The following is a 61,874-nucleotide window of genomic DNA, read 5'->3' as shown; positions in this document are numbered from 1 at the left end:
AAGATTCTTATGTCACGAATTTTCCCATTCTATGTGCAAATAATGAAGTGTCATTTGTTTTTGAAGACCAAGAAGATGTTGTTTCCATCCAGTCTGAGTATACGAATGTGTCCAATGACGATGTGTTTGAGTGGGAGAGAGAGATTGAGCGGTGGAAGGAGGTAGAGAGAGACACGATAGCAGGCCGAGAAGGTGGGACTGAGTGAGTGAATTAATGTGAGCAGCTATGAAGATTTGAATCATTGAAGAAAAGTATAAATCATTATGTGGTCATCAGTGTTGATATTGTGGATTCATAGAGAGCCAGAGAGACACATAGGAAGAGAGAATTGATCCTCGAAGACGCATTCTCCAGACCATTATATAGCACAGTAATATACGGATCAAAAACTGATGATGGACTCAGTTGCAGAGAGACCATATATCTGTCCAATCACCCCCCTACTGGTCATAGCGCCATTTATAAAAGTCAATGACAGAGAAATGTTCTCATAAAAATTGAGAGGAACATATTTATTTGATCAGTACTCTAGCCTCAATATAATCATAACACGATTGTTCATAAAAGTTAAAGTTGAATTTCCAAAAATATATATGATTTTCTCGATGTCCACCAAATTTATTTTATAATGTCTGGTGCTGGACTGAAGTGTCCATATCCACATGAGGCTCTAACATCACTAAGAGCTTAATTAACTCAGGGTTCATACACATTTTGACCAAATAGATTCCATGACTTTTCAATAACTTAAAAAAAAAAATTCCATGACAGAACATTTTGTGAAATCTTGGTGTATATGCAAAAAAGTGTGAAAAATGTAGTATTTAAACTAACAATGAGGATTCCAAGGCATACAATATACCTTAAATGACACAAACCCAAGTATTTCTTTAAAAGCATATGAATCATTTAAAACTCAGCGTAAATGAACGACATGAAAATATGAATACAACAAATTTCCATGACCTTTCCAAAACTTTGGGGATTTTATTTTTTTCCGTGACTTTTCCAGACCCGTAAAAAAACACATTAAAATTCAATGACTTTTCCAGGTTTTTCCATGACCGTAGGAACCCTGTTAACTAATGAATACATTTGCTTCTCATTTGCTGTCAGTACATTAACTAAGAACACAACTCTGTACCAAGTTCATTTTAATACTAAATAAGATATATGTGTTACGAGGGGAGATTCTACCGCCATTTACATCCATTGCGTTAACCAGACACGACGGAGCCTGAGGTTAACAGCGCAGCCTCCATCTTTATGAAGTGATCGATAAATGTCACTAAAACCCAGGTGACGCTCATCGTCCATCAACTAACTAGTTAACTAAGTGAGCTAACTCTATGAATTAGCGTCAATGCGCTACATTTGCTATTGGACAAAACCGTTTCCTACAAGGCATTAGCATGAGCTAGCTAGGGGGGGACACGTGTTGCTGAAAATGACCGAGCCGACGCGGACAAACACAAATTAGGATAAAATTGAGCAGAACGACTCTCGGACAGTTTTCAGCGTTTAGCTTTTTTTAAAAGAGTAACGACAGAGGAGCTTACATATAGTCGACAGAGGTGTGTGTCTCCAGGAAATAGACGGGGACCCACTCCAATGGCACCTGCTCCCTGGCACCGACCCCACAGGTTGACCGGGGGAATCTGCCCCCCCAATGACCTGATTGGATAATCAATCAAACTCGTGCACTAAGGCATTGGTTTACTGCACCTGTCAATCTTTTCACGTCAATTCAACGGGGTACAGCTTCATCGCCCTCTGCTGGTGACTTCTGCAGGCTGCACCCGTGGAGTCACTAAACTAGGTCAAATTATTAATAACATCTACAGAAAACACAATCACAACAAGGCAGCAGATTAATATACTCATAAAAAAGTATATCATGTGTATACAGATATCAATATTCATTAGATTGCCTGTAACTTCTTTCATTAAAATCTTTCCACAGGAGTTTTATTTTCCGAGGCTGTTATTCAGCAGTGGCCAATTACTGCTAAAGTCACAGGGGCATGGCGTGTATTTTTAGGCAGCTTGCTGGTGGTGAATGTTATGTTTGACGAGTTCAACCATATGAGGCCATTATCTCAAATCTACTGATATTAGAGTTGTTCACTAATTGTCACACATTCAGCCAATTATATCGCTGATCAAACACATCTACATGAGCCAACTCATATGTGCGCTTTGAGCAGTTCTAAGATTCAACAGGGGTTAACACTCTGCCGTACACATAAGTTATCCGTCATATTTAAAAAATACTTGAGGCAATGCTGACAGTTGTGAGTGTGTGATTACTGCAAAAATCGACACAAACATGTGGTCTATGCTAATATAGTTTTAGTCTTTTGGAACTGTCACAGCCATTTATGACAATCATGAGGAATTAAGTCTTACAAATGTTGACTTTCCTAAATGGCAAAACAAAAAAAGATAAATGATGAAGAGAAGCAGTCGATTGAAGTGACCATAGCTTTCTGTCTCTTTGTTATACATAAACACATTGTGAATGTCAGTGGAGATGGTCAAACATTCTTAAAATAATCAAATCCCACACAGCTTTAGTTTCGGGTCACTGGTCAGGCATATTGGCAATTAGCCTGAGACGCTTTTGGAATAATCACAAACGGTCCCAGAAGTGTCGAGGTGATGACGGGCCCTGGCGCCTGCTCTTTGCGGAGACAAATTCAACTCTGTTTTAGTCGGAAGCCATTCCCCCGCTTCTTTTATATTAACTAGGCTTTTTGGGGGGAAATGCCAGATGGGGTGGTGTGTTTCACTGCTGTCAGATTAACACTCCTGGAGTTTACTTTTAAAATCTAAATGGAAAACACTTATTATGACATGTTTCATTGTTTTACTCATTAAAATGTTCTTTCTATTTAATGTTTAAAGTCATTCTTCAACAGACCTCAGTACATCTTTGGTGTCAGGGACAACATGAAATTAAAAGCAAAAACTAAAAGGGAACCAGATGAGGCTTGAAAATGAATTTGCTTTTAAAGGAGGAAGTGCCATTTATTGACACGATGAGCATACTGTAACAGACGGGGAAATCGAATTAACCTTCTGTAATGAATGTAAACACTATCAGCGTGAGGAACAAGCGAGAGCAGAACTCTCCAAATTCTGTGTTGTTATGGCAATTTCAACTTGTCAACTCACTGCACACACTCTGTGTGAATCTTAATAAGTATCTCAGAAAAACATAAATGTAAGCCTGGGATTAGAGCAACTTGAGCAAGTCTTGTTTCAGATTCATGTGTGGTAATCACAATCAGTGATCACTGGGAATAAACTTCTCAGAGTTGGAGGTGTTAGGCCCCTTTGACTGGATCCTGGTCACCCATCATATGTCATGTGTTTTGGAATAAGGCATGTTAACACGTATTGTTTCAGTGGCCGACAGCAGAGATGTGGTGGTTTGTTGTGTGAGAGTTTTGCCTTCATGTTAGCTTCTTTCTAATGTGCATTTTGTAACTTTGCGCTTTTTTTAATCAATCCACATTTTGAGCTACTGAGCATTAAGACTTAAACTCATCTGGCTGCCAAAACATGTGGCTCTTATTGGGCACTTATTGAGCAAATATTAAATTCAATGAATAAAGTGATGCTTTTTTTACATCAGTAATATGAATATGAAGAACAGTGAAGAACAGTGAAGAAACAGTCGAAAACATTGTGGAGCACAATTTTTTCCCCATAAATGAATAATACTGGACGATAATTTATCTGCAGTCATTTGATCAGCGTTGAGTTTAACCATTCCCGATCATCTGTCTCTGTTTCATCTCTTCAGTCGTTTTACCTTTACTCCTTCAATCCATGTTCAACAAATCAATCCTCCGACTGCTTTCTACTAACCTGATAAGTGTTATTGAAAATGACAGGATTATTTTAGCCGGAGGTAGACTGAATAAGTTAAGTCACAGCGGTTACGCCGCTAACAGCAGCTGGCAGGGATAAAAAGTCAAGAAACATGTGTAAACACAAAGGCTAAAGGATTTTTTTTTAAATTTGCATTTCATTTATTTTGTATTTTCTTTTTTCTTTGCCAATAGAGATATGTATACATATTTTTTGCCTTCTTGCTACTATGGTGTTTTAAAAAAAATGCCGTGACTGTTTTCTTTCTTGTTCTGAAACATTTATTTAAAAAAAAACACACATTCTTGCTTTCTGTGAAATATCGGTAAGTGGACACAAGCTTTATTTTGAAGTGTGATGTCATCACAAAAACCACACCAGATATTAGTTTACCTTATTAATCAGTTTTATCGTGGTTTTAGACTCAAATCAAACTGTGACTGGGTAAACAATGGCCAATAAATATGTATGACGATAATGTGTTGTAAAGATGAAGGTATTTAAGACAACGTCAGTGACTGAGTGACCTCTGTCGCTCACTGTTAAAAACCAAAACGACTTGTTTTATTTTGAGTAGAATCAAAATAATGTCGATGAATGAAGCTTAGATTGATACTCAGTTAGAAAACCGCTGTGTTGTATAATACTGTTTGAGTGTCATAGGGCTCCAATCCTCACTCGATCAGCCACATACGAAATCCTCTCTGGTTTTTTTTGTTTTTTGGGGGGGGGGGGGGGGGTAATTTGTGTGGCGCTGTACCTCTGATAAAACAACAGTTCTTCTGCTCCTCGCTAAGATTCTGTTGCTGTGATGAAATGACTCGTCTGCTCCACGGCTCCTGCCCTCTGCCTGATTATGTCTGTCTATTAATGTCACGTTTGCAAATCTTCAATTTGCTGCCAAAGAAAGGAAGATAAACAATTTCTCTAAACTGTGAAGTAAGGAAAATCTCCAGCTGTCTACATTCAGCTGTAATCTACGTCTAAAGAACAAACATTTGACTTCCAGTGACTGAGTGATTCCATTATGCCAGTCCATGTCAGAGCCACAGATAGGCTCCAAACCGACATAGTCAGTGGCGTCACCTGTCATGTCTAATGCAACACGCCTGGATGAGACCTGAAGGACTGCTTTTGGCGGTTTGTTCTGACATTTACAAACGCCAGGAAAAGATTGACGTGTTGGTGTAATTACAGGTCAAAATGTGAAGCTTGATGGCGGCACGCATCATTCTTGTGTCAGGACATGTTTACTCAGTGTTTTGGTTTCATTAAAGGCTCTTACTACCTAATTAGAGGCCCTGCGCTCGTGGGCACAAATCACATGAACTCACTCACAAGGGGCTTGTTTATTGGACAGAGTCTCAGTAACAGGACATGCAAACAGGCCGCAGAGGAGCATGGCAGTGATGGGGGATTAGAACAAGCTTTAAATTCTGAGGTAATTTCTTGCAATTGATTTAAATTCACTTTCGCCTCAGATCTAAACGACACCACACCACAGACTTGTTAAAGGAACAAAGGGATCTGCATATTCAGCTGCTTCAAGCCTTGTGTCATCCAAGGTCGCCTGTCAACTAATGAACGAGAATAATGCCCTAGATTGCTTTCCCTTTGACATGTGTGTTCTGAGGGGCCCATTGTCTCTTTGCCTGGTTGCTTCCACAAAGATGAGACAACTCCATTAACAAAAATTTGCTTATCCGAAATTCTCTTGTCGCGCTTTTTCCTAAACATCTGTGACGTGCAATCCATATCTGTTTAACCCCTCTCATTACCAGACCCACAGTGGGCTGAAAGTGCCATCGAGAAGCTGACAGGTTGTTTTGCATAAGCCCCCAGAGCTCCCCTCAGAGGCTTTCCACCCTGGAAACCTGACCCATCTCAACTGACATGCATCGGTAATATCCTTAGAATAAATGGACAAAATTCTCCTTGACAGCAGGAGGTCTAGCAGACACTGCCAGTGGTCAGTTAATCGGATGCGACATTCATTACTGACCTGTCTGTCAGGCTGAATAGTATCTAGGTATAGTGAGTAAAAGACCAAGGTTATGTGGCCTGCATCTGAGGGGGGGAGGAGTAGCTATATGACCAAGCAGGAGGAAATAGTGTGTGTGGGAAACAGCACTGGCCCCATCAGAGCCTGGGGGGACAAACACACCACAGCTGTTGCTGCCTGGACGATGATGCAAGTGGCCAGAGTCCTGGGAAGCTTTCCCATATGTCCTCGCTGTCTCCCTGCATCATCAGATCTGCTGGATCTACTGCTCTGATTTCCAGTGTTAGAATGTGAGGGGCCAAGGGAACCAAGAGAAGCAACGTCACATACCAGAAGAAAAGAATAGTGTCCACTACAGGAGAAAACACAATGATAATCATGATGATGATGATGATGATGATGATGATGATCAGGTGATCAGGTGATCAGGTGATTTCGCTCTCTGAAACAAAAGAGTCTGGGCTGCTGTGTCTCTTATGCCCTGTATGTGTTCAGCTGGCTGTCTGTGCGTCTCCAGTGATGCGTCACATGGTTAGGTGCGGTTTGCGCAGCGCAGCTCCCCATACAGACCATTCTTCCTCGGAGTAGTGTCGTGAGAAACAAGTGCTTCTTGAGCAGCCACATTTAGACTCTGTAACTTTTTTTCCTTATATAGTTTTGGAGCAGAAGTTTCGTTTCCGCCCTCTAGGGATGGAGCACTCATCCACATAGCTCTTCCTCTGACGGGTGATTCTTAAACAGAAACCAGTCAAGAACTCCTCTGAATTGTTGGCAGCTCTGATGAAGGGCAGCTGCAACAGCCTCAGTCTGAGACCACTGGACAGGAGCCGAGAGCAGGTTACACGTATCCAAATATGCGCGTAATTGGAGCGCACTGGCGAGGTGTCCCTTGCATCCCCACCGGGATAACGCTGTCGTGATGTTCAATACTTCGGGAATTGAGTTCACTTTTAACAAGAAGGAGGATATTTCCGAAGTTATCAATGGAACCCTGGAGCTTCTCTACAACGTCCTCGTCACCATCGGTCCTACCGCCATGTGGAACGAGTCGTGCGGGGAGCAGCTGCTGGACTTCGGGCGCCCGGAGAAGATCATCATCGGGGTGATGCTGGCGATCATCACGGCGGTCACCGTGATGGGGAACACCCTCGTGGTGATCGCGGTGTGTGTGGTGAAGAAGCTGAGGCAGCCGTCGAACTACCTGCTGGTGTCCCTGGCAGTGGCGGACCTGTCCGTGGCCATAGTGGTGATGCCGTTCGTAATAGTGACGGACCTCACCGGGGGCAAGTGGCTTTTTGGGGAGGTGTTCTGCAACATCTTCATCGGCATGGATGTAATGTGCTGCACTGCCTCCATCATGACCCTGTGTGTGATCAGCGTGGATAGGTGAGTTTACAAAGTTGGCGGCAGCTGGACCGCAGCTGCTTTGGAACGCATCAGTTTTGCATCGGCACCGAAATTACGCATTCGGTGCGTCTTGCGGTTTAAACGACAAATATGTGTTTTTATTGGCTGCCCCAAACGACTTTAGTGCACCGAGGGTGGGGAACAGTTCAAGTGTCAAAGGAAGTAATGAATTGTAAACGAAACTCATGAAACAAATGGGCGTTTATACACCAGATGATGGCTCTTAAATGCCTCATTCCACATCAGCTGCTCTGTGCGCTTAAAGCCTCTGATGCAGAAAATGACTGTACGCAGACTGTGATTCACTTATAGCACGATTCATTAATCTGCTTGACCATGGGCATATTTTCCTGTAGGCTCATTACGCATTAGATCAGGACTCATGCACCTAGTTGCCAAGACACTGATACATGATTTGAAATGGTCCCGCATTTCTGTCTAAGGCGCACAGCACGACCCCCTTTCTTTATTATTACGCGACCATTAAAATAAAGGAAAAGCTAAAGTAGCTGGAATTCACTTTACATGTGGTACAGCAGCAGCAGAATTCCAAATGCTGTGTTTCTGACTCACTCTACCTGCATAAATATGAGCATTACCATCCATGGTGTTTGGCATCAACATGATGTTCCAAAATTATATATGAAAGTGAATTAAATACAGCCCACATAGATGCCTCAAATTTCAACCCTGAACACCCATCCCCACCAATCAGGGTCCCCACTCTGCTCACAGCTCTGGGGAGACTGTGCTCACAAAGGCAGAGGCAACCCTGATAGCTTGAGACAAATGAGACATGTCCAATGCTCCCACTACATCCCACAATGAAATAAAAGTCAAGTTCTCGATGTCACTGCTCTGCAACTGTAGCCTTAATGAAGACAAAGGCACATTGTGGTATCGATGATCTGATTATTTCCTCCTCCCCATTGCTAATCAGGCATTATTACCTCTATGCATTGCACCCAGAATGATGTGTTTCATGCCCGTACACACGCTGGGATAATGATATTATGGGAGGAAATGGGTCGTAGATATCATGCTGTGATACAGTGTGATGGCTCCAGTCAGCATGCACTGACACTGACAGAGCTATGGCTGTGCTTAGGTGGGAGGTAACGAGATCAGTTGTGTACAGGCAGACCGGCCCCTCAGAGGTTAGGTTAGAGGTCACCGTGATCACAGTGATAACTGAAGATGGATGGACGGGGACTGGGATTTGGGCCTGATCTGTGGCCACTCATTCCTCAGTCAGGTCATGAGGTGGCCACCGTGAAACCAGTTACTCGTCATTCTTTGACATCCTCCTGTAGAATAAAATGTTTTCCCATCTTAACCTCAGCCAATATACAAAAGCTGAGTGGAAATAAACAATGTCCGTGTTTGTAGAGCAGGACTCCCTTTGATTTTTCGTGGAGGCTGAGTGAAAGTGCTGCAAACCGGCTCTGTCAGGTGCCATCATCTGGGATTAGAGAGGAGAATTGTTCATAGGATGTAATCAGAAAGAAGAGATGGACCCATCTGTGAGTGAGCAGGCCTGAAACGATAGAGTGGATGATTGAACGTGTTACTGTGAGATCAAAGTGCACACAAACACACACACACAAACACACACACATACCCACACACACATACACACGGCACTCGAGCAGAGCATCTCCGAGTCCCTTTGCCTTTTTGCCAGACACAAGAATTTAAAATAATGTGATGTCAGTTTGGGATTATTTTTATCCCCATGCAAGCTGCACAGACAGTTCTGTGAACTGTTTTCAGTGATCGCTTTGAAATCAGATTTTTTTTTAATTCAGCAGCGCAGAGTGTCTTGAGCTGGCAGAAGATTCACAACGGGAATCATAGAGATAATTCATCAGGATGGGAATTGCCAATTAGGCACACGATTAGCTTTGATTAGGGCTCTGTTAGCGTCAACTCGGGTTCCCAAGGACGTGCATTGCAAAGCGAAGCTGAAATGTGAGGAGTGCCGCAAATGAGGCTCAGGATTGAGCAGGCGGGTTTGTGGAGGTGAAACAGTCCCTGGCGAGAAGGTGCATTTCTGCAGAGAGAAGCTGATTGTCTCGGGGAGCTCCTTTAGGGTTCCAGGGGAGGTGCTCTACGTTGCAGTTTATGCCAATATGGGCAATCTGGTACTAGAGGAGTGGTCCCCAGTGTGTGTGGGCAAATAATTTATGACCCATGCAGCGGAGACTTGCATGGCTTGACATAGATGCTCCTAGAGTGACTGCTGTAATCCTGCAGGAATAGACAATCTCTGATATTCACCATCCATGTTGACACAAGTTTAATCAAAGACAACAGCTACTTTTTTAATTAATATACACACTCTATTGAGTAGAATTACACATTATGTTGTAAAAAGATGCATCATATTCTAAGTGTGGTTGAGAGGTCTGAAGCAGTTTAATCTTCTCACATTAACATGTACAACCATCCAGATTAAGGCAGTCAATACCATCTGTAATTTAGACATTAGATGTTGGCAATGTGAAAATAATTCTCAACCGTGATATATGCAAGTTTACATCATTAACAAGATATTGCGCTGGAGGTGGGTTGTCCACCAAAGAGGATCAGTGATTAGATCCGTGGCTCAACTAATCTGCCTTACAAAGTGTCATTGGGCAAGACACAGCACCCCACGGTTACCCACGGGGGCTGTGTTGACAGTATATGAATGTTGTGTAATAGAAAAAAGTGTGTTTATAGAAGCGCTGTATGAATGCTTGTGTGAATGGGTGAATGTGACTTGTACTGTAAAGTAGTCAATAAGACTGACCCAAAATAAGCACTAAATGAATACAGTCCAAAGTGCCTTGCATAAGTATTCACCCCCCTTGGACTTTTTCCCATTATGTACTGTTACTAACTGGAATTCAAATAGACTTAAATAAACTTTTTCCCGTTTGATCAACAAAACATGCATAGTACTTTGGAGGTGCAAAATAAATTTTATTGTGACACAAACAATAATGAGAAGAAAAAAGTTGACATCTGTTGGGTGCATAAGTATTCACCCCCCTGTGTCAATACTTGGTAGAACCCCCTTTCGCTGCAATTACAGCTGCAAGTCTTTTGGGGTATGTCTCTACCAGCTTTGCACATCTAGAGATGGAAAGGTTTGTCCATTCTTCTTGGCAAAAAAGATGAAGCTCAGTCAGATTGGATGGAGACCGTCTGTGAACCGCAATCTTCAAGTCTTGCCATAGATTCTCTATTGGATTGAGGTCTGGGCTTTGACTGGGCCATTTTAAGACATTAACATTCTTTAATCCAAACCATTCCTTTGTAGCTCTGGCTGTATGTTTAGGGTCATTGTCCTGCTGGAAGATGAACCTCCGCCCCAGTCTCAAGTCTTTTGCAGACTGCATCAGATTTTCTTCAAGGATTTCCCTGTATTTGGCTCCATCCATCTTTCCCTCTATTCTGACCAGTTTCCCTGTACCTGCTAAAGAGAAGCATCCCCACAGCATGATGCTACCACCACCATGTTTCACTGTTGGGATGGTGTGCTCAGGGTGATGGGCAGTGTTGGGTTTTCGCCACACATAGCGTTTTGCATTGAGGCCAAAAAGTTCAATTTTGGTCTCATCTGACCAGAGCACCTTCTTCCACATGTTTGCTGTGTCTCCCACATGGCTTCTGGCAAACTCCAAATGGGATTTTTTATGGATCCCTTTCAACAATGGCTTTCTTCTTGCCACTCTTCCATAAAGGCCAGATTTGTGGAGTAGACGACTAATAGTTGTCCTATGGACAGATTCTCCCACCTCAGCTGTGGATCTCTGCAACTCCTCCAGAGTAACCATGGGCCTCCTGGTTGCTTCTATGATTAATTTTCTCCTTGTCTGACTCTTCAGTTTGGGTGGACGGCCTCCTCTTGGTAGGTTTGCGGTTGTGCCATATTCTTTCCATTTTCTTATGATGGATTTTATGGTGCTCAGAGTGATGTTCAAAGCTCTGGATATTTTTTTATAACCTAACCCTGCTTCATATTTCTCCACAACTTTATCCCTGACCTGTTTGGTGAGCTCCTTGGTCTTCATGATGCTGTTTGTTCAGTAATGATCTCCAACAAACTCTGAGTCCGTCACAGAACAGGTGTATTTATACTGAGATTAAATTGCAGACAGGTGGACCCTATTTACTAATTATGTGACTTGCAAATGTGACTTGTGAATGCAATTGGTCGCACCAGATCTTTGTTAGGGGTTTCACAGTAAAGGGGGTGAATACATATGCACTCAACACTTTTCAGATTTTTATTTGTAAATAATTGTGAAATCCATGTAATATTTCCCCCCACTTCCAAATGATGCACTATTTTGTGTTGGTCCATTACATAAACTCACGATGAAATAAATTTTAATCTGTGGTTATACCATGACAAAATGTAGAAAAGTCCAAAGGGGGTGAATACTTATGCAAGGCACTGTATATATATAGTTTAAAGTTTAGTATAAATACATTTTCTATGCAATATAACACCTCAATAACCAAAGTACTTCTACATTAATACAAGAATCATATAAAAATCAAAAATTCCTCATTTATTTGCAGCATTTTCCACAATGGCCTCAAACACTTTGTCGTTTTTTGCTCCACTCCTATTCAATTTGTGTATTATAAATGAAATGAATGTAAAAAGTACCTGTCTTCCATTTCAGTGTGAAAGTCCAACCCTCTTTTCCCCTTCAAAATGTTTCAAAACTCATCTACCACAGCAGCAACTCCCCTTATAAAAGTTGGTTGAGTAGCTTTTCTCGAAAAATATCAGCATGCTATTGGGATCATGCCTAGGTCATGTAATAATGACTGCAGAATGGTGGTGATGCTATTGATTTCATACTGTGTGTGGAAGTGCTGTGAAAACCATTCTTACGCATCAGTACCCATTCATCACCTACAGCCTCTTTAAGTGGAGATTCAACACTGCAAATTGAAGCTAACACAGCGCAGCGCTGAACCAGTGCCATCATAAAGGTCCAGTCTGAGTGTTTTCAAGTGGATAAAAGAGAAATTATGTTCCCAAGGCCTCCAGTCTAAACTAATGTAGGTAGAATTGCCTTTTTTTCATAAGTTATCCTGGCTTGCACTTACAGCGTAACTGCTTTCGTGCCCACTTCCAGCAAAAAGAGTTGGTATCTATTTTGGCTGCAGTCGGGTCTTAGCTTCACTGAGAGTAATATGTTGTATGTTCAATTATTCAAAAGTCAAATATGAATGATTTATTCACGACAGTGGGAAGGAAGGGTAGTCCTTTCCTCAGACCTCTAAGAAAAGGAGGAGGAGTGGAGAAGCCACAGCAAGAGACTGACACTATTCGCAAATCAAATAGGAGCGGGTTTAACTGTATGTGAACTTGTGGTAGGTTGGTGGGATGTAGGTCAAGAGAAAAAAAACAACTGCTGAAAAGTAAACTTTTTCAGCAAGGATCAGACGAGTGAAAACACGAGTGTAGGTGTGATCACAGCCGTCAGCTCCTGCAGGGGATCTGAGGGAGGAAATCACAGAGGCTACAGGACCAACAGATGACAGCAGGATTAGCCACTGCCTTCGCATCCTTCCTGCCAACCGATGTGTCATTGATTAGCCAAGTTCCCACACAGCTCCCGCATCGACTTGCCCTCTACATATGTTCATAATTTTGTGAGGTCAGCGCGTAAAGGTCGTCCCAGGAGAGACAACGTCCACCCGCTGCAGCAGACACAGATGACTTGACCTAGCTGACGATTCCTCAGGTAATTTGATGTGACGCCCAAGTTCTACTCTCACAGGCGCTGTTCACTTCCCACTTGTCGGCGACCTCGCCGAAATGTGGAGGATTGGACGTATCCTGCCAGCCTAGTGCGATGAGATCAAAGCAGAACGCACTTGTGAAAGAATGCAAGATCAGGACGGAGAGAGTGTTTCAGTGCTTAATGGGATTTTATACTGAGTTCTTAAATCCCACGATCACAAACAGTTTACAGAGTGCTGCGTTTCAGATCTTTTAGAAAACCACAAGGGACACGTTTAATGTTACAAACCACTGCAGCAAACCAACTTCACAGGGGAAACATGCATCTAATTTTAAGCCCTATCACTGGCCGTGTCATGTAAACAAGCCCCTCTTCCAGAGCAAAACTGCTGTCAAAATATTTCAGAGCCCCATTAAATAAAAATGCCGTGAGAATGCATTTGGCAAGTTAATCATTGATACGTGCTGCTTGTACTATCAACCACAGTTCTGTATCCTTCCTGTTTGACTTTTATTACAGAGGCACATGAAGAGAGAGACAAATTGTCCACTGATCATGTGATCGGGTGGTGTGTGTGTGTTTGTGTGGGAATGGACCCGGACAAGGTTTAGATGTTTGAGAACAGAAAATTAAAAGGAGGAGAGCAACATGATTGAAGCTCCTTTTTGTTTGTCTGTTGACTGTGTGAGTCCCTTACTTTATTGGACTATTGTTACGGAGTAGGCAGCCATTATTTAAGCCCTTCTAAGTGATTCATTGGAAAAACAAACCTATTTAGCTCTGGCTTGTTACCAAATCTATGGCATCTACAGCAGGTGCAGCTTACACCCATCATGCTGCATTGACAGCATGTGTATCCATATTTAGCAGATTCAGTGTGACTAACATCAGATATGCACAATATTTGTGAAAGCATAGATATCTTGTGATTGACAGTTAAATGGGTACAGGTCCCTGGGCGTGCAATATGCTCATTTTCGCAGACCCCTTGCTCATCCAAATATGGTTACTTCTGAAATTTCTTTTAAATAAAAACAAGATGGCTCCGGCCTGAATGCCAACCTCGAGGCTTCAAAACAGAAGTTCACAATCCAATGGGAGATGCCATGATAGATTGCCACTTGACAAAAAAAAACTAATTGCTAAAATTAAAAAAATAAGTAGTATAGAAGGTACAGTTCTAGTCTTTAACTAACTTTCCAAAAATGTACCGTCATCACAAGATCCTACTATCTTGCAGATCATATTTTTTACCACGCAAGAGGCAAAGGTCACTTGAACCCTTGAGCACACTGTGCATGGTGTGGTTCATATGCATTCCCTATTTTCCATTTGCCTTTACTTCACCTGTCCTTCCTCTTCTAATCACATTATAATTTTGTTCTTTAGGGAAGTGATGTCCTTAATTTCACAGAAAAATGGATATTCAGTAAAGCGCAGAAATGCAAGTGTAAATCAAATGTGACTTCACAAAGGAAACAAGAAGAAGAGGAAAAAAAGGTCTCCAGTCACACCAACAGCCCTGCAAGGTTCCACTTTAAGAAGGGGTTTGAGCCAGCGTGCAAACGTGCTCACAATGACAAAGTAACGTGCTGATGTTTGGCTGGATTTTATGTTGTTGAGATATTTCAGTCTGGACCAAAGTGGTGGACTGGATGAGAGTGTCAACCCCAGAGCAACACAACTGACATGACTAATGATAACCCTGCACACCAAATCTCCTATTTCCCAGCGTTGTCGTTTTGTTTTTCTTTTACCACTGTCCCTCACAGCTCTGTGGAGAGGTTTGGAGGTACACTCCAAAGTGAGGGCAATGGTTCAGGGGAAGAAGTGTGTCACAGGCATCTGCAGAGAGGCTGTTATTATTCACCTTAGAGAATAATAACATTGAAAACTGCAACATATGTTTGAAATGCACGTAGATTCATGTTTCACTGACAGATCACATGCTCTGCTATTAAATGTAATTATTGGCCGTCGTTGATGGGAGACACTTAAATCAGACTAGCCTACGCAACTAACACTTTTACACAGAATCAGATGCAACTCTGTATCATATCTGAGCAGTGGCTGTCATATCCAGAAAGAAATGCTTTCACAGATAAAAATGAGGGTATCAAGGAGGATGTTTGGTTCTGTTCTGCTGATGTTGTGAAAAATCATGTCACTCTTGTTGGGTAAATACCAACTGACCCCAGTTTGATGTTTCTGTTTTATTTTAGAAAAGAGTTTGAAACCCTTGATTCCTGAAACGTTGGGGACACCCATTAGTCATCACGTCAGCAGCAGTATGGGTATGTCGCACTGGATTTGACATGGGAGATGATGGATTAGTAACCACTCCGTAGACAGAGATGCACGTTTTATTTTGTCATTCCCAGCTTGTCACCCTTTTTACCTTGCAGTCTCCGGGGACAGGAAACAGAAAAGGGCAAAGTGCTGCGTACCTTTACTGTGGCATAAATCATGCTTTGTGTTTGGCATAACAAAGGTGGGGTCCATTATTCATCAAGAGTGAACAAAGGACCACCAAACATTTAGCAAGCGGTGAGATAATGGGTTTCCTGTCGATGGAGCTGAGAGACTGCAAACAAACAGACACACACCACGCTGCGGATTGTAGATAATATGTTCTGAACGTTAGCATATTGTTGCCCAATAACTATGCACCTCAAGTTTTGGCTTTCGAATCATCTGAGCACATGGACAGAATATTGATGTGGTCCATTCAAATTATTGGAGTGTGTGAATGTTCCCATTAACAAGAAGATGTTGTGCTTTCACGTTTATTCATGTGTAGTTTGGTGGCCCTTTTTGAAACTGCTCCTGAAGGCAACAGCTTTTATTCATTAATTAATTGTCTGATGTTTCTCTCACAGTCACATCACCTTTCATATACTGTAGTGTCCAAATCATCAATCAATCATAACTTCCTCCAACTATCCAGAAGTGAAGCCCAAATATCCCAGATATGAACGCTGCTACCTTTCACACTTGAAGTCTGTGCAATAGAGATCAAGGGGTGGAGGCGTAGTATTGAGGTACCATGAATACATGTGCGTGACAAATCACAAGTCAGACTCAGCTGTCAATCATGATGTTTCACCTAACTTTTATTTAATCAAATTACTTATAAAACCCAACTTACAGAAACATAACACATGAACACACTGTAATTAGAATGACCTCAAATGACAAAAATGGATCTAACATGTACTTTTAAGTTTGGTCCATCTCCCATCCACTGACATGGAAGAGATTTATGACCTATACTGCAGTCAGCCACTAGGCGACGATCAGGAAGCTTTAGTGTTACTCTTGACGAGCTGTCATGTTGTCAGTGTATGGTCAGAAGGTCTGAGACCACTTGTTCTATTGTTGTTGTAAGTTACTTCTAGACTTACAGTCCAAGAGCTTTGCATGATGGACATGTTCAGTGGGACATTGTTGCTGAATACTGATGCTCAGAAGTTGATGATTTGACCCTCGGGACTGAGTCAAGTTTGTATTCCTGCTGTGAAACAGCAAATTGAGTTATGGCCCCCCATCACTGCCCTTGAGCAAGATACCAAACCTCAGAACTGCCTACTAACTAGGTCATTGCACTGTTTGCAGCCCTGTACTTTTTGAAATGCATGTGTCTGTGTATGTGGCACACAGGGAATAATAAAACTCCAGCATCAAATTCAATCTGGTGCATTAACGTTGTAGAAACAGTTGAGAGTGGCAGATCATTTTGACCTTGGAAGAAACAGATGACAAAAACAGCCTCGACACAAGATCCATTAGTAGCGGTTCTCCAGCCTTTTAAGGAATTACACTTGAAGTGCTTAGAAGAATGGAAATACGAATCCATGACAACCACAAAAATTGGAAGCTGTTAGGCAGTATTTGCGGTGAGCTTGTTTTTTTCATCTTCATCTCTCTCAGCTCAGTTTACCTATTAAACAACAGAGTAGAACACAATACATGTCGAGCAGGCAACATAAACTTAAAGTAGGACATGTTATTAGCTAGTAGGCATTCAGAACAGTTTGGCATTGTTGGGATTGTGTGGGTACGTCTATTTACTGTTGCTCTATGCCACCTCAAGGTTCAAGCCTCTGAATGTCGACTGACGAGGAAATCCTGCTCTTTGTTTTATACTCTCCAGTCGTTCTCCTTTTTTTTCTCATGTCTCTGTAAATTGAAATGTGTCTATTAGTCTGAAGGTCACGTGAGTGAATTGGCATGAAAGTTATTCATTTCTTACTGTCTCCTCATGCCACAGGGACTGATCTCTGATAAACCCCCATAGGGCTGGGCGATCAAACGTTTAAGATTATTATAGAGAAATAACTTTTCCTCGATAGAGATTTAAGACATTGGTCGATACGACGTCCACAGAAGTCATTCCGTGTATGTTTTGAAAGACAACACGAACAGCCAATGATGATGTGAATAATAACCAATCATGCGGCTGGAATAAAGTTACAGCCACGTCAGTTTAGGTTGACATCCACAGCGCAGAGTGTAGGAGCATCAGGCGGCAGCAGCACAGGAGTGGGAGCGAGATAAAAGAGAAAAAGAGCGACAGCGTTGCAGTAGAAGAAAACTCTAATGGACACAGCCCAAGGCTCAAAAGACAGGGACATTGTTGAAAATAAGGGACTGAGGAATTTTGGCCATTTATTGTCAACAAGAAGTAGAGTAGTGTGCACTTAAAATTGTGTCGAAAGCATCTTCCCACAAAGACGGGTAATACCACTACTCTTTTTTACTCTCTGAAGCTGAAATGATAGAAATAGGTTTTTGATTTATATCCAGATATATATCGATGTTAACTGATTCCATATCCCCCAGCCCGAACTCCTTGTCGTCCGTTTGAGTCACTCAACATGCTGTTGCGCATGTGAACTTGGAGCCAACGATCTGAGAGGCCAAGGCGGATAGTTTTAGTCTCACTTGTGAAATGTCACCATGTCCAGACGAGAATACAAATACAACTACAAACACCCAAACAAGGAATTCGGGTCAGTTGTGACAGTCTAAAGTCCAAAGAAACGATCAAACAAGGAGCAGAGAAGAACACTGTGGTCTTATTATCTGGACACGACAGGAAAGTGAATGACCCTTGATTTTTTTCATGTGTAGATGTTCGGTTGAAGTGTGATATTCAAGCATGCTCATTACACAGAGGAACATGTCAATGTTCCCCAAACGCTCTATTTGACATATACTCACGTGTACATGGAAACCAGAGTTTTTGAAAAGCTGCTTGTTCAGAGGCGTTTGGAAAAAATTGTTTTTTAGTGACAAATAACGATTTATTTGGACGAGAGGCCCAAACTCAGAGGCAAAACTTTGGTTTCAAAATTTCAAATTTCCAAACATTAGTTTGGACAGGGCTTTAATCTCTCCAAAACACTGGTGTATAAACACAGATGAATGGTTCTGTGATTTTAATGACCACTCGGATAATCATACGTTAGTCCAGTACACTAAATAAACTGTTCATTGGAAGCTGATTGCTCTGTTCAGCATCATGTCTAGATTGACTGTTACTTAACCATCATTTCATGCACTGAATCGTCAACACAAAGGTGACCTTTATTTTACTGAGTATTATTATCAGTCCCATGACATTGTGGTTACAGCTGTGTTTGCTCTCTTATAGCAGCATTTGTTTGTCTAGCTTTCAAATTAGCCTGCATTCAGGCAAATAAATGTAGAACAGTGCATTCAAATCTGTCCTTTTCCACTAGAAAGACGCTGAATAATTTTGAATTATTTTCTCTCTCACACAGCTCACAGGCGATATAAGCCGCAGTGAAATTGCTCTTGTAATAATTATTACTGTCATAAGTCATTGTTTTCGTCTGGTTCGGGCTCACTGCTCAGTATAGGAGCATAGATTTCACCTCCATATCTGTTGTTCTGATGTACAAAGTCAAATTGCATTAGATTTACTGTCTTCAAGGGAAAAACAATGGTATTAGTCTTGCTAATGAAAGCAATGCAGCTGCTATTATTGCTGTTTACTTGAATTATTATTCTGGCGTTCTTGTTGTGCTGCTTGATTGATTTATCAGTTGAATGTTTTCCATCAGAAGGATGCATCAAACCTGTAGACCAAATCAAATCATTTAGATGTTCTCAGCTGTCCTCCGGGTTTTTAGTGTGAGCTCTCAGGGCCCGTGGAGGTAAGGCATCAGAGTGTATTTGTGCAGCACCCTTCAACAACAAGGCAATTCAAATGTCTTTATGTGAGGCTTGAACAGAAATAGAGAACATGGATAATGGAAAATGTTAATGCTTTGTGGCATGATTAAGGCTGATGAATACCATTTTAATTCTATGGAATTTGAGTCTATCATTTTTGTCAGTATTACTCATACTGTCACGTTGTACCTGGCGTTTGAAGAGCGGCTCAGAAGATATGCTTTGCACTGATACTTTTATTTCATTAAATTAGTCATCTGTGTGTGAAGTTCTCTCTGAGATTGTGTAGGTTTTCACCAGTTTGCTCCCATAGTACAAAGACATGCACATTTGGGTGAGGTAGAATGGAGACTCTAAATTGACGGTAGGTGTGAATGTGAATGGTTGTTTGTCTCTATGTTGACCCTGCCATAGATTAACAACCTGTCCACGGTGTAAACCATCTCTCGCCCCAATGTCAGCTGGGATTGGCTCTCCCCTTGACCCTCAAAGGATTAGTGGTGTAGCTAAAGGATGGATGGTATTTTAGAAGAGGGCAGACATTTATTGTGCCAGAGGATGTGTATATTTTCATGCTGTTATGTTCAAAATACATGTGACATATCTCATATGTGAGTCACTGCTTCAGTGCCTCTTCTCACCCTCTGTCTTAAACCCATTGTTTTAGCTCAGCCCAGTTTGCTCTGATTGCTCAGCCGGCCAATTCTTTTGTGATTGGTCAACCATAAATAGATTGTCACGCCCCTTTACCTAGTGAAGTGAAGCCAAAGAATCTTCACGGCCACCTGATGGCTATCTGCAGTGCAGGTTATAAATCCCACCTCATCCATGTTAGTGAATGGTAAATGGACCATATTAACAAGTCAAGGTACACAAATCTTTCTCAAAGATGATATGTAATTTTTGGCAGATCTTCTAACAAAATTGTAAGTTCAAGTGTTAATTTTTCCATTAATGTTTTAATTAGCTATTTGATGCTATCAAAACAGGGTGAAACGTCATGATTGAAAGCTAAGAGTGAATCATGATTAGTCAGTCTTGTGAATCAACAAAACCTTGATACTGCAACTCCATCCCTCAACCACTACTGGGCAGCGATCGTATGATGGGTATTTGGATTTCTGAGTGGGAGAAAGTGAACATGTGTAGTCTATCTTAATTTAGTCTCTGGTTTTGCCGTACAAGATGAGTCAAACTACCTGCTTGGTGGATTTGTTACGTCTGACAATGTGCAGGCTCTTCAGAAGCAGTGTGTGAAAAAGATCCGCTTTGCCGTGGACTTTGGTCTTTGAAACTTAGCTGATTTTTTAAATGCACAAAACAGTTATGAGAAGCAGAGGAGAGGGAAAAACTGTATTGTTATGGACCCTTAGCCATATACAGGCATTTCAATAACAGTGGAATTTTGTGTAGTATTGGAGATTTTTACATTCATCGTCCTGTGTGAGGCATTTAAGAATTACATATAATAACATTTCATCGTCCCGCTCTGCTGATATGAACATGAATAAGAAGAATTTGGGTTTTTAGTCAGTTTTTCTTGGATTGTAATGTTAATTGATAAGTTTGAAATATGCCATTTTTAAATATCATCTATGCTTTAGATGGATAAACATTTTAAACATCTACCAATGCATCAGAACTGCGTCATGAAGGCTCATATTGATGAATTCTGGGGATAGAATGCCAAACTTCAGAGATCTCTCTTTGACAGGGGTAGGTTTTTAGTAGAAGGTCTGTGATGTTTTCATGTCCCCAAACGAAAGGTCAGCAAGAGAATAGGATGTGGAAAAAAGCACTGTCCTCAACCACTGCCTTTATGTTACATGGTGGTGTCTACTGACTCAGAGAACAAGAGAGATACAACTCCTCCTCACTGTCCTCTTCCATTTGCCTAGCCATGAAATGATGACATGTAATGGTCTGTGCCGCCACTTCAGTTAAACTAATGCTGGCTACAAGCCAAATTGGAAGAAAGTGAGTTGGTTCAAAAGAGGAGCTGTCTGTGGTATCCTTGGTAACTAAAATTGTTCGTTTTTTTAAAGGTCGTGAGTGAAACCGGAGCAAGTGGAGAATAAGATTCCTCCCCCACATCTGAGACTTCCTCTAAGCTTATTTAGTTCCTAGGTGTCCTTTGAGAGCGCGACTGCACTCAGTGACAGAACCAAAGGGAAGGTGACAAAGATGGAGGGACTCGTGTCTTCACACTCGCTCTCTCACATCATCATGACAGGAAAAGGAGAGAGAGACACACTCGCTGCCACTTATTCATCTTCCTCTAACAGACTTGAGTCATTGTATAATAATGAAAGAGTGTTAAGATGCACATTCATATTTGAAAGAGCTTCTTGGGATCTTGCTAAATGGTTTTGCAGATATGTGGCTGTTACTGGTTAGTAGTTGTGGTCAGTAATAGCGTTTAACATGGCAAAATAAAGATGTTGGAAGAAATATCCTGTTATAGTCCTGTTACACCACTGTTATAATCCATGACATTGTGTTGCATTTTAAAAGCTTGTTGTGTCATCCAATGTGTAAAATCTTCATCTTAAACATAATTAAAATAGTTTTCTAACTAATTTACTGGAGTAGAAAGTAGATAATACATTTTTAGGAAATGGGTATAACAATAATAATAATACAAATTATTATTATAATAAAACACAAGGAAAATATCTTATAATCCAACTTAAAGCTAGTCTTGGTAACCCTGATATCCCTTACTGATGATTTTATGGGACAAGAAGAGGATGTCACCAATAATCAACACTACCTCTAAGTACTTGAGTACATGTAATTAGTTACTTTCTACTACTAATTATCACACAAATTAAAGGCACTTTTTAACTGAGGCAGTAACAGGCATGGACACTTGCAAAAGTCATTTTCTCAGCAGAGAGAAATGTCTGTAAAAGCCGGTCGACCCCGGCTGTCCCAGTAAAAAATCCATTCAGAAAGTGAAAGTAAGTGGTGTAGTAAAGAAGATAACATTTTACTAATGTTGACCCTGGTGACAAAAGAGACTTGTTTTTTAGCTTGTTTTCTCCCCGTGGATAAAATACTGGCCCAGATTCAGGAAAAACACACACTTACACAGACACACACACGCACGCACACATACACACCATACGCTACACCAGCCAGAAGACCAGAGATGACTTGATCTTGACTAACAGTGCTGCTCAAAATTATAAAGCCTAGGTGTTGTTATGCATATGTAAATTGTGTGTTAACCTCATTACTTTGTGCAGATATTTATTTATAGGTGAGGCAATGAAAATGTAAGGTTCTTAGCTTCTGCTGCAGAATATGAATTACAAGAAACAGGATAATCTGCAAATTGTGAAAGTTGACTAAATAAAAACTAACAGCAATCTCTCCTCTACCAGGAGCAACCAACTAGATAATTAAGGTCAGAAAATAACTGTGGTTGGTATTTGTCTTGTTTTAAATGTAGTAGAAACTGAACTGAAGACAATATAGTCTGGTAGAACCACGGTGAGTTCAATTAAAAACAGGCTTACAGTCTTTGTTGGAAGCAGAAAGGCAGGGGATCCAACAACAGAACCAACTCAGGTAGCCAACAGGCAGAACTCAGGAAGCCAAGCCTCTAAAGCCAGGTACAACACAAAGATAATTCAAAAAGTCCAGAAAATTATTAAAATTCCATCACTGGAGTACATCCTTACAGTATAATCCCAGATGCTTGACGAAACATTTTTTAAACGTTGAAAAAAAACATTTAAGTAGCTCAGTTGAGTGCATACAATTGCCAAGGCCAACAGTGGCTTTATATTCAAGCTTCACCAAATTTCACACAGTTATAGATTTCAGTCCCCTAAACATTCCTTTTTCAATCCAGATAAAAAATTATAAAAATGTAATTGATTTTTCTTGGCCCACTTCCTTCCTCCAAGTTTCATGGAAAACTGTTGAGTGTTTTTTGCGTGATCCTACTGGCGAGCAAACCAACCAACCAACAGCAGAGTTAATAATAAAGAAATAGAGAGTATGTACGTACAGTATGAAAGGCCTAGTCGCTTAACCAAATTCTTCGTCAGACAAGTTATTTTAGAAAATTTTGTTTGAAGATTCGGTTCAATTTGCAACTTCCACTCCACATCACACTTGGGCCATAAAACACTTCAGCAATGGGATGAGTTGAGGCAACGCTGTAAGAGCACTGCTGTCCAGTGTGTGATAGATTGACCAGAGAGCTGTGGATCACCGATCAAGAAATATGTGTGAGTGCTCTCCAAGTCTTGAGTAGGAGAGGAGCTGAGAAAAGCTCTCAGACGCTGCAATTACCACAGTGAAGAGGCTAAAAACACCAGCGAAGGATCAGAGCCAGATGATGTTTGCAGAGCCCGCTGGGACAGGGTGACCGTGGAGGGAGGTGAAGAGAACAATGTTATATTATGTGTGTGGTGGGAATTGCTGGATTTTATTTGTGTCGTACGCTTACTTATGATGAAAGGCGCATCCTATAGTCAGCTTTAAAGTGCTGTAGTCATTTATAGATTAGGGTTGTCAGCAATGTGTTTTAGCTTTTCAAGTGCCACAGGGAATTCTGTCCTTGTGAGAAAAATAGAAAAAAATAAAGGTTTGACAAAAATGTGCTTTAGTTTAAAGCTAGAAAGTTTTTTTTTTTAAAGAGACATTGTAAACTATCCTGCACCAAATTGTATCATGAAACAACACATGGCTTTACAGGTGCCACACATTTTCTTGGCAGAGTGTCCATACTATAACTCCTACTATACAGGAATGAATGTGGCGTCAATCTTCGGGGGGGGGGGCACTCAAAACAGGTCAATCTGAGGAGGGCTGTTTTAGACAGGGTAAAAAGGGGCTGTTTTAAATGATCCTTTTGACCAAATATGTTACAGACATTTCATTAAGACCCAATGGAACCATATCAACTGTGGTAAAATGGGCATACCATGGGTCCTTTAATGTGTCTCATTTCAGAGGCTGCTTTCGATGACTTATTGAATCACAGCGGTGCAACTGGGCTCTCCTATGTTGAAAGCTCGTTTGAATGCGGCCAACAAATGCGTAAAAAAACCTGCCAAACATCCGATGCTTGAGTATCATGCCAGAACCGAACTGCTAACGGTACAAGTTTAAAAAAAATAAAGGGGCATTAAAACTTTCCAATGTTACCAACTGCAGCTCTGTTGCTAGGCGACAGCAGTAAGGGCGGAACGAGATGGTGATGCCAACCCCGGAAATCCTTTGTAAACCAGAATGTCTCATTTCTGACCGTGTGGTTACAGCCCCGCCGGGAACGAGACACCAATTCTGGCCTCACTTTTAGCGAGCTGTCATGTCGACCATTTGGCCGTGGTACCGACACCCTTTTCAAAACCACCCTTTTAGAACAATTTAATCTTTACTTTCAGACGTTGTTAAATTCCATATTATACAAAATACTTATTTTCAGGTAAGGTGACTATTTAAGTCACCTTACCTGTTTTTTTTCAATGAGTTTCTGCTGCTCATCAAAGCTGATGTTCAACAGCTCTAACAGTTGCCTGTGACTTAAATTCACAGTCATCATCTGCTGTGTTACTGCGTTAACTCGGTTTTGTGTTGCAGAGTTTATTTATGTTTGTTTAATTGCATCATCTCTATAAACTCTTCTGCTCTCATCTATTGTGCATAGAGCCTGCAGGGTATATGCTCTGTAGTCCAAGGACACCCGGCCGGTTGACAAGCTGACTGTTGGAGGGGAAATCCATTTAACAGTGCAACACTAATAGCTGCCTATCAACACTATTGCTGTGAGAGACAGTAAACCAGCAATAGGGACAGGTGGTGCGCTGTGCCGGAAAGGCCATAAAATATCCAGACTATGTGTTACAGCGATTAGAAGGAAGTAAAAGAGACATCATAAAGGTGTCCGGGGCTAAAGTTGCATGTGGGGATGCACTGTGTCTTTCACACTGTCTTTCAAGTACACAATAAATTCTAAAAATAGCCTACAAAAAATTAAAACAAGTGTATCGCTGCAACATAATTAGCAGTGTAAAGCAAAGCACAACAGTTTTGTCAGGGGCATCATCTGAGGCGATTGAAGCGCGGCCTTTTATGTGAAGCCTCCAGCTGGTCCGAGGTCCTGAGTCATGATTCAGGATTACAGATAATGTGTGTCAGTCTGTGACCCACTTATTTTAGTCAGTTTTTCTCTGTCTGGCGACATCTGTATGATGCCTCTCATTACATTTATTAAACTGCTTTCTGCTTTGGTGTTAATGTTTCAGATTTCGGCCAGGCTCAAGGTGTGTGTTGTTTGATGATGGATTGGGGCCAGGAAAAGTTATGGAGCTGTGGGAGGGGGATAATATTTATAATTTTATCATTTCTCTATTCCTTATGAATACAGAAATAATTCCTAGTTTTCAGCAACATTGCATGAAAATTAGACAGAGAAGTATGTTGACCTTTGGCTTACACTCGTAGGCCCTGTCCCAGTTCACCTATATGCCCTACCACCTAGACCTACCACTTTGTGTTGCACATGGCCATGAAGGGGTAATGTTGTCCCATTTGTCTATGTGATGTAGTCCATCCAGAAGGTTCAAACCACCAACCTTCTGGTTAGTGATTTCCTGGCTCCTGTGGTCTGCATTCTGAAGTTTCCTCGGGCAAGACACTGTGCTTCAAATTGCCCCTGACAGTATATGGATGGAGAAAAAAATGTGCGTGTGCATGGGTGAAATTGACTTGTAAAGTAAAGTGCTTTTAGTGGTTGATAAGACTGGGAAAGTGCTATATAAATACAGTCCATTTACCACACAGCCCAGATGTGCCATGGCGGTATGCTTTGAGCTAAAGGCTACTATCAACCTTTTAACATGCTCAGTCAAAAAGGCTAATATGCTGATTTTAAGCAGTGTGATAATCTTCATTTACGGTATTAGATCAGATAATCAGCATTAAACACAGAGTTCTGCAGAGGCTGATGGGAATGTCAAGATTTGTTCATCAACGTAAGACTGATCTTCGATGAAAAGTTAAGTGATCATTACAGTTCCTGTTGGGACATGAATGTCGTCAAAACATTTCATTGCAATCCATCCAAAAAAGATATTTCCCTGTGTGCAAAGCCGACTGACTTACTGACATTGCCATCCCTGGTGTGATGCTGCTAGTCTGGCTAAAAAGTACTTTCTGTGTATATAGTAGCTCGTAAAGCATCAGAACTCCCTATAACACTGATACTATAGAGTGAAATCATGGTGGGATTTAAGTGATCCTGTAAGTGACCCTGAACATTAAGATCGATACAGGCAGGTACAGTCTGTCACCTGGTCAATATCGTGAGTCACTTCCTCATTATTTCGATATTTATAGATTTGCCAGAACACCCAACACAATAAATACCAGGAGTTATTCTCAGACTGTCTGACCAAAGCAAGCTGTCCCTCCAACATATCTGAGGGAAGAAGTGCGTCTGTCCAAGGATGAGTCAGTCTGGATTTATGTAAGAGTCTAAATGAGAGTTAAAAAAAGAAAAGCGCTGCTGCTATTTTACTCACTCATTCTAACCTTCACCTGAGCAGAAGAAGGGGAGCATAACAGAACCTGACATGAACTGCTGCAAGTTCATCTGAGCTAAAAAGAGTGAGGCTGGTTTCTCCGTAGGGTCTGACACCGATGGGAGTGCTGCTTCTCTTCCCTGTTGGGGAGGAAATCACAGCTCAGCTCGTGTTGTGCAAGACGTTGCTCAGTTTCTGTCTTACAGAGGTTCCTCGGAGAGCTGAAGGATTCCTAAAGGAGTGAGGCTGTTGTCTGATGTTGGAGACATCCTTGCCCTCTCGCTAGACAGTCTAGGCCCATTTAAGATAGTATGTGATGATATTTTTAGAAATGAATAATCATGATACGTTAATTGACACTTGAAGAAAATCTAAGAATTATGCCTCTTTTATGGCAAAATTTGCAGGAATACACTGGTATTCGAAAGCCAGTAAACTGGATTAAAAGGGAAATCAACTCCTTTTCCATTGAGTTTTCCTCTCTGTGTGCATCACACTTGACATCACAAACGCACTATAGACCAAGACGCTCTCACCTCAGTACCACAAATTAGCACGTTCACCCGGGTGTTTCGTTTTTTCACTGCCGAGCCGCAGCTGATAAAAACCTGTGGATGCTGCAGAGTCATTTGACCCAGGAGTAAAGGGTTGATTGTATCCATACCCATTGCAGATAAGAGGCAGATGTAAGTGGTTTTTTTGACCAGTGGAAAAAAAGAGGAGACAAGCTTTTCTTTCATAAATTCTGAAGAGGTCTGATTTTCTTTATAGATTGACCAAGGACTGTGGTGATTTCAGACTCTTTTTCAGAACTCACATTAGGTTAAATAAACCAAGCATGAAGGCAGTGACTGCATGCTGCTGACTGTTGGATAAAAAACAGACACTTCTACGTTCTTGAAGAGACAGTTCTTCAACATAAACGGCCTGATTTCAGGCAGCGTCTGCATCTCTGTACCCGTTTCACTCACACAAAAATATTCTCAGAGATGTTCTCCTCGCGATGGGCAAAGCTTCACTTATGAAGCTAATTTTGGATTTCCCTGCAGCGCAATGACATAGGAATTATAAATGTCTCAGTAGTGAGATGAATGAGGGAGGATTCTCCGGTGGAACATTTCTGGGGGAAAAAACGTAATTTGACAGACTTCCGCCCTCCCCTGTTACTTTCTTTGGAGGAGAACATGCTCTAAATTTATCACCGTCCCACCCGAATGCAGTGCATCCTCGTAAATATTTCACTGTGTATCCATTCTCAAACATAAAAAAGTTTTACTTGCACGCCAGGGCCAGTTACCGTTTTTCAACAGAGAAAATACTTCACTTTACACTGCCCTATACTAGAAGCCTAGTGGAAGTAATGGAATCCTCCATTAGCTCGGGCACAGTGTTTGTCTGATGCACAGTAATCCCTGAGGCCTGCTGCGGCTGTGGATGTGTCCCAAATCCTCCAGAGATATGAAAAACAAATCTAAACTCTCTGTGTGTGTGTCACTGTTTCTGTGAAGCGCATACTGTTTTATAAGAGGTGATTATAATCCTTCACCACTGGTCTTGAAGCTTGATTATGAGCCTTCGACGTATCCAATGTGGTATAAAATATGTTATGCATTTCGCATAATATACTGCAATTTCACTGATTATCCATTTTTCTCCAATAAACAAAAAATTGCAGATACTGTAATATTCATGCAAAATTTTTTCATTATGATATAATCAATATTTTTTAAATTACTAATGAATCAAATGACTATGAGAAATGTCACCTACATTGATAAATCTACAGAAAGTTATCACCTGCGTTTTCAGATCTTTAGGATTGTTGCATTGGTTTTATAATCTTAATATGTATTCCTATGGTTCACTCTCACAGTTACAGTCGCAGCAGTTTTCAGCTAAAATAGCTCCATATGCAAAGTGCACATTTCCTGCCCTGAACCAAACAGCAGACACAGTTAGAAATAGCTAGTGAATGTAATGTTGCATTAAGCTGTTAATAAAAAGGCGGATAAATCCTTTAGGATTTGGCGGATGTAAAACTGAGCTAAGCGCAATGAGAGTATTGGACTTTCATCAGATGGATAGAAATGTGTCTCCAAATATAAAGCTAATGTTCCCCGATCGGCTGAATATGTAAATGTTTGTGTAAAATAGTTAAACTTGTTGCTGAGTGTTTTTTTGTCATGGCAACTTTCAAGGGGATTGTAGGTCACTGCTGTTCTTACAGCTTTTTCCCCCTAAATTTTTCAAAACTTATGTGTTTTGCATTATTTTTGTGTATTCTCATGTTATCTATACTTTGACCTCCACCAATCCGTTTGTTTTGTCATCAATGCTAGTTTGTTTGTCTGTCTGTCAGTTAGCAGCATTACACACAAATCTGGTGGAAGGATATGGGATGTGTCAGGGGGAGGTGTGCATGTGTACACAAAATGCCGAAGCAAGGATGATGAAGTCCTTTGATTACGGCAAAGGTACCACAGCAAACAAAACAGGGTTCAAAAAAGAAAGTCCACAAAACAGAAAAACACTGGAAACCACAAAAAAACTAATAAAGCTAAACTGAATAAACAAGTCGAAAGGATGACAAGACCAAGTTAGAAAACACGATGTGCAGGGCCAGACGATGACTAGTGAATGACGACGAACTGATATAAGGAAGCACAGAGACTTAAATACACAAGGTAGGCAGGATGACTGAACACAGGTGAAACACATACACACAACCACCAGGGCGGGAAACAGGACAAAGGCAGGAAATAAAGCTACAAAAAGGTTAAAAATAAAACAGGAAACTGGGAACTCAGAGGGAACAACCAAATAAACAAAAGCAAATAGTCCCTAATCAAAAAGTGTCCATACAGAAGGAGTACACAAAACAGTAGTAAAATAGACCTCAAGAGCTCAGGGTCAGGGCAGGATCATGACAGGTATGGGTCAGTGAAGAATCCATTAAATGTTGTTGGGGATCTGGATCAGCAGGCAGATGCAGGAATTGTTTTCTACTTATTCCACATTTTCATTTATTTCTTGAAGAATCATCAATGACTCTTGGATTAGAATAACTAAGACATGGTGGGGGGCTGGTATCAATGAGTTTGTTCAATTTTGTGCAGATCAAAACTGGATTTGGTCGATTTAAATGCAGCTTTAGTTATTAAGCTGGTTTTAATTTGAGGGGACTGTTGGGCCTCGGCGGGGTTATGCGCTCTGCTGAGTGCTATTTTAGTATTTGGTAGACTCAGTAGACTGTAGTGCTGTACTTGGGGTACATGTATGTCCATATCTACCTACTTTTCATTTCTGCTGTATCATGTTATTTCCTGACAAGGATCGGTAAAGCTTAATCTTGTCGTGTCAAAACACACAAGATAAAACCATCGGTGTGTCTTCAACGCTCAGGAACCTGTGTAATGAAGTGTTCAAATGTGTGGTATGTTATCCAACCTGGCAGTTGTTTGTCTCTAACCGCATGGTGAAAGCAATTTGTACCCAATGAGGATGCATCTGGAAAAAATAAAAATAAAAGTCTTCTAAAGGGATGAGTCATAGGTTGTGGAAACATTCCCTCCACACGGCACACACACTCACAATACCCTCCCAAATAAGCAGCAGAACCACCTTCCTTATTACTGAAGAATGCATTCGGAGACGAGTACTGCATTACTGCTATTCATTATTGAGAATTCCCACAGCATGTAGTGTACCCATCTCAGGATCTGCCTCACATCTATTTGACATCGCTCGCCTGGATGTGTTCGGTGCCCCTCTGTAAAGCTTAAATACATTTTAAGTGAGAGTTGTTAGCTTGGCCGAGTAGTGGTTTGGGGGATTGGAGTTGAATAAACAGTTATTATGTAATATTCACTGAGCACAACTATCCTGAGCTGAAGGGTGTTGAAGAAGGACATGGTAATGGAGTGTGGCAAGTGAATTTATATTAGAACTACACAGTTAATGTCTTGGCTTATAATATGAGATTTCTCTGGAGAGATTTTTATTTAACAGTAATGAAGCAACAAATATGAGAAATTAGGACATTCCATTCCCATGCTCCTCTATACTAGGTGTTCCCAAACTCTTTCAACGCCGACCTCCAAAATAATGCTGCAACACACTTGCCACCCCCACTAGAGGTGATTGAAGCATACAAAGGATATTGACTGGAGCTAGAAAACCAAAATGATACTAATATTTGTTGTGTGCTCTGTGGTGCTATAAACTGACTTATATGGAACCAGAAGAAATCAGAAGGCAAAGGACGTATTTTGTCATAGTCAGTGGGGACAGGACAATGTTCCTTCAGTCTGTGGAGCGAGTTGAACCTGTCTTCTTCTATATCCTTTAATAAACTACAGCACTGGTTGCCGGCTGGGTCTCACCTCATGTCTAGATCAGCTCCAGAAGATTTTGATAATTTGGTTAGTTTTAGTTCAACATATCTGACTGACACAGACATTTCCGGGGGTCGCTGGTGCAGATCTCTGTCAAGTCTGAGATATTCATAGAATCACCTCCTCTTTAGCAAGTTTTCTTCATTCAACGTTTATTTTGCTGCTTTATGCTTTATATAGAGCTCACTTGCAGAGCTTTTATTTTGACAAGTTGTTAATTTGGGTCTGAGAATTGTGTTTATTGCTTAACCGACCTCCCACATTTATGTATGAAAAATAGCAGCAGTTCAGTAAATATTTCAAAAGAATATACAAGCCACACACGGATATAGTAATAAAGGAAATTACTTTTTATGCTATGGAAACACATTGACTAAATATTGACAGAAAAAACAGATAGCGTGAACAAAGTATTGTAGTTTTCTAACTTCAAAACTACAATCTGCACCATAATTCTGAAGTAGCTCCAGAGCATCGCCATGGGCCAATAAAACTTTCCAAGCAGATAGGTTAAGAACAAGTACTTCACTAGTAGAATGTAAAATGTGCCATTTCAAAACCTTATAGGATTTCTGGAAATTATCTTGCGACCCCCTTAAGGGGTCCCAACCCCTACCTAGGGAGCCACTGCTCTGTACCACCAGCCATACTGGAAACCACTTCAATGCTACTTGCGCTGAGTGCTGTGCAGCAGAATATGCCAGACTGCACTTCACTATTTTCTATAACCAGCTGTTATAGCTGGATCTACTAATTTATATATGCAAACAAGTTTTTGGTTGCTCCACTTTGTGTCAGGAAAGTATTAAAAGCACTGGAATGGATATCAGAGTCAGCTAAGTGAGTGTTAATGGCTTATTCTGAATCTATCCGAATATTTAATGCGGATTCCTTACACTCTGGTTGGCCTCACAACCCACACAAAACTTTGGTGTGATAACATTAAAGCCAACATAATATACAATTACATTGTCAGATCAAACACGTGGAGCATTTCAACACTTAAGAAGCAGGGAAGTAGGTGCAGAATCCTACCGATGTTGACTGAGCTGAATTTGATTTCCACACTGCTGATATCATCACTAGTGGACGAGGAGGCGAATTGGAGAGCACTCCCCAAAGCTTTTTATCTTGTGATTAACTATCGAGTGGAAACCAGAAAGAAAAACAGCCTGCAGACTCTAATACACAGCTTTCATCAATGACGCATTTGATGCGGACGAGGGCTGGGGGCATTCAGCCAAAACACGCAGAGATGCACATACAGATTTTTCATTTTGAAAGAATTGTAGCTATCTTCCCTGTTCTGTTCAAATCCCAGCCTTTCACACCTCACTTTATCTTTATTTTTCTGACACCGCCTGTCGCTATTTGAAACCGCCGAGCTGCCTGTTTGATTGAGAGTTCCCTCCCCACTCGCTAAGCTCCTCCAAAGCCTAAGGAAAAGCATCTAATTGCCCACTAGGCAATGACGCTGCTATTGACCTCTCGTTGAAATGTCTGTCTTTGAAATGAGCAGAGACGAATGTCATGCTACTGCACTGTACTTCCATCTTAATGAAGACAGGCAGCTGATTTCTGTGCTTCAACGGGGTGTCCGGTTGCATTACATGTGATAAGTGAATCACCATCTTTGAATTTAAGATGAAATAACTATTGTACTGGACAAGGTTTTAAAGTATTTGAGAAAAAAAAACCTGAGGTTCCTTCAACTGCGTCCTCATCTTATGATAAAAGGCTGCCTGGGAAACATTGGTGACACTTCTTTTGTTTTCTTTTTTTCCAGGTATCTGGGGATTACGCGTCCTCTCACCTACCCAGCGCGGCAGAACGGTCAGCTGATGGCAAAGATGATCCTGGGAGTGTGGCTGGTGTCGGCATCCATCACCCTGCCCCCTTTCTGTGGCTGGGCCAAAAACGTCCACACAGCTGGCGTGTGCCTCATTAGCCAAGACATTGGCTACACCATCTATTCCACAGCAGTAGCCTTTTATATTCCTATGCTGGTCATGCTGGTCATGTACTACAAGATCTTCAGGGCAGCTCGCAAGAGCGGTGCCAAGCACCGTTTCACCGACCTTACGCGCCGCGAACGCCTTGAAACAGTGGCTAATGAGGCGCTTCGCATGCATGGCCTGAAGCCACCTGGAGTGATGGAGGAGTGCGCTGCCTTGTCCCGCCTGCTGAACCGTGAGCGCAGAAACATATCCATCTTTAAGAGAGAGCAGAAAGCAGCCACAACACTGGGGGTAATCGTGGGGGTGTTCACCGTGTGTTGGCTGCCCTTCTTCATCCTGTCCACTGCCAGGCCCTTTATCTGTGGAGTGGAGTGCAGCTGCGTGCCCATCTGGCTGGAGCGCACGCTGCTCTGGTTAGGCTACGCTAACTCCCTAATGAACCCCTTCATCTACGCCTTCTTCAATCGAGACCTGCGCTCCACTTATCGTGACCTTCTCCGCTGTCGTTATCGCAACATCAACCGTCGACTGTCTGCAGTCGGTGTACACGAGGCCCTCAAGGTTTAAAGCCGGGAACTTCAGCTGCATATCTTGAGTGGGGCATGGTGACATCACTTCAGCGTGTGTGTGACTTAGTCAACCTACTTTGGAGCAGAAAATCACAGAGCATACTTGATGGGCTACACAAGCCGACACTGCTATTGTGCATATGCCACAATTCTGTCCTGGCCCTGGATTTATGGTGGGATAATGTTGTGTCAAAGGAAGCGACATGTAAACACAATCAATCATCCTAGGACTTTCACAAAGGACAGAAAGCAAATAGATTTCTGTATTATAACTTAATTGGTGTATGATAAGTGAAAAACATGTTTGTGCACAATGACTTCTGAGTATCTCCATCACACATCCCAGATTAATTTCCAACAGGAGGTAAACACGTTGATTGTGTATTGTGATTTGTGCCAAGATATTATTTAATAAAACTTCATCTCCAGTCAAGGGGTTTCTCATTAAAGTTAACAGCAGCACTTGTTTCACAAATGTTCATATTGTGGTAATGCAGGATGAGTGGAGGTGGGTGGAAAATGGTGTTGGAATGCGCCATGAGAGGAAGCTTTTCCATTCATGAAATGAATGTGTCTGTAGCCCAAAAAAGAAAATGAAAGTACTTTGTTTAGTGTCTGCATGAATCAAATGTGTCTTACATGTTACTGTACACATTAATCATAAGAGATTCTGAACAATCATTGACAGCCGAGCAGAAATGTTGTTAAATGTTCCACCCAAATTGCAAAGTCCACATTATAATATGAAGTCAGTGAGTGTGTGTTTTAATAAAACATGTGGACTTTTGCACTGGAACCATCTCGCTACACATTTGGATACTGACCTTTGTGGTCGATGCGGCGAACAACAACTGTCTAACTCTGCAGTTTGAGTTTATAAATGTACATGTTTCTTAGACTCTTTCACTCGACTGGTTGTGACAGTGTTTCAATTTTGTCCCTTTCGAGTTAGAATGTGGTCACTTCCCTCCTGGCTGTACACTCCCACTTGAACTCTCTGGTGACCTGTAAGAATCTGTGTCAAATGTCGTCAGTTGAGCAGTTTGCTTTTTCTACCTCGATTTTTTGAGCCAACTGTTTGTTGAATCTAGACAGATTTTCCGGTGTCTTCACCATTTTGTAATTAACTGCAATTTTATATTGTGTAAAATCGATCTGCCTATACGGTTACTCTGTGTTTGCTCTGTATAAGGGCTTTGTCATTACCTTCAGAAAATAGTTGGTGGAGTGGCAAAGCGTTTCACACTTTGTAAATAAAGAAACACTTGGTTAATATGCTATCGTATGGTCTACACTAGTAATGTCGGTTGATAAACTGTACATTCAACAAAACATGGTTCAGTGATGGAGTTAAGGTTCTGAGCATTTTTCAAACAGGATACAATCTTGCACAAGTCCCCTTCGCTTTCTAGCTCCACAGAGCCCATCCTCATCAAAAGCCTGACGTGCACAGTTTGCTGCACAAAATTCATCATCCTCGCTGGCTAGATTGATGGGTCTATCACAAGGAACAAAGATGCACCTTGAGGCATCTCTGGAAGCGTTTGAAACATTGATGGCATTAGAATTAACACCAATGCCGTCGCGTGGCTGCGAGGACTCTGGAGACATGTCTGAGGATGGTGACCCAAAAAAGACGCCTTTATTCTCTGTCTGCTAGGAGCTAAATCTTTTATTCAGAGTCTGGGTGACAGCTGTCTGCTTGCTTTCATGACTGAAGCTGTCCTGTAGAGGCACAAGGACGAGGCAGAGGCCGGCATCTGCTGTGTTTCGTGTCTTGTGGTCAGAAGGTGCGCACTGCAGATATTCAAACTGGTGGAGGATGAGATGCACATAACATCAAAAAGAAGAAAACCAATGGACTTATTGTAAGTAGCAGTCAGCTGTAATTGTAATTTTTTGTAGTAGAAAAAATAGGGCTTGACTTTAACATCTAAACATATTGTTCAGGTGCATTTCGGTGCATTTTCACTAAATTGAAGCCCACATTTAAAAAAAAAATTAAAAATTGATTGCTGTTCAGTTAGAGAAATTGTGATCATAATGTCATCATGGGGGAAAGGGGGTGAGCCTGCGCATAGTAGAGGATCCCTGGTGGTGGTTGATGGGATGGAGAGATAAGTGAGGATCTGAATGAAATGATGAGTGGGATATGGAGACTGGTGGTGACTGGGGGTCGCAGCGAATCACTGGAATCACAGCTGACAGCAAGAGGGAGGAGACGGATTAAGAGTTTGGAGGCAACCTAATGATTGGCTGATTTAAATCATGGCAAATTCTGATTGGATTTCCGTAAACAGATTAGAAAAAGTGGCGACAGTGATAGAGAATTCTGAATGAATGTGACGTAGAGAAAGTCTAAAGAAACCTACGCTCAGCTCACTATATATGTAACTGTATATACTGTTTATCACAGGAATTATTTATATCCTTAATGTATATAATACAGACTTTATCATGTAAATAAAGCATGCTGCAGATGATGGTACTGAGAACTCGTATTAATTAATGGCTGAGTCTCGACGGTAGTCTTTTCCAAATCCATGTCAAGTGTTTGTTCTCCATCAGTGATGCTGCTGCTGCAGTCTAAGGTTACCTGCCTGCTCTGATTGGATCAGAATTCAGTTTTAACTGTTGATTACTTTAAACAATTTGAATATGTAAAGCAATACATATAGTAAAGAGGTCACAGATATTATGTATGTGTATATGCCCTAGATAAAAGAGTAATTTCTGAATGTGTTTTTTGTGCAGCTGCCTCCTGCACTGGATTGTTAGATCGGGGCCAGTTCACATTTCCAAAGCTGTTTTAATATTTGTGATAACTAAACGCATTATATTCCAAAATTCATCTACTTGTTTGGGTTGGTTCACTTGGCCAGTTACTGCGTGTTGCCGTGTGCCATATGATTTCGTGGGACAGTTCCCAATTAGAGCAGAAGGACTTTTCTAATTATACTTCTCATGCTCATAATGAGCATCTCTCCAAGTCCACTGAACACTGTTACATAATTCAGTTCTCCTGCAACAACAACAAAAACTCACATCAGAGTCTCAGGGAACACAATCTGTCTGAATGTGGTTTTGTGGCCAAAAGTTAGTTTATTCGAGGCACTGCAGTGACATCAAAATGTTTGAATCTCCCTGAAGTAAAGAGCAGAATCATGGCCTCAGCCAGCATGTTGACATTTGTTTTAGCACATGAAATAGCAAGCAGCCCCATAGTGGACTTTATGTGTCTCCCCCAAGATGTCCAATCTCCCAGCAGCCATGTCAACAGGCGTTACTCTCGGGGAGTGAGCAGCAGCGCGCCTGAGCTCTCAGGCAGTGCCTCTCGCACTGATGTGTGCCATCACGATCCACTATATCGGGAGATGAGGGTGAAACATTTACGTGTGATGTAGTAAAATTCATCAGAAGGAAAATGGATAGTAGCAGATGAGTCTTTCACATATGCTGCCCCACAGGCTCAGGTGCCAGCTCTGACAGGCTGTGGGGGTTGACAGGGGGAACACACACTCTCACTTTGCTATTTTTAAACTGCCCAAGTAATTAAGTGGGTTTAAGCTTTGATTAAACATGGGGAAAGAGATCTGAAGCACTATGTTCTTTACTATCCTGCTGTGTGTCCCTCACGCTCCCGTATGTAAACACTCTGTGATTAGGAGAGAACCTTTGTTTGACAGCTCCTGCAGCAAATAGACTTGGTTACCAGGGATAAAGATAATAGTTTTCACTATTTTTATGCAAACATCTACTAATCTCTACTGCCGCCTTACAGAGAGTAGTGCAGGAGTGAAACTATCTGCCCATAGATGCTTTAACATATCAAATTCATATAGTTGGCACATGAACACACAATGGTCCCTTTTGTCATATATGATGATTTTTGATTCAAATGTACACTTTTTCTTAAGCAAGCTTACAGTCTCCAATATGTGTTGTATGTAACACAAACAACACATGTAAATGTTTTATATGGAAATAAGAAAATAACTTTCTCAGAAGAATATTTGAATTATTTTTCAGTTTTCTAAACAAATACATGACAAGATGATAAATGAGATGTCAAGCTTCTTGTGTGGCATTCTCTACAAAATCAACGAAATATTACTTTCAACGTGCCTTTGTGTATCTATGACTTTTTAGAAAAATGTTGACTGTATTTCCTTCTTTCCATTGCAAACACACGTTTTTGGAAATATATTAGATCCCTCATTGTTTATGCCTACAGTATATTTACAAGCCGGTCTTGCTGCCACCAATATAAACTGAAATGGAATGAGAAATGTGACACAGTGACCCTGTGCTAGCCTGTGTATACATGTTTGCATGCAACCAAGCAGGAAAAAAAATGCCCCTCAGTGCTGCTACTGGTGCCAAAATTCAGACAGCAGAGAAATCGGAGGTGCACGTGTTTGTGTCCAGCCTGGGAACCGATTCACTCACTGATAGGCTGTTCTGTGGTAGATGAGAGGTTGGCAGTCCATTTCCTTATCACACTCAGAAGCGAGATACACACTCGGCGAGCTGTCGTCTTTGCTCGGCAGCCCCTTTGGATATGTAACTGACATTGCTGGTCATGCTTGGCTAGCCATTGGCCTACCCATAACGTTCTTTCTTCCTTCCTTCCCTCCTTCCTTCCTCCCTTCTTTCCTTCCTTCCTTCCTTCCTTCCTTCCTTCCTTACTTCCTTCCTTTCTCCCACTCTCTTTCTCTTTCTGTCTTTGTCATTGGTAGCCTCAGTCAAAACTGTGACTGGAAAATAATGAGACACAACACTGCTAACACAACACCGCTGTGCCAGGGGCAGTTGTGGCTCAGGACATAGAGCGGGTCATCCACTAACTAGAAAGACAAAGGTTTGATCCCTAGAAAGGGATCTTGGGCAGGATCCTGAGCCAAGATCCATGTGTGACTGGTGTGAAATAGAAAAGGCACTGGCTATGGGAGTGAATTGGTACGACTTGTACTGTAAAGCACTTTGAGTGATCAATAAGATTGGAAAAGTTCTACATAAATCAATCAATTTGCCTGAAGTCTTTTTTGCATGATTCTATTCTATCATTTTTCCATTTCACTTTTTTTACATTAAGCATGAAAGTGGTCATTCATCTAACCATAGCTGCAAGAAAGATTTCAATTACCTACTCCTTTAGCAAGGTCACTTTCAATTAATTGCAAGCGCAGAGCGATGTAAATCAGATTTGTAAGGTAGTGTGGGCACATGTGTACCGGGCAGTTACATCCTCAAATGTAATTGGACCATGAATGTGGTTGTTCCCCACTTTGCAATAAAATTGAAGCTATAAATATCCAAGTAAACATGTCAATTATGCGTTAATCCGGTTTACGTGGTGTGTCCCGAAATATCAACTTCCTCCCACGGTCACCTCCAGCGGCCAATCACGGCGAGGGAGGTTGATATTAGCCTTTGCCACTTCCTGCGGAGATGGGCCTCCGGCAAATTAACATGCGGGGAAGTTATCTGCAAAGTGTCAAAGTGACAGCCCAAAAAGTTCCGTTCCTCTATTTTCTGGAGGCAGCTTTCTGTAATTAGGTCCTGTCATGGTGCTAGGAGGTAAATGCATGCTTTTTAAGGGTGCCAGCATCAAAGCGACTGTGTGTGAGGGAACCCGCCCCTGTACACTTCAAAGTGAACACACCCCAGATATATCTCTGGGTATGCTTTATTGATTGTGCCGCCATGTATGTTGGTTTTACTGGAGCTGTGGAGTATTTGAGGGTTGTCTCGTTACCTTGTATTCTCACACATTCACACTGTAGACTGCCAAGAATTAGAGCCCTCCTACACAATGATCACGGAATCAGTCTGTCTATTGTGCTCAATTCATCCGTAATACAGATCTATGTGTGTGTGCACTTGAAAGCGAACCCACATGCTTTAATACGGTTCAATATTGCCCTAATATGTATAAGATGCATCTTTCTAAATCATCCTTTGTCAGGCATCTCATGAACTCTGTGTATAGTTCCCAAGCACTGTTGTTAAAACACACGTCCAAATACACAGTTTTGCATCATTCAACTAAATTTAACATTTACAGTAACTGGAATCGTTAAAAAAAACTACCTTTTCATAAAAACATGCTGCAGCCAATAAATGGGGAGCGTAGAGAATCTTGCGAAGCTGATTTTTCCAACTGATCTATAATAAGCTCCTGCTGTTAGATTTTCCGTAAATTAAAAACGCCCACTTGATGGAACCGCACGGCTCAAAAAATTGGGGAGGTTGCTTTAAATATTATCTGCAGCATATTACTGCAGAAATACCTCTGCCTAAAACAAACATCAATAACGTTCCAGAATCAAAATGACAGATTTGATTTGCTGGATTTTGTGTTTCCTCTAGTCAGGCTGACTCTACCCTTGTGTGCAGTGGACATAGGATGTCCATCATTTTGTCCGTTCACCAGACACACTGTCACCAGGGCAGGCCAGATGCTTGCTATCTAGTCTTCCACCTTGATTGTGTCTTTTGTGTCTTTTGTGTCCTTTGAGAACCGTGAAAGAAAATAGCAGTTTGCTGAGATTGAGGATAATGGGCTGCCTTTTGCTCCCAGCAGCCGTCTTTTGAAACAACAGTGTAAAAAACAGGTTACCTAATTCTTTGTCAGTATTTGTGCGCCAAGCGCATATTGAAAATGCAACACCATTTGTCATGCTGAGGGACAAAGAAAGCTTTTTAGTCAGGAGATAATAATGTACAAAACATTCACCAACAGTTAAAGCCATCATGTGTTATTATGTGTGACTGCTGGATATTTCAGACGGATTTGAAATTCAAAATGGCACACAGTGGCTTTGACATTCATTTCACTTGAGGGTTTGTGAACAATAGCAATTATTTGTGCTCACTGCAGCTGAAGAGAGAGTTAGAAGTACTAATGTTTCCAGTTTGGTTTTTCATTTCATACTGGAAAAGATTTTTATATGGTCTGCCTTTATGCAGCTTGATCCATATTTAAATTATGACTATTGAGTGGCCAAACACTCTCATCTTCTCTTGATTCTTTTACTGAAATGATTGTACTACAAATTCTCATCGACTACCCTCAAGACTAATCACAATCACATGGCACTTAGAGCTGATCTTTATAAAAAACTGTTCATTCATTCATGGTCCCGGACAAGCATTGCATTGCTTATTCTGCAACAACGAAGTTTAAATAAAGTCTGCTTTGTGTGATAGTTGTTCCGATCGCTTTAACCCTGATGTCCTGGCTGGACGGTCTCCTGTTGTGTAAAGCACATGACCATGCGCATGGTGACTATAAAGTCTAAAGTTAATCAACAACACAAAGTAAACGTCAGTACTATTCAGGGCCTAATAACATCTTATTTGTGTTTATTGTTAACGCAGGGCAGAGGGAGAGTGTAAGGAGGACACTCAGACAAAATTACTACTGGACCTTTAATGTGCGTCTGTCCTGATGCTGAAGCACCGGTAGTTATAACTAAGCAGCGGGGGGACATCACTAAAGTGGAAAACATGAATAAATTATGTTCGGCCTCTGCAGTGATGAAGAGTCATCCTGCACGCATCGCAATGCATTGAACATACATATTATACCTTTAGGTGTGTGTGCTCAACAAGCAGCTTTCACAAAACCAGAGTAAAATTCAGCAATGTGTGCAAACAATGTGCGTTTTCCTACTCTGCAAGAACAAACACCTGATGTGACATCTGAATACGCTGTAAAGTTTGCTACGCTCCTTCAGGCATTTGGCGAGGGGTTCTGCAACATGAAAACTAAACAAAAGGAACATATTTGTCAGGCCGTTTAATGTGAAACCAGCTGATGTGCCTGACAACATACAAACACAAAATCATTGAGCTGCAAAGTAACAAAAAGCTCAGAGCTACAGAAGGTAAGACAACATCCCTCTGCTCTGTCCTGAGGGTTTCACCATGTTGAGGAGACATGCACTGAAGTTTGCTTCTCTGTTTGGGACAAACTGCAACTGTGAGCAGTTCAACAAAAAACTGACTCTCACAAAGACTCAGTTCCACTTAAAGCTGGAGATATACTTGCTTTCAACCATGCTTACGCATCATGGCTGCCTTGCGTTTACTGTGTCCTAAAAAATTTACGTGACACGTACACAAGATCCAATTCTCACATAAAGGTCAGGTCAGTAGTCCTCAACAGGCTCAGTGGGCACGTCATCAGCGACAGAAATGGCAAAACCACATTGACAAAGCGAGGGAAGTAAACTCGCCATCTTTCACAACAATTCTGATTTATGGGTCTGACATACAACCTAGAAATGAGTGATTGTTACTTTTTCTGTCTTGACCTTGTCTTGAATGTCACCATCTTTGTTTTTGTCTAAGGACCCCAGACCACCATTTGAGTGTATCATCATCGTCACTGCCATTTGACATCAGATGGCTCTCCAGTGAGAATCAGTTCCAGTCATTGCCTGTTTATATACAGGCATATATATGTGATATATTTAATAATTTAGGTCGGGTCTTAAAACTTAACCCTTGATAGTGTCAGGCAGAGTTTTCATCTTATATCAATCTGCCAATGTTAAACATCACTTAAATAGCTCGGATCTAAAGAGTGCCACATTATATTGCTCCAGATCTAAACTAGAACGATACCTATTAGAGCCCAAACCTTCACCAAGGCCCGACAATCCTATCAAATTCAATAACGGCATCATTAACCAAATTGTACATACTCATCAGTCAGATTTATTTCATTTAGATCCATAAATTATTATTACAAACCAACAAACAAATGGACTCGTTGGCAGAGGTCAGGAGCAGAATACAACATGTGATATAAACAGTTAATAGTTTCCATTATTTAAACTATGTAAATTCCGAGGGCATAAACTTAAATATTTGTTTATATTACAATGGGTAAAAGGTTCCTCACTCATGCTCTACAGGTTCCTTTAGTTCCAGTTGTGTAAACAGATTCATATGAATAGTTTTATTTCTAAACATTAAATTATATACCTTAGTTTGATTGCAACTTCTGCTTTTAGCAACCTTACTGCCATTCACTCAAAATCTTATACTGGATTTGTAACAACCTTGGAATATTTAAAAAGTGAGCGTGAAAAAGAGTTGATCTGAGCGTGTGTGTGTGTTTGTGTTTGTGTTTCTGTGTGTGTGTGTGTGTGTGTGTGTGTGTGTGTGTGTGTGTGTGTGTGTGTGTGTGTGTGTGGCCTGAGACGTTGGTGGTGAAGTGTGGGTGAAGTGGCAACTAAATTGCTCAGCTTGCCCATGTCACTTTGTGAAGTCTCTGGTGGAGCAGCAGGGTGCTGAGTGAGGACTGACAGCAGTTGGTCTGTGAGTACAGAGCATTGACTCTGCTTCACTCAGGTGTTCCTGTGCTGTCTGGGGCAGTTACAGCAGCAGTCAGTCTGCAGCCGCCTGTTGTCACTGCACATCGTTGCTGGTCTGTGGGTTCAAGCGGGAGCACAGGTTTCTCACCTTCTCTGACGGCTCTCACGTGTTTGACACTCCGACAGTGAGTCAATCAAAATATGTGATGAGGAGCAGGAATAAGACAAGTTGGCGGTTTTTATCAAAGGAATCTAGCACATTTTCAACTTGACTGGTTTGTTTTGTTTCTCTTGATTGTTACCCAGTATATCACAATCATGCAGGAGTGGAACAGCAATTTGAAAGGATTGTGGGTTCTAACTGTTGGGTTGTCTCTTAACAAACCTTAGGTCTCATCCTTATTATGTCATGATTTGGCTCTTAAATTAGTAAAAATAATATATTTATTATAATCGACTCAAATTTTTTGCCATGGACTTTGGTGGAAAGAACTTTGTAACCTTGTTAAGATAAGTGTTATACAAATAAAGTTATTATTATTATTATTAATAGCCCCTCCATCCCCGCACAATCAGCCCTGTTCTGATTGTGTTTGAACATACTGCATCTACTTTTCTTTTCTTGACAGTCTCCTCAACAAGTCAACTTTAAAATCAATGTCATGTATTTTTACATTGTTTTCACCACCATTAGGGAAATACTGTTGACATGTACATTCAGCGTGTACATAGAAGTAAGCTCTTCACTCCAAGATAATTAAAATAAATGTAACACTACAAAATATTGTGTCAGGGTTTTTAGTGTCTATCAACAAGATGCTATTCACCAGAAATGCTGTCTTTAACACATAGGCCTACAAACCAAAAACCATCATTCAGTGTCGTTCTCAATTACATATCCTGTACTATAAAAATATGCATTTCATTGCGTAACCACTTATATTTATTATTTCTTTGCGATGCTTTGTTTTATTGTACTACTTGTACAGTGTAAACTTAAGAGGCAGCTGATTTTCCCTCACTAGAGTCGTGTTGTACTGAATTCCCATTCAGCATTCTTGTATGTCTTATCTTTTGTTTACATTCTTTGTATATATATATATATTGTAAATTTGTTTCCAGTAGTCATAACCTAATGTTTGATGTATTTTCCTTTACAATATAAGATAATTGAGAGCATGATTCTGATTAGAGAATTACAAACTTATTTTCTTTTTTTATTTATGACAACATTGTACCACAATAAGTATATTGAAGCAGTGAGGATTTACCAGTGCAGTATCTACATGCCTCTCACAGCCGAAGCAGCATGTTAGTAGAGCAGCAGCAGATTCAGTCCTGTATAAGATGCCCCACAGGATGAGGTTTATAATTGAGTTGTGATTGAGATGTGGTTTACAGCGATCAGATCCCACACACAAACACAATAGTAAAAACAGAAGAAAACAGAATTATCATCAGGTTGTGGTTACACACTGTGGATTAAAATAGAAGCATATCTGTCCCCAACCATTTTTAAAAGCTGGGACATGAGAAGAGAAGAGAAGCATGCTTATATTTAACACCATGTCTGTCACCAATTGTAAATGGACAATTTACAAAACTTTGTTTCAATGAACGGGCCATATATACGAACTCTGGGGGGACATCAAATATATGATGTGTCTGGGGATCACGCATATCTTAATTGAAATGTCATAACCCATCCTTACCTTGTTGAGATATTTCAGACTGGACCACAGTAGCGGACTGACTGAGGGAGTGACCGACATTGCCAGCTCTAGAGGTGCTTCGCTTACATGACGTGGGAACGATGTACTGCCAGCCACCACAGCTAAAGAGGAAGAGGCACCATCCATGTAAAGTTGACTCTATTTGATAAGTGATGGTGTAAAGTTCAATCAAAGGATGTGTTGCTCCTAAAACTGAAATTATAATTTTTTTAATCAATTTGTGGAATTTCTAATTGTGTCTCACTGATCAGATGTGTCATTCTATATGTGTATACTGATTTCCAGGGCACTATGTGATATATTCCCTGCATAATACCGGTGATGACACATTGGTTTTGTGACATTTGTATAGCATGTATGACCTTTGTGTTGGCAGCGCTGCTTTGCAAAGGCTGAACAGATCTCATGCAGCCCGAATGACCTTCAAAACACAAGCCTCAAAGGACAGCGTTGGTTGGTTACTGCTTTCATCTTGAGATCTCAATGCTCACTGATACAAGCTACTGGTCCTTCTGGCTTCCACCCCACATGAGTCAACTGTTCTTTGATTATTGATCTGAAAGCATGGAGGAACAGATACAATCATCCTGTTGAACGGGATTCAGAGTTTACCATAGACTGTTTCGCTCGATAGAGAATTAGAAACCCACATGGCTGCATGCACACAGAGTGACCGCCACAACTGACCGCCTCCTCAGTTTAGTGCATCGACACAACCTGCAAGGTGACGGCAATTTACACCCAGACACAGTCTCTGAATCAAGAGATCTGAAGCCTATACTGAATATTATCAATAATACAGGGGAATACAGAGTAATACTTTTTCATTGTGAAGCCTTTTTCTCTGTGGTTATATTAATAACAAATCTGTACTGTGGGTCAGAAGCAATGAATTATAACAATAATCATAATAATAATAATTATTATGATAATTGTAACAATAATAATCATAACAATAAAGCACTACAGGTTCCCATTATTCTATTTATTAATACTGGTTTGGGCCATATGCACTGAACATGAACATGAACATGAACATGAACAGTTGAAAAGTGCAAACCATGACCTGCTGGTGATACAAGGAAAAGAGTCAGGGGATCACCAGAGTCAATAGGATTCATCCTCTGGGGACCATGAATGTTTAATCCAATAGTATTTTTAGTCTTAACAGACGTGGTGTGTTTTTTAGATCAAGGCACACAGGCAGGTAGAGTAGGAGGGTCATCCAACGCACATATACAAATTGTACCAGATTTGCCATAAGCAAATTAATACATTTTCCTGAAAACAACACTGTGCAATACTCACAGTCACACACAACTCAAGCACACGTCTCCTTGATTTTCACTTTTTGAGGATAAAGGTTCCTTGTCAACTTTTTATTATGCCACCTAATAAAGTCTGACTGGTTACTAAGTTCACAGAACTAATAATAGTACTAGTATTATTTTTAACCCATACATCTTTCCAGATCAACACCTATTTACATTTTCAGAAGCACCCACATAAACAATCCTCTTTGCAAATGAATCATGTTCTGCATCAGGGCTGCCGTCTGTTCATTAAGCACTGTTTCACTTCCCATTTTCCCAAACCTGGTGAGTGTGTGGTGGAATTGTCCACATCCATTACCCATGATAACATCAGAAGTGAGCGCCACCTGGCTCGAACAATGGAGACGACTCTTATTTTGGTCAAGGTTACTGCACATACTAAGAAGTCAGGAGTCCTTGACGAGCATTTTACAATCAGCTTTTATTTTGGATGGAGTCGTCTCCAGTTGTGACCTTGTCTGCTTGCAAGAGGCGAGAGTGGGAGAGAAGATTTAATTGAGATTCTCCCTGCTGATCGCTCAGCTTGCATTACTCACCCTCCAAAGGACAGCACGGCGCTGCTTGAATAGACCAGCTGACATGTGCATATTTAATAGACATCAGTTCTCAAAATCAACCAATGTACATGCTGTTAAGTGGGAGGAATAAAACACAGATACCATGGATACCACTATCCATCACTCTTATTTTATATCATAGTCTTTTGTAGCATCTATTCTTCCTCCAACAAAACATTTTCGATTTAAGTCCCAAATCCATGGTTTTTTAAATAAAATAGATGCAAAATATACTTGATACATAATAAGTTGTACACTCACATAGACAACATAGAAAATGGAAAGACGTGGGAAACACAAAAGAGCTTCTATGCATAAACCTGAAACACGACACAGACTAAACCAATCAAAGGTATCAATTTAAATGCTAACTTAGATGGATGAGTGCATACTTCTGCCAAGCTTAAGACCATATGTGGAAATTAATTTCTGCATCCGTCTGTTTATCCAGATCCGCTCTAAACTTTAATGGCTTTTTCCTTAGGTTGTGCCCCAGCCCTTGAGAAAATGTCATGGAAATTGACTAAGAGGTTTTTAAGTAATCCTACTGACAGACCGTCGGATGGACGGAGTGCCAGACAGGCGGCAAGGAAAATATAACTTCCTCAGTGGAGGTAAACAATTGAAGTAAGCACATTTATGCTTTTTACTGGATTGTAACCTTATCTAATCTTGACTGAAATAAATCTGTACCACAATATTAATGAGTGTCTCTTATAGATAATGGTACATTCAAACACTTAACAATCCTATCAAACATTATTCCAGTGGGCAGGCAATTTAGACACCTACCTTACTGCTACTCAAATGTGTGATGTTGATTTATTAAAAAATGTATATCTCATTTGACATCATCTGTAAAGAACTGTGATGTTTGCAGAGGGACTACCTGCATGGTGTCACTGTCATGTGGTAAGCTGAAGCTGATGAGCTCTGTATTAGCTTCGTGACATTGATTTTTACAAGATAATCCATTGAGCTTTTAATTTCATCCATCTGAAAAATTTGAAATCTTGAAACAGTGACATCTTTAAAGTATTTTTCTCTTTTTCAAACACAGAATCACTTGACAGCTTCTTAACTCATTTTGGTTCTACTTTTACAGCAACAACCAAACTTGTATGATACCGACTTGTAGCTGCTTCCAGAGGTGTTGGAGGGTTCCGCTTGTCAGGTCACAGTGCAGTAAAAAGGCTGGTCAGGTGGATGGCTGCTCCTGACCCTCCTCTCCCACTTCTGTCTCCAAGTACCACATAACATCACAAGGGTCTCCGACTGTGATGGATACAAAAATGTCTCTTTTTGAGTTTGACTTTGATTTACTGGCTTTAATTTGTGCGAGTTTACTCTATTTGTTCATCCAAGTGAAATCGAGAATTAAGAGTGCACCGTAGGCTCTGATTTAAAAATGAGCCCCATATAGTGACTGCAATATCTTCAGTTACAGTGACAGCTGATGCTGCAAATCCAGCTGGGTGGTCACAGGACTCTAGAGGGATTCAAAGTAAGACGATGTTTGTGCAATAAGACATTACTACATATTTCTTAGTATCGTAGATGGAAACAGGGCTACATTTCATTTTTTACGATCTCAAGTTTAATGAGCCTACACTCTTTGCTGTAAAATTCCTTTTGGAATGATAAAGCAAATATTTTCAGTTGGTGAAGTGGAGACCGATAAGAGACCAGGGAGTTCCTGCTCAGTGTGGAAGTCACTCAGTCGCTGTTTGTTGTCACAGCACACGCAAGGCAGGGAAGTAGGGTACTGATTGCTTTAGGCCAAAGGTCAAGCACTGAAAGATACAGTATGAAGTGTGACACAAATTCATGTCACTTTTTATCTGCTTGTTATCTTGAAGAGAGCAAGAACACGGATACTCTGACTCTGTAAAAGCCACTCCACAGTGCTCTGTTCTCTGCCAGATAAGATTTATTGAAATTTTTGACATTGCAAATATTGTGCCATGATATTTCACAGTCTTTTGTTCATGTTTCCAAATGAAACAGGATATTGATTGAAAAAAGACAAACAATAGACGTCAGTCACACGATCTCAGTGCAACTCAATATGTTTCAAAGGCTGAAAAGCCCCTGAAAGAATATCTGAGGACACCCACTGACTGATAAGGATTGTTGACTATACACTCAAAAAAATGAAATCTCACTATTGTTGGGTTTAAAGAATCCTCTTTAATCGGATTTACTAAACAAGTGCTGTTTGCTAAGTTTAATTGAGTCAGTTGTGGTTTTTGAACGAAATAATGCTTAATGGCAGTTTTACTTTTTTAGAATTAAAGGACTAATGGCAGTTTACAGCTTTTCATTGTTTCAACACTACATTCTTGAATAAAACGCGATAGACTCTCCGTTTATTGAAGATTGTCCCTCTATCGACGCCGTAATACGCCGTACTTCCACCATGTGTTCCGCCATTTTCGCTCACTTTGGCACATGGACTGTGGTCGTGAAGCATGTAAGTATTTTACTTCTACAATTTCATTGTTTTTAGTTATAAATGGTGCCGCTAAAACATTTAAACATAGAAAGTCAGCATAACATCTTGTGTTTTAGAATCATCATTTCATTAGATTTTATGAGTAAATCTGCAAACCGAAGTCTCGAGGCCTGTGTGTTTTACAAAGCTGCGTGTTCATTTCATCGGGTCTCAGAGAGTTGTGCGATATGACCAGTGTTGTGCATTGAACACGATCATATTTTTTGTGAACCCTGAAGTTTATGAATCCGTTTACGAATGATTAACGTGAGTTATTTTTTTTTAAGTCGACATTGTGTAGGCCGTCATGTGTAATACCATGAGCGGGAAAAGCCGGCTTGCCATACACGCGCGCACACCATGCGCACACACATGTGCACACACACCATGCGCACACACACCATGCGCACACACACCATGCGCACACACAAGCCCCGGGGACTGCACCCACTCGCTCAGCGCGAGAGACACATCGAGAGCAGTACGCGTTCAAGCAGCCGGTAAGTGACTTCGTTAAAGAACAGTAGAAACAACCGGTGCAAATACAGAGTCTGTCCGCAGCTGCACAAGGATCAGGCGGGCGATTTGGACCGTGCTGGAGTTTCTGTTTCCTTCTCCTCTCTGACCTGCTCTCACTTTAACCTACAAGCACCTGATCCGTACATGAAGTGACTTAGAGTTTGTGTGATTCACTTCAGAGTTTATGAGGCAGCATTTACACTTAATGTGCACGCTCATTACAACACGGGACGTGACGGCGCGTCACGGATACATGATCCGACACCATGGATTAATAAGTTAACACATGATCGTAAGTATGACGTCTAAATCATCCCAATATGAAACGGAACAAATTAACGCACACGTTTTTATTTTTCATTGTGAACTGGCACATCAGTGGATATGATGTATGTCGTGTGACGATAGAAAAACGTCTATCGTTTATTTCGTTGGGTCGAAATTCACACTCAATCACGCAATATGTTTCGTCTACACGTACTCCCACACATCACTGATGCAGGATGGAATTTTAGAAATGTGCATGAAGGCAACAAACACAAATATGGAGTGAACGTGACAAGGCACAGGCGCACACAGAGAGGGCCCTAAAGAGACAGACTGCCGATCAAAACTTTATTCTCACCGTCAGTGCATGAGAGTTTTCAGCGCTGCCTTTTACTCATTACCTTTTATATTTCATACAATTATACTTTATATTAACATGTTTAATAGAAGATTTGAATTATTTTTTTTTATAAAATGAGAAATAAGCAAATATGAGTCAATACCTTGTATTGGTCAGGTATTTAGTCCTTTAATTCTAACTGTAATAAGAAGTAGGCCTTTTCTTTTGATCCTTTTATATAGACTATTCATTCACTACATTTACTACAAAAATGTGCTATGGCATGATATATATTATCTGGTTATGAAATGAGCTATATCAAGATATGAGATTTTGAGGAAATATTGCACTATTTGGTTTCAAGTTTATACATATGGTCAAACCTTTTGGTTTGTATGAGTGATTAATTTATCTTTCTCTTTCCCCCACAGAAATTCATGTGGCAGTGCAAACAGTGCAGGACAGCAGTGTCAACAAGGTTTCTACTATTGAAGCATTACAGGTTAGCTCATGGCCATTTTGGCCGCAGAAACCAGTACCCATGTGCATATTCTCATTGCCCATGTGTTTTCAAAACATGGAATGCTCTTCATAGTCACTTAAGCAGATCTAATGGTAATCACACTTTGCAAAAATCTGTGAATGGGGTAACCTTTAACTGTCAGTTGTGTACATGCAGTCACATAGCTTCAGCGCAAGAATATTTTTGTCACATTAACAATCACCTGAAGAGTCATGAAACAGTGCAATGTATGTTTGAGGGATGTTCCTTTAAGTCAAATGTTTATGGTACTTTTAAGTCACATAAAAATAGGAAGCACAATCCATATACCTTAAAAGATTTTAAATTGGGCATTGTAAAAACAAGTGAAACTCAAACTTCAGCCGATGGCGCAGTGGATGATAGACTCTCAGAAGATAGAAACATCAATGCAGATGGTGATGGTGAAAGTGACACAGAACCGCAGGATTTCCCAAAAACCATAGAACTGAAATTTGCCTCCCTTTTGCTAAAATTGGAAAACTATTTCCAAGTTCCAAGCACAGCAATTGATGAACTGCTGACAGAATTGCATTTTTTGATAAGCTCTGCATCTGTACCTGTAGCAAAAAAAGTTATTCTAGATACCTTTAAGAATCACAACCTCTGTGTAGACCAGCTGGTCATTAAAGAACTGACTAATTCATTATCTTCTTTTAACCCTTTGTTAAAAGCTGTAGCAAAGGATGGCCCACTAGGTACTGCTTTCAAACGAAGACAATATTATAGGGAACATTTTGATGTGGTTGATCCGGTTGAATACATACTCGAATCCCAACCAAAACGGACTTTTCAGTATGTTCCCATATTGACATCATTGCAGCAGTTACTCAAACAGAAGGACATAATCAATAAAGTTGTTGATAGTCATGCAGAGCAGCATTCAGTAAAGCAGGAGCAGTATAGCTCTTAACGAGATAGTCTTCACTTTCTAAACAGTGATTTTCAATCTGGTGAAGAACTTAGAATATCTTTGTGCCTCTATATTGATGATTTTGAAATCTGCAATCCATTGGGGACATCACGCAAAAAGCATAAACTTTGCTCAGTTTATTGGGTTCTAGGAAACCTGCCACCAGGTTCTCATTCATCTCTCTCCTCGATTAATCTTGGATTGTTATGTAAAAGTGATGATATAAAGACCTTTGGCTATCAGAAAATATTTCAGCCCCTTTTGAATGACCTTGTCACTTTAGAGCAGGAAGGGGTGTTCATTGACCATCTAGGAGCATTTATCAAAGGCACAGTCCAGTGTGTAGTGGCAGATAATCTTGGAGCTCACGGATTGGCCGGTTTTGTTGAAAGTTTTTCTGGAGAGTATTTCTGTAGATTCTGTACTGCCACACGCTCAGAGGTTCAGTCAAAAGAGGTTAAAACTGGTCAATTTCAACTCAGAACTGAAGAGCTGCATCGTGTATATGTAGCAAGGGCACTTGAAGAAGGAAAACACTGTTTTGGTGTGAAAAATACATGTGTTTTAGCTGAGAGCCTTTCTTACTTTAAGGTTACTTCAGGCTTCCCCCCTGATGTTGCTCATGATCTATTCGAAGGCATAGTGCCTGTTGAGCTAGCTGAATGTTTTGGAGTTCTAATAGCCAAGAAGTATTTCTCTTTTGATGCTCTAAATCAGATGATTCAGACTTTTCCATACAAATGGGGAGACAAGACTAATCGCCCTCATTTATTACCACGTACCTTTCAAAGTAAAAAAACTATCGGTGGCAATGCACACGAGAATTGGTGTCTATTGAGATTGTGTCCACTAATTGTTGGAAATCTGATACCAGAGGTGGAACCAGCCTGACAACTTATACTAGACTTGAAGGATATTGTTGATTTGGTGGTTTGCCCCATCCATACCAATGAGTCCATTGCATATTTGGAGAGTAAAATATCAGAGCACCGATATAGGTTCCAAGAACTTTTCCCAGAAAGAAGACTGCTGCCAAAACATCACTTTCTGGAACATTATCCATCAATGATTTGCCATTTTGGTCCACTTGTTTTCTTGTGGACAATGAGATTTGAAGCAAAACATACGTTTTTTAAACAAGTTGTAAGGCACACAAACTGCTTCAAAAACATAACCCAATCTTTGGCAAATAAACATCAACTCATGATTGGCCATTATATGCATTCATCAAGATGTGAAAAACACCCTCTGGAAGTTGCACGAGTTTCAACAGTCCCTGTTGAAATCCTAAAAGAGGGTGTAGCAATTGGCTTCACTCAGAAGTACCCTGATGCTACCGTGGTTAATCTTGCCCAGAATGTCTGTGCTGATGGCATAAACTACAGGAGTGGCATGGTAATAGCACATGGATCAGTTGGTGGCCTGCCAGAGTTTGCAGAAATTGTGCAGATGTGTGTGCTGAAAGATAAGTTAGAATTCATAGTGAAAAAAATACCCTCATGGTACAGGGAACACTACCGGGCCTTCCAATTGGATCCATCTCCAACCAATGTTTCTCTGATTGAGTTAAGTGAACTGGCAGATCGATACCCTCTATTTGACTACAGAATTGGAGCACTTCGCATGGTGACTTTGAAAAGATACATACATTCCTCAGGTAATGTATGGCAAAGCAACAGTTAAACATACTTTGACTAACATTTTCATTGGTTAGCTCTCTGTTGCCTCTCTGTTGCCAGATGATGTCATCACCTGTTGCACTTTATAGGTGGTGACATCACCTGGTACCAGAGACCAGCCAATAACAGGTGGCCAGCTCAGTTCTACAGATTTGATTTGAGGTTTAGTTGATAACCATTTTGTAGGGTTTTCACACATTTGTATTCATTCACATCTGTGTAAGGTGCTTGCCACATATAGGTATTGTGAGACTTGTATAATAGTTTTGCTATCCAGGCTCTGTCTAAATTTGTTTTGTACTTTATTTTTTTTATATATAGAGTAAGAGTTGGATTGGACCAGGATGACAGACCCATTAAAGCTGCGGATTATCCTGGGAGAAAACAATTCCGAAAAATTGTTCCTGCCTTTTGGAATACCAGAGTCAGTAGACAACCTTAAACTTGAGATCCAAAGACAATGTGCAGTTGCAGAGGACTTCAGATTGCAATACAAGGACGCTGATTTCGGCGAATTTTTTAATCTGATCTCAACAGCAGATCTCCAAAACTTAGGCACAGTTAAAGTGATAAAAAATGCGCAGGAAGGACCTAGTGTAGTGACTCTTTCAAGTGCAGGTAGTACTCTCTTTGTGGGATCCAGCTCCTTTTCTTCTACGGACACCGAGATACTCTCTTCTCCTGAGTCAACATCCTCAACCTCGACAATGAGATCTCAAGCCTGGCCAGCAAGCTTCCCTATACCACAGTTCTCTTATGAAGTAGAGCTGCAACTGGTGAAGGCCAATCAGGAATATACAAAAAATGGCACTTTCCTGAACCCAAGCCCAAAACTTAAGTCCTCCATTTTAGAGTCATTGGCTTCTGAGATAATTAAGTACAAAGCTTACCCTAATAGTGCAGAGTTCCATGATGTAGCAGAATCTTTGATTTAAAAAGCATGCATGCCTAAAGGAGCAAGGTTCTGTCACTGGATTCTATGGTTGGAAGATCGGTTTAAAGTACAAGATGGCGAATTATCGCACTAGCCTAAGAAATATAACCTCTGAATTGAGCATCAATTCCCTGAAACGCAGACGAGGCGACACGCATAGAAGTCCAAACCAAGTTAAAAAACCCAGGAGAGCCGAAGTAAACCACTTACCAGACTATCCAGCCGGAGAAGACAAAGAGAGTATGGAGAAAGAGAGGTTGGAACTACTATCTGAGGTCAACAAGAGGGACAACCATCAGATAATCAAAATGAAGATGGACAAAACCTTGGCCCACAGGAGGCATGAGGTTGTAGTCGACATGCCCTCCGTTGAAGAATTCAAGAGCAGATGGCCAGCTCTTTTTTCTGAACGTGAGGTAAGTCAAAATGAAGTGTCCAACTCTTAACACAACTCACAAATAATTATTATTGAAAGAATATTGTATCAGAATTTGGAATGTAATTTTTTTTTATATTTCCATTATTGGAGCTCTACTGAAGTTACAAATTGTCTTAATGCGGCTTTTTTTTATTTCTCTATTGTCAAATTGCTAAAAGTTGTTTTCTGTCTCCCCTCCCCAACTCTTCTTTCCAGATATGCGCAGAATTCACACGTATTACCACCATCGCACTGTTGTCCAAGTTTATGACAGAACTTGATCACCACTCTTCCAAGCTGTCCAGAGTTTGCCGTAAGAAAGGAGGTGCAGCAGGACGCAAGATCGCGGAGATCATGGCTGTCATTGAAGAGGTTAGGTTTGTGATTAGTTGTTTTGCAGAGTGTTTCAGTCTTGCTGATTTTACACTAGAGACCCGACTGAAAAGATATTAGTTTTTGATGAATGTCTGAGTCCGGATAAAATCACCCCATAATCTATGCAATCCTGTACCCACAGTTAATGGAAACTGTAAAACTCTCATTCTCATGACAATTGGGGGCAAAAATTGTAAATGTTTAATATTACTAGTGCATGTGCCAAATCTGGCATCAATTAATCTTCTTTTTACTGTTTTGATTGGAGAACAAGGACTTCTCAGACGATAGTCTAGCAGGCCATTCTTTACATTGGGATGTTGTGGGGCATCCCAGACGTTTTATCGCTGTCTTTGGATTATGTCAAGCCACAAGGGGCAAAGATGCAGTTGCGTCAAACAGACTGAATTTGCATAGTCTGATCCTGGAATTAGTTGCACCGAAGCACTTCTGTCTAGTCGTAACCAGGATTTACGATGAACTGGTAGTGGACCGGGGCTGGAGTGGGTGCTGAGTCAAATGTACACCTAGTTATAAAAATTCAATATTATGTCTGGTGAAGTTTAAAAAAAAAAAACGGTTACAAACACTTAAACTGGCCAAAATCTATTCTCTTTAACCAAATTACACACATTTAGCCTATTCTATGTGGTCTCATTTTGATAATTAATATAATTAATAAATGTTATATCTTTTTCACTTACATTTACTAAGCCTCAACTAAAAAACTCTCCCTAAATGCTCCAATGTATGGGGGACTTAATTCTTAATTTCTTCTTTCATGACATTGAAGTGTTGTACAGTGACATTTACCTCTTTTTCAGAATGACACCATTGCTACAAGGAGGGTTTGCAACCTGAAATCACTGGCTGTGTATTTCAATGAGGACCCAGAGAAGCTCATAAAGGAATATCTGGTAAGTGTAAGAAAATGTCCCATTAACAGTGTAGAATTGGTATGTTAAAGCGGAACGGTGGTGGCTATGATACGATTCCTAGTGGCAATAATATGGCAAAATTGATCACAAAATTATATGCATTGCATATAACTTACTTTAACTATGCAGCAAAATACACAATCTAATGGTGGGAGTAAAGAAAGAAAGAAAGAATGAATAGATTTACCTGTTCAACACAGGCCTTCCTATGTTCAATAAAATGTCTCATTTTGTTTTGTGATAAAGGACGTGAACTTTGACAATGCCCAGAGACAGATGGATGGGACTGCCATTGGGATCTATGTCATCAAACATGAGGGAGCAGATGCCTCCGATCCACCAGAAGATGTAGGGATCATAGTTGAGGATGTTGCTGTGCTCCAGGACATTGGAGATGCCGCCACGGCCACTGCTCTGCTGTTAGCGGTCATCTATAATCTGAACTTGAGCTACCCGCCTGAACTCAAGTACACGTTTGAGTTTCTTCAAAAAGTCCTGATGGGAATTGATACCAACCGCCTTTCAAACAAGGTCCAGGTACTAAAGAACAAACTTCATGAATGAGGTGAGCGCTCTTTGAGCCATGCAGGGGGAGAAGTGGTTTTATTGACTGTTCAACTGTTCGTATGCTCTCTCAAGTTGCTTGATCCGAGCGATAAAAGCGTCTAAAGGGTTGAGGAAAACTCATGTGTTATGGTTATATATGCACTTCAGCTGTAATATACACTTTAGCTTCTCATTTGAGTATGTAAGTAAATATTTTGTAAACATGTTCTGAAACAAATTACAGAATTCTTGTAATCCCTTTCTGTTTTACATGTATTTTGTTAAAGGACAGTTTTAAAAGAGGAACATGAGGATATACGAGGATTCAGGTTTTATGTATTTAAACTGTTGCAGTTTTATTATTCTCTGTCAAGTAGCGGTTACCTATGGAAGCCCATTTCCGCAACTGTGATGAAGAGAAAAAAAATGGTATCTCATAATTAAGACTTAGCATCTCATTATTATGAGATAGTATCTCATAATTATGGCATAGTATCTTATAATAATGACTTAGCGTCTCATAATAATGAAATGCTAAGTCATAATTATGAGAGACTAAGTCATAATTATGAGATACTAAGTCATAATATTGAGACACTATCCCATAATAATGAGATGCTAACTTTTTTTTTCTTCATCACAGTGGCGGAAATGAGCTTCCATAGTTACCAAACTGACAATTGCTGCAAAATCAATGCAGTTTCAAGTCACTTGACAGATCATTGTCCTCAAACTGTGTCTTTTATGAGCAATATTGTTTGTTCATCAGGTTTTGCTGTACGTGCTTGTTAAACACTAAACAGGATAGTTCCTGAGAGATTACTAAAGGGAAGGAAAATTCAGAGTAGGCTGAGATTGCCTGAGAAATGTGTTGTAACCCATTGCTGTTTTACATGTATACACATAATGGTCAGTTTTGAAAGAGGAACATGACGAGGCTATGAGAGAATTGATATTTGTCAAGTAGCTTGCAATAACAGTTCGCTGTTCCCAACTGCAATTTGCTGGAAAATAAATGCAGTTTTGTTGTGACGACAGTGTGTGTGTGTGAGATGACTTTTTTAACATTCTTTTTCTATTTAACAGAGCCAGGCATTTCAGTAGGCCAAATTCAGTTCAGTTGCTTAATATCTAATTAAGAATGTTATGTCAAGTGGTTCCATGCAACTACCTTACTTAAAGTTAACTTGACTGCATTAACTTTATATCTTCTTAACTTGAATTAGTTGAACATAACAGTATTAAGTTGGTTCAATAAAAGAATATTACATAAAATTAACCAATCGAGTTTAATTTAATATACTCAATTCCCTTGTGTATAATGTATTTGATTTCATTAAGTCTATATTACACAATAATTTACATAAGCAGTTACTTAACACAGTTGTGTGGAACCACTTGACATAACTTTGTTAAGTAAATCCAAAAAGCCATTTTTTTGAGTGTAGCTGTGTCCCAATTTACAGGCTGATCCTTCAGAGAGCTCCATCTGAAGACTGATTATGTCTCAGTGGTGTGACTAGGCTGTCCCATTCCAAAGGCTCCTTCAAATGCGGCTGACAAATGCATCCTTCCCTTTCCTGAGCAATGAAGGATCCAGCAGTTGGATCCTTCTCGGGCCAAACTATCCCAGGGTTAGTTGAGTTAGCGACCTACCTACGTTGAATGCAGTACCGACAGAGGCAGAGGCCAGTGTAGCATAAAATGAAACACTGGGCTAACCCTTTAACCTGCACATAGCATCCATTGCACTTCTGTCCGTCCTGGATGAGGGATCCCTGACATGCGGTGTCGTAATTGTTACTCCAGGACATCTTTGTTACTAGTGTCCTCCATTATCGTTGTCTTCTAAACTGTATAATTTCCAACAGGTGAGTTTGAATAACCCCACATTGGAATAAATGTTTGAATTATAAAAAAAGCTGAAAGCCCTAATGGGCAGGACAAGCGGATGACGTAAATATGAAATCATTTGCAGACCAGAACATCTCATTTCTATTCAGTCAACCAACGCCATGAGTGCTCTGAAAAATGCAGACCCTGAATCAGGACACAGCTTATATGAATAAAAATGAGACACATTATTGCATTGATGGTCTTTCTCTTTGCTTTCAACTCTCCACAGAGACACTCGACTACAGCGCAGCAACAAAACACTAACAGCAGCTTGGTGAAGAGATCCTCATCTCTCGATGGAATGACAGAGAGCAGCTGAAATGTTTGGACAAGTTTGAGTTGCATCATGACGAGATGGATGGGATCAGGTATAACTATGTTTAGAAGGACAAATCCATTTTGTATTCTGCAGAGGACAGAACCCCTTTGCTGCATTGTGATAACGAGTCATGTTACTTTTTAAGGCTTAACATTTTAATTATTGAGTGGCCTTCCTGTGCCTAGCAGCATGATGGAACACCCTTCGCTTGACTGTGCTTCATTCTGACTTGTGTTGTCATTGTCGGAAAAATCTCTGCCAGTTTGTAACAGGCACAAAATGTCAAAAGTGAACTCAAAAACCTGACATGAGTTTCAGGAAGTCTAGATAATAATGTGATATAGATATATCATATGAAGTGCATTCACACTGTTTAACCACCGCATAATCATGTGTCACACATCTCTCTGCCATGTATCACAATCACTGCTATTGTCAGTCTTGGCATTGAAGAACATTGATTTGTGTTATTTAATACACATTGAGGTGTCAGTGAAGATATTCAGTTTGAGAGTTTAACCCTTCTATTCTGTCCAAGTAGGAATCAGATCAGCAGCAACAAAGACATGATGATCCCCTGCCGACTTGTCACCATTAAAACTGATGTATCTGACAGAAAAGAACTTCAGCTTTGTACAAACATAAAAATCTGAAGCAAACGAGTGCAGTGGCTGTCTGTAATGGACTGTGGTAATACTGGTTGCAGCTTTCCTTTAACTCAGTCTACAGAGCCCTGAAGCCATCGCTGCTGCACAAAGAGCTGTTTATTCAAAGTGAAGTGAAGCTCTACACAGAACCCTGAACCGGAGAATCAGCTTTCACTGCCATTGTTGTGACGCCTGTTGTCCTGATCAACAACAGAGGGCTGGTCATCTAAGTATCGCATGTCCAAATCGCACATAATTCGACACTGCACTTCCTTGGGCCCTCAACGATACACATTGCAAATGTGAAGCTGATCAGACCATCTGTCACATATTGAAGGACAGATAGACAGAGATTTCTGAAATTATTATAAAATGAGTAAAAGTCAATTCAAGAAAGTGATAGAAAATGTGTTGTTTTTGCAAAGGTTATTTTCCATGATAAGCATTTCTCTACCAAACATTGTCAATATGTTGTGTATGATGCCCACCATACATAATCAGCCGCACCATTAAAACCAGTTTTTAAGGTTGTGCCTGATCAGTTTATACCAATTCCTTCTACTTGTTTGCTGTTGCTGACTTTGTGAATACATTAGAGGTTTTTCACTTGGATAAAGAGCTCACTTTGATAAGTCACACGCTGACTCACTACTGAATCATATCTATGGGGGTTTATGACATGTATTTATGAGAAAAATACATAACTTGAAAAATGTATCACTCTGAAGAAAGGTGCGATAAACCTTGATCTCTCACTACTACGACATCGCACTGATTCTGCTGCCACTGATGAGGGGCAGTGTAAAAATGCTAAAGAGGATGACTCACACAACTGCATGAAAAAAGTTAACACCTCGCCGTTTGACACCCCCAGTTTTCACACTTTGCTGTTGCATGATTTGAAAGTATCACAGAATCCTCACAGTGGGCTTTTTGGTGCGTGCATGAGACTGCTGCTCCCTTTCAGGTCCTCCATATCTGAAGAGTGAAATTAGACAAAGAATCTCCAGGCAGAAGTAAAAGCCATCAGCAGGGAACTAAAATGCACCCACAGCAGAGCGTATTAAAAACAGAATATTAGAAAACAGAAATGGTCAAGTAAATGAGGGGAGGAGAATATTGACAACAAAGCTGTTAACAGTGGACGTGATCCCTTGATATGAATTCAATGGCACCAGGAAAACTCTAGCCTCGTGAAAACATTGCAAGAAATTAATACGGGGTTTGAAGTCTTGCTTTTATTAATGCATTACCGCCCCAAATGTATCTATTCTTTACCCAGGAGAGCTGTAAAATAAGGCAAATGTCCGAACAGGACAATAAACAGACTTCACTCCGGTCACCTCTCGTAGAACGTCTGTGTAATGTCTGACTGAGCCCGTGTGTGAACAGAGCAGGTCAGTGCCTGGTGAATTCCCAGCAAGCGAGTGGGAATGTTGCTGAAGTTTGGACTATGTGACTCCCATGAAACCTAAAAAAATAAAACAATTCATATCTGTAGAAGGTCTGATCTACACAACGATTTTCAGGTCATATCAGAAATTAGACCTGAGTGGATTTCTTGTTTTGGATTTTTTAACAAACATTGTTTTGTGTCTATAAAACCCTCTGTTTTACGCCCTGAAAGGAAGAAAGGAATGGAAGGTCGGCTATTAAGGCTAATGGTTTTACTGATGCTGTATAAGTGTGTTTTTTGGGGTTCAGGCTTGATTAATATCAGAAATCTCTCCTGCATAACAAAGTGATATAATAAATATGAGCCACTGACATCCCTTTTAAGGCCTCCACTCAGCCACTACTTTATAAACCTTGTTTGTGTTGTGCTATTTGCTCCTCAAAGCTGTGTTGGACATTGTGTTTTTGGACAGGTAGATTATGTAGCTAGACTAGTGAGAAGACCTCCAAATGACAAAATACTGGATGAATATATGAATAAAATAATGCTTTCAAATATGCACTGAAGTGATCAGTGTGTGAAATTGAAGACAAAAACTGATGTGGAACCTACTTTCAATAGAAAGAATAATGATAATTATTGCTAAAAAACATAATAGGCTAGGCTTTGGCATTATCTCATGGCGTTTATATAGTGCCATGGTGTCAGCAGCTTCCTTATCTGCGTGCTTCTCTCTGACTCTCTGTGCTCACATAAATTATTTTAAAACAGAGTCCCAACAAAGCTTTTTTCGTTCACAGGCTTTTCTTTTCAAAAAGGAAAGTTTAAAGTATTGCCTGTAATGCAGCACATTAAGATCACGTACTAACTAGCAGTTACTCAAAAGTGCTCTTGCCTCACAGCATGAAGGTTTAAAAATAGATTTAAAAGGAAATTCAAGTTAATGATGAAAAACAGAGAGAGATGCCGGGAATCTTTCAGTATTTAC

At 40.6% G+C, this 61,874-nt stretch overlaps 1 protein-coding gene across 1 annotated transcript; it reads left to right on the top strand.

Moving 5' to 3' along the window:
- Nucleotides 1-6,372: 6,372 nt before the first annotated feature.
- Nucleotides 6,373-34,991, top strand: htr7c (5-hydroxytryptamine (serotonin) receptor 7c). Its single transcript, XM_053421885.1, has 2 exons — nucleotides 6,373-7,268; nucleotides 32,971-34,991. Exons 1-2 carry the CDS (start codon nucleotides 6,802-6,804, stop codon nucleotides 33,707-33,709), a joined length of 1,206 nt encoding a protein of 401 aa, XP_053277860.1. The 5' UTR covers nucleotides 6,373-6,801; the 3' UTR covers nucleotides 33,710-34,991.
- Nucleotides 34,992-61,874: the final 26,883 nt, after the last annotated feature.

The sequence above is a fragment of the Pleuronectes platessa genome, chromosome 4, assembly GCF_947347685.1.
Source record: "Pleuronectes platessa chromosome 4, fPlePla1.1, whole genome shotgun sequence".
Taxonomy (NCBI): domain Eukaryota; kingdom Metazoa; phylum Chordata; class Actinopteri; order Pleuronectiformes; family Pleuronectidae; genus Pleuronectes; species Pleuronectes platessa.
This window is presented reverse-complemented; position numbering and strand designations above follow the sequence as displayed.

Bases quoted from the DNA above. Each gene is read 5' to 3' on its own strand.
- htr7c (XM_053421885.1), top strand. From the start codon at position 6,802: ATGTTCAATACTTCGGGAATTGAGTTCACTTTTAACAAGAAGGAGGAT. The intron at 7,269-32,970 runs GTGAGTTTACAA...CTTTTTTTCCAG, and splicing joins TGTGTGATCAGCGTGGATAG to GTATCTGGGGATTACGCGTC.